General features: G+C 34.5%; 1 protein-coding gene across 1 annotated transcript; it reads left to right on the top strand.

Annotated features, from left to right (window-relative positions):
• The first annotated feature begins 17,033 nt into the window (after positions 1 to 17,033).
• Positions 17,034 to 67,463, top strand: LOC134529724 (ceramide synthase 6-like). Its single transcript, XM_063364106.1, has 8 exons — positions 17,034 to 17,630; positions 17,709 to 17,829; positions 20,461 to 20,573; positions 36,213 to 36,321; positions 48,721 to 48,942; positions 56,974 to 57,092; positions 60,764 to 60,908; positions 62,805 to 67,463. The coding sequence occupies exons 1-8, from the start codon at positions 17,449 to 17,451 to the stop codon at positions 62,862 to 62,864; spliced, it is 1,071 nt and encodes a 356-aa protein (XP_063220176.1). The 5' UTR covers positions 17,034 to 17,448; the 3' UTR covers positions 62,865 to 67,463.
• Positions 67,464 to 72,089: the final 4,626 nt, after the last annotated feature.

Below are 72,089 nucleotides of genomic sequence, written 5' to 3'. Positions count from 1 at the left end.
CGGCAGTAAATCCCCATCCCCACCCATCCAGTACCAATTCTCACTGGCGGAACACATTCTCCTACCAGACCACATGAGTCAGAGAAGCAACCGTGTCAACACATAAATAACTTATAAGTGCCATGTGTGTGTCTGCCCATAAGTCTTCTTTTAAATACTTAAGTTAATCCTTACTGTAAATTGTGCTTCTTAAGGTCAAAATAGTAAATGGGGTGGCTACAACAAGCGACAGACATTCTCCATTTTGGCTCCTGTTTTAAAAAAATTATTATATGCATTCAAATTTAAAGACCAAATTTCTAGGCTTCTGTCATTTGTTTATAACTCTCATAATTTAATAATGATAATTGTTATATGTTTAGTTTGCAATTTTAACAGATAAATATTTATTGTTTCTTTTGTGGGTTTGGCAGGTGGTGGTGCTGTTTTCTCCCTACTTGCAGTCTTCAACAGGCCGTGATCCGGAGTCGACGCATCGTCCCGTGGTGAGCCTTCACCGTTGTTTTGATAAGCCCCTCGTGCACTAAAATTATATTATTTTGATTTAAATAAAAAAAAGGCCTAGGAAACAACTGAGCAAAATAATAAAGAAAAATACAAGTATTACTAGATGGGGGCACGAGGTGGTGAACAAGGCAATTGTATACTCCCTGCACACAAGCAACTTGGGAGCTAGTGGATCATTTAAATATATAAAGGTAAATGATAATTAAATAAACACTACATAAGTAGATTGGTCTATAGGTTCCCTGTTTTATTTTAAAAGGTAAATTAAATCTTTTGTTTTTGGTTCACAATAACCTGGTATTCACAATATATTAAAGTTAAACAGTAAAACACGTTATACTATACTGTTAACAACACCAAATGACATTTTATAGCTGGTTAGGTTCGTCCACTCATCACTGTAACAATTTCACATATTCTTATCTCATAATTTCTCTATGGCACTGCTCGCTGGTATTCATTAAGGTAAGTTCTTTCTTTGCTTGTAGGGGAGAAGTTATATCTTTAAATATCACGGGGCCTTCGAAGTTGGACATCTGGCCGGGGGGAAGCTCTTCTTAAAGGGACTTGAATATGGAGGTCCTGGACAACATGATGGATGCAATTTCGGCGCCAAAATGTTGGATCCTGTCTGAAACACAAGCCAAATTCCAAACGAATTAGACCTGCTTCCAGACAGTCAAACACAGTCGGTGCGAAAAGGCCAACAAACAGGAATTCGGGGAGGGAAAATAGACCGAAGTAACTCACCAAACAGGGTGTAGCTCCTGGGCTCAGGAAATGTCTCGCGCCGACATCAGAAATGCGCGGACCGAGTAATGCGCGGATGACGCTGCAGAAAGTATCATCTAGTAAGATAAAAAAATTAATAAACTTTAAATTAAAACATGAATTGTTTTCTAATCACTACTACTGACTGGCTACTACTGAATTTTGAGCTTGGGAACACATCCCTTAACACAGATGACTACATTCCTTATTCACACGATTTCGTCGTTGCCGCAAAAAGGCCTCTTAGCCGAAGTGACGCCGAGATGACGCGGTAAGTAGCCGAAGTCAGAGTACCAAGTGCCGCGATGGCGGACAAAGCTAATAATTTAAATGGGCGGTCGGCCCTAGGGAAAAGAGGGGGAAGGTTCAGCTCTGGGCCGAAGACATCCGGAGGTGACCGAGTGGTCGTAAGCACGACTTCAGTTGTTTATGTCGAAAGGCGACTGCTGCGGTCTCTACCAGCAGGCACAGAAAGCAACATACAATCGACTTTTACAGGCCGCGAGGAGGAAGCATAGGGACTTATGGAGTAGCCGGTGCTGCACTCTGGCAGCCTCAAGGGGAGCAGAAGGGAGGAGTTAGCGAGATCGCCAACAGGTGTCACGGGCGTCAGCTCCACTCGCTGGCGACCAGAACAGACATTACTATTTCTACCGCTAGATGTCGTGGGTGGTCCATCTTTGCACATATTATTTTTATGGCAAATCGACCTTGAATTCGGCTACCGCCTGGCAGGTCCACGTCAGGTCAATGGTCCTGGACTAAATTCTCAGAACTGTGGGGGGGGGGGGGGGGGTTGGGGGTGCGTGTTAGCGGGTACAAAAACGCAACGATGGCTGGGAACGGGGGTCCACGGGATACTCGTTCGTGCCGAGACTCGCTACTCTCAGCGGGTCTCTGAGAAATAGAGCTTGCAGGCCAGAAGATGCTCTATGCAATTTTAGTCATGCAGAGAAATAATGTTACAGGCCGGGAACGTGACTGTAGGCGAGAGAAATGTCATACGGGCTGCTAACATCTACATTAGACTGCAAAATATCAGATAGGTTCCTGAGAAAATATGCCTCAGTCTACTGGCACCAAGTTTAACTACGTAGAGTACACCAGCCTAAAAAAATTTTAAATCACCCTTTTGTAACTAAATTATATAGCAATTAGCGGCCGGGAGTCCATAGCCGACGGACGTGTGTGCGCGCGCTCCTCGTTTACCGTCGGTTATCTCGATCTATTTTGGTTTAACATCGTCTGTTGGTGTTAAATATTAATTCGTCCATCTTAGATCAACCTGATTTCCGGGGTTTTTTGCCCCATTATGAACCTCTCTCTTTAAAGTCAGTGCAGGTCGTCAACACGGAAATGTTTAGATCGCCGACCAAGAAATCTGGTTCCAGTTCTAGTGCAACTCAGGAACTACCCACGTTGGAGATAACCAAGCTGGAAATAATGAAGCTAGATGCTCTTAAACTCGATGATTTAATTAAAAAGGTTGAACTGCTTTGTAATAAAGTTGATGCTCTTCAAAACGAAAACGCTCAACTTAAGTGTCTGCTTATTGACTCCCATTCTGAAATGGCTGTGATTAAACAAGAACTCATCTCAATAAAAGAAAGTTTGTTTGTAATAAATAAAAGTGAGATATCTTATAGTCAGGCTTTAATGAAGTCTTCGAGCGACAAAAAAACTGAACGTGTAGCAGCACAGAGCGTCTCGGGTAACGGGCGTCCGTCCAGTGACCTACTTCCGACGCAGCGAGAAAAAAGTGATGTCACCAAAAACAACCACACCAACCAACATGCTGACTCTGACGGCTTCACCGTTGTGCAAAATGCACGAAAATCCAAATGAATGCGAATACAGAATCCAAGCGTGAGCCGGAAAGAAAGAAAACACTGATGCAAGTGGGTATAAGGAATATTCCCACCCTTAAAACGGTCGCCAAGCCTGTTCCGAGAAGAACAAAAGCACTGTTTGTTACTCTTTTTGATCCTTCTGTTCAAGCAAACGAGATAGTTGACTACATAGCTAATGAACTCAATCTTTCACATGTTAAGGTAGTGAAACTTAGAACCAAATTCGATTCTTACGCTTCGTTTCACATAGTAGTACTTGAAGAAGATTTTAATAGAATAAATAACATAGTATTCTGGCCGAGTGGGTGCTTAATCAGTCCCTTCTACGGTAAACTCCACCCGGAACAAATTACTACCAGTGATTCTACATCAAATAATTCTGTCAGCACTGATAAGACCGTCATCCCCATGAAGCCCTTATCAGCTGGTGTCACTGCAACGAACCTGTCTCTGGTGCCAGGAGGAGCACCGTAATTTGTTTTCGTGCATCCTATTTCAAAGGAATTGGAAAATTTTTATCAAAACATCCGTGGTCTAAGAACTAAATCAAAAAAATTCTATGAAAACATTATTATCTCTAATTATGATTTTATCTGTCTAACTGAAACCTGGTTCAACGATCTTAGCATTAATTCCCACTACTTCACAGACCAATACTCAATCTACAGAAATTATAGAGATGCCTTGCTGACTTCTAAAGATCGTGGTGGCGGTGTTTTGATAGCAGTCAATAAGTTTAAATTTACTTCTATTCAGCCTATTTTTCACCTGGACTACCCCGGAATTGAATCTGTTTGGTTAAAAGTTAAAATGTCTCAGAATAAATCCTTTATAATTGGCCTTATATATTTACCACCCCAAACATCACCAAATATTTATTCATCTTATTTTGAGACTTTAGAAGATAAACTGGCTGCTTATCAAGATGAGTTAGTGCTACTTGGTGATTTTAACGTCCCAGGTGTTGATTGGACCAATAATCTAACTACCAACATCGTGCACACGCACATCAAGACTAAAGCACAATATCTTATAAACTTTATATCTAGTCTTGGTCTATTTCAGTATAATACAATCCTATCATCAAAAAACCTCTTAGATCTTTGTTTTACAAACATCTCGCAATGTTCAGTATCTCATGTGGATGAGGCACTTGTCACTGAAGACCCATATCATCCTGCCTTAATTATAAAAATAATATCTGACAGCATTCCTTATGTGGTCAGTTCTACTAGAGTCTCTAGGTCCTATATAAATGGTGACTATCTTGGTCTTTACAATGCTGTTAAAAACTATGATTGTTCAAATTTCTATGAATCTACTGATGTTAACTATCTTGTTGATCAATTAACTACTTGTATATGTCACAATATTAATGAATTCATCCCCGTTTTCATTAGCAAACCATCTAAATACCCTGTTTGGTTTTCAAAAGACTTAATTAAAGCTTTAAAATCCAAGAAACATTTTCACAAACTTTACAGAAGAAACAAAAATATGTAGGGGAGAGTTGGGTAAAACAGGGTAGTTGGGTAGAACGGGGTACCACTGTTATTTTCCGTACACGTGGTGCTATCTGTGTGTACGTTTGGTAAGTTACTCCTCTATACGTCGTCACTAGAGTGAGGTAGTATGAAGTGTCGCACAGTATTCTTTCGTGCGTAATAATGGAAATTACAAATTTATGATGTTTCACTAAAATGTTTAGCGTGTATTGGCTATACAATATTTAATCAGTGGTTGCAGATATATTTTATGGTAAGTTGTATTCAAGTAAAGTGTTATATTTGCTATGTTGTGCCATAGTAACCGATGTAATTGACGGGTGTTAAGATTTTCTGTTGTCTTTTTGCTTGAGAACCTGCATGTAGGGTAAAACAGGGTACACAGGTAATGGGTAAAACGGGGTAGTACCTCGTTCTGTCCAACCAGTTTCCTGTTTTAATCATCTTTTCGATCAATTGTGCAAATGACTTTTAAAATTAAAAACAGTTTTGTTATGCATACTAAATGTTATACAGAGTTACCTACAGTACATTTATACAGTCAACCAAAAGTCTTGTATCGGTGAGGAAAAAAATTGGAAACGTAAAAATGTTGTAGGCCCATGTAATTAAATTGTAATTTGACTTTATCTTTTTTTCTATTTTTAAAAATAAAAACCATGCTCGAAAAAACCATGTCGTCCTATTGTGTTTCCCCCCAACTGCACCCATAGGTTGCAGCCCTTAGATGTTTCCTTCATGTCCCCATTGATGCAGTATTTTAGTGATGAAGCAAGGAAATGGGTTCGTTTACATCCTGGACGTCCCATTACAATTAACCAGATCGGGAAACTCTATGGCGCTGCATTTATGAAGGCCGCTTCTATAGAAACTGCGGTAAATGGTTTCAGAAGAACTGGAATATTTCCCCTTGATGCAAGTATCTTCCCAGATTGGATGTTTTAGCCAGCGGCAACAACTGACCGAGCTAACTCCAGGCCTTCAGAACCGAGTGGAAATGACACTGTCGGTGATATTTCACTGACTGCTGCAACAACTGACCGAGCTAACTCCAGGCCTTCAAAACCGAGTGGAAATGACAGTGTAGGTGATATTCCAGTGACTGCTGCAACAACTGATCGAGCTTACACAATGCCTTCAGAGTCCCATGGAAATGTCAGTGTTGGTAATATTCCTGGGACATCTGGTTTGGTATCTTCACCAACTGAATCTCGTTTAGGCCTATCTGATAAAAACAATCGAAATGCTTCATCAAACAGTAGCTTCACAATTCCACCGACTACAGTGATGCCGATTTCCCATGTCAAAAAGAATCCTGCAGAAGGAAGAGGACGACGACGTGGCAAGGCAGCTGTGCTGACCGACTCGCCATATAAGAACGAACTAATTATTATTCAGTCAGCTTCACCAACATCTTTAAAAAAGAAAAATGCTGGTGTGTCTAAATCTCAAAACAGTTCTAAAACACATAAGAATAAAGAAGACAGCAACAAATCCATACCAACAGTAACTTTGCGTGTGTCTGATGATGATGACGTTCCTTGCATTTATTGCGCTGAACAGTTCTCCACTTCAAAATCAGCCGAAAGTTGGGTGCAATGATTAAAGTGTCATTCTTGGAGCCATGAAGGATGTGCTGGTGTAGACACAGATGACTGTAGGCCATTTGAATGTGATTTCTGCCAGTTTGGAATAAAGACTCTGGCCTTATTTTGTGTTCTGATGGGCCTACTATTCCATATTAGGCTAATTAAACAATCATATGTTTTGTCAGATATTTGGGTTCACCGCATATGCAAGTTTGTATTATACATAGTTAGATTATGCTTTTAGACTAACCACTTCCTCAAAATTAACAGTGTTGTGTTATTGTTGTTCAAACAATGTTTGTGATTTTCCGCAAACCAATGTTTTTGTGAAGTTTTACTGCAAATACAGAGGAAAATGTAAGGTGAAGGCTTATAATTGATTTTTTTTTTAAATTCTCATATTTTTACTGACATTTGTATTTATTTGTCATACTACATGTTGTTCAGAATTTTTTATAATGCACATGTAAAATCATTTTAAAAATCTGCTTTCTGTACCCCGTTTTACCCAACCAGTTGGGTAAAACAGGGTAGTGTGCATACATTCAAATAAATAAATATCTCTGCAAGAATAATATTTCAGAAGACACGGTACTAGATGCAGAATTAAACTCACATTCTAATCTACGCATGCTGATGTTTTCAGACAGATACAGCAATATTAAAACAATAAATTAAAGCGATTTATACTAAGTACCCCGTTATACCCTACTCTCCCCTACTATTATACTAAATTTTCATTCTTTCGAAAACAAACCAAATATCTTATCAAGCGTGATAAAATAAATTGGACCAGAACCAGGGCCGCAACTAGAGTTTCTGGCACCCGGGGCCTAAATGGATTCATGAGGGCCCCCCCCCCCCCCCCCCCACATCTTTTTTTGCACATACCACACCAATAAAGCGGCGGGTCCAGGGGCCCTCCCACGAGAAAATGGTGCTATTTAAGCATTTTCCATACCTACATGTAACAGTTTCTGTGCTACTGTAACTTCCATGCATGAACCCAAGTAGTCAGTATAATCACTAGACTTGTTCATTAAATTGTCGTCATAAATGTTTTTTAAAGATTCAAATTCAACTTGCGAGACCTTCTTGCAGCAAAGATTTTGATGATATCATCATAGCAAATAGAGGATGCTCTCTTGTGTTCTATGGAAATAATGCTCAAATTAGACAATCTGTCTTGCATCATATTATTTCTTAAATAATTTTTTTTACAATTTTCAATTTGCTGAAACTTCTTTTTCAATTTGCTGAAACTTCTTTCGCCTGAAGACTGCTACAGGAAGAGTAAAAAAAATATCTTAAGGACTGTGGACAGGTTTGGATATCCTTCTTCAATTAATGCTATGTTCGTGAATGAGCTTCAAGAGGGTCGCTGCAGATGCTGTTTTCATAGTGTCATCAACTGCCAAGGTATGATGTTTAAAACTTTCCATTTCTTGAACTATTTCTTCTCCATTGATGTCATCTTTGTATGTTTCAGACAACCATTTGGCTGCAGGCTTCAAATCTTTGACTTCCATTTTGTAGATGTTATTCCTATTTAAAAAGCTAAACTTTTCATTAATTGCTTGAAGAGCCTGAAATCGGGATTTTAAGGCATTCACTATTCCATCGCCACTGCTTCCTCACAGCCAGTGGTACCATTTTCTATGACAACATTGTACTGTATCCGTATAGATGATGCATTAATACATTCTAACTTCTCCCTTTACAATGTTTTATGTCAATGATGAACTTAACATTTTTCTCAGAGTATTTTAAAATAAATATGTTGAGACTTTATATTGTAAATCAGATTAGACATTCCTGGCATGCAAGTTAAAAAACTTTTAACCAGTTACCAGTTGTAGTAGGAATTAAAATGCAAGCGATTTCGGCGCCCCCACAGCTTTGCGCCCGGGGCGTATTCCCGCTTGCTCCCCCCTAGTTGCGGCCCTGACCAGAACCACTAACAATAATATCAAGAACAACCCTAAGAAGTTTTGGCGCTATGTCAAATTAATTAAAAACGGTTATCATGAACAGCATTCGTTAAAAGTTAATGATGTTGTATCTAGTGATCCAGTGGTGTTGACTAATGTATTTGCTGAATACTTTTTAAGTGTTTATGTGTCCTCTAATGTCAATTACCAAGTTCCCACCTCAAATTCATTCCTTGATACAATATCTGTTCCCTCTGTTTCTGACAGCCTTGTGCTTTGGGGCATTAGGGCTCTAAAACCCTCAATGTCTACAGGACCCGACAGGATTCCTAATTTTATTCTGAAAGGCTGTTCAAATTTATTAGTACCCCTATTAAAACATTTATTTAATACTAGTTTAAGAACCCAAGTTTTTCCAAATAAATGGAAAATTGCAAAGGTCATTCCAATTCATAAAAACGGTAGCAAATTAAATGTGGTTAGCTATAGACCAATATCACTATTAAATGGTCTCTCTAAAATTTTTGAAAAAATAGTTTTTAAAATCACTAATTTCCAACTAAAAAATCGTTTATCTAGTAATCAACATGGCTTCAGATCAGGAATGACCACAGCCATCAATCTAATTACTTCCCTCAATCCTATTTTTAATGAAGTCATTAGCAGGGGTCAGGTAGATGCCTGCTATTTTGATCTTGCTAAAGCTTTCGATGCTGTAAACCATTCATTACTATTAGGCAAGTTACATAATTTCGGTCTTAGTGACAATTATGTTAATTGGTTTTCTAGCTCCCTTAAAAATCGAACTTTTTTTGTATCTATCAACAACTCCAATTCTTCAAATTTTATAGCTAGTTCTGGAGTTCCTCAAGGTGGTACCTTGTCTCCTTTACTTTTTAACATATTTATTGATGATATTACTCAAATTCTGAATCATTCTTCTGGCACTCTATTCGCAGATGATCTAAAAATAAGTAGAAAAAATTTTCTCTTTTAATGACTGTTTATTATTACAAATTAACATTAATGAAATTAATAACTGGTGTAAAGCCAATCTTGTGACCCTCAACAAAGGCAAAACAAAAATAATATCCTTTACCAGAAAATACCTTCCAATCAAATACGATTATAAATTGGGCAACACCTTAATTCAGAAATCCTCATCTCTCAAAGATTTAGGTATCATTCTAGATTCTAAATTGTTCTTTCACCAACATGTTCAACATTTAATTTCTAGTTCCCGAAGAACATTAGCTTTAATTAAATATGTCACATGTTATGCTACCAAAACTGATTCTATCCTATCACTTTATTTAGCATTAATTAGGTCAAAACTAGAATACTGCTCAGTAATTTGGAACAACATCAATATGTGCGATAATATGAAAATCGAAAATATACAGAATAAGTTAATAAATATTATTATTCAAAAACAACTTCCTCTACCCAATCTGATATCTCTCTCAAGTCGAAGAGAATTACTTGACTTTATTTTTATTAAAAAATGTTATACTAACAAATTAAACTGTAAATATATACTTGACAACACCGGTTTAAGAGTACCTCCTTTTAACAGTCGTTTAACTTCCACTCAGGGCCGCAACTAGAGTTTCTGGCACCCGGGGCATAAATGGATTCATGAGGACCCCCCCCCCCCCACATCTTTTTTTGCACATACCACACCAATAAAGCGGCAGGTCCAGGGGCCCTCCCACGAGAAAATGGTGCTATTTAAGCATTTTCCATACCTACATGTAACAGTTTCTGTGCTACTGTAACTTCCATGCATGAACCCAAGTAGTCAGTATAATCACTAGACTTGTTCATTAAATTGTCGTCATAAATGTTTTTTAAAGATTCAAATTCAACTTGCGAGACCTTCTTGCAGCAAAGATTTTGATGATATCATCATAGCAAATAGAGGATGCTCTCTTGTGCTCTATGGAAATAATGCTCAAATTAGACAATCTGTCTTGCATCATACTATTTCTTAAATAATTTTTTACAATTTTCAATTTGCTGAAACTTCTTTTTCAATTTGCTGAAACTTCTTTCGCCTGAAGACTGCTACAGGAAGAGTAAAAAAAATATCTTAAGGACTGTGGTCAGGTTTGGATATCCTTCTTCAATTAATGCTATGTTCGTGAATGAGCTTCAAGAGGGTCGCTGCAGATGCTGTTTTCATAGTGTCATCAACTGCCAAGGTATGATGTTTAAAACTTTCCATTTCTTGAACTATTTCTTCTCCATTGATGTCATCTTTGTATGTTTCAGACAACCATTTGGCTGCAGGCTTCAAATCTTTGACTTCCATTTTGTAGATGTTATTCCCATTTAAAAAGCTAAACTTTTCATTAATTGCTTGAAGAGCCTGAAATCGGAATTTTAAGGCATTCACTATTCCATCGCCGCTGCTTCCTCACAGCCAGTGGTACCATTTTCTATGAAAACATTGTACTGTATTCGTATAGATGACACATTAAAACATTCTAACTTCTCCCTTTACAATGTTTTATGTCAATGATGAACTTAACATTTTTCTCAGAGTATTTTAAAATAAATATGTTGAGACTTTATATTGTAAATCAGATTAGACATTCCTGGCATGCAAGTTAAAAAACTTTTAACCAGTTACCAGTTGTAGTAGGAATTACAATGCAAGCGATTTCGGCGCCCCCACAGCTTTGCGCCCGGGGCGTATGTCCCGCTTGCTCCCCCCTAGTTGCGGCCCTGCTTCCACTTTATGTACAGTTAACAGAAATAATGATATTATCTTTAGGCTTATAACCAATTTTAATAAATTTGATAAAGACTTTAATCATTTTCCTTAGTTCCTAATGATCATATGTGTTTTAGTTCTGTATTGTCTAAATTGTAACGTTTGATTTTTGTTTTATTGTCTTTCGTTATGTGTGTTTTGTTTTTATATGTATTGTTATGTATTGTTTTGTGTTTTTCATTTATGTTTATTATTGTGAGTGTATATGTATCTAATTGTGTGCCAACCAATAAAGGCTTTGTCCTGTTTGTTGGCATGTTACAATTACAAATAAACAAATAAATAAAATTTTCAAAAATAACTTAAAATAATAATAATTTATAAAAAAATGTGTCGAAATACCTAATTTCCGGCACAGTTTCATTGATCACAGTACTTTTGGTAATTAAAATTCTTCAACCTAAAATGTTTTGCTTGTCCACCCCACTTTTCCCGAGACTATTTACAGTGCAGAGCATAATCCGGCCCTCATTTGCATCACCCACTCTGTGACCTTTCCACAGCGTGGTTTTTAACTTGCGGCCTTGTCCAACCTCAGGACAGAACTTTGATTAAATCAGCCGCGCATATACCTGCCGGCCTCGCAATTAATTATGTTTCAGCCTATTTAATATAAGTAGTATAGAAAAGGGCATACTGGCACAGGCGCCAGGCGCTGGAGCCGGAGCCGGTGTCCGCCATATTGAATTGTGACGTCATGGCGGCCATCTTGGATGAGTGTAACGGGACACAGTGTAATGGGACAAGTAGGACATTGACCTTTGACCCTCAAAACTAGTCAAAATTGGGCAAAATTTGCCCAACATTCCTCAAAAATCGTCAAAATTTCCATTTCTTAGGAAAAACATTCTGCCAAAAAATCTCAAAAAATTCCTCAATTCAAAAATTAGGATTTAGAAAATCCTCAAATGTTAATTTGTCTTAGAAAGAACCCAAATGCCTAAAAGCGGCTTAAAACTCCTAAGAGCTAGCCGCTTTAAGCCACCAACCTTGAAAATAAGGATGTCACGGCAGCCATTTTGAAATATGACGTCATAGTTGCAATTTACGTTACGGCCGCCATCTTTAAAATCTTTATTTATTATCCGATTTTATTGAAAAAAAATTAAAATTTATAAAAAAATTCACTGAATAAAATTTTTGATATAAATATTAAAGGAAATTACTTTTACGACACGGATTCGAAGATGGTGATTTCAAGATGGTGGCCGTCACGAAAAGTGCAATGGTGGTTTTAAGGATTTTTTTATTATTTAATTCGGTTGATTAATTTTTTTAAATTATTTTTAAAATTTTACCTGTTTTTCTAACATAAAAATTACGGATTTTCAAGATGGCTGACATGATGTCATACTAGGTGAAGATATATATACTTTGACATAAGTGGTGGGGGTCAGTATGCCAGCACCCACCACGGGGGAGGGATCGGTCGCCATTTTTATTTTCGTGCCCTTGTCGGGTTCGAACCGGGGACTCCGACTCCGTGTCGTAAAAGTAATTTCCTTTAATATTTATATCAAAAATTTTATTCAGTGAATTTTTTTATAAATTTTAAAAAAATTTTCATTAAAATCGGATAATAAATAAAGATTTTAAAGATGGCGGCCGTAACGTAAATTGCAACTATGACATAATATTTCAAAATGGCTGCCGTGACATCCTTATTTTCAAGGTTTGCAGCTTAAAGCGGCTAGCTCTTAGGAGTTTTAAGCCGCTTTTAGGCAGTTGGGTTCTTTCTAAGACAAATTAACATTTGAGGATTTTCTAAATCCTAATTTTTGAATTGAGGAATTTTTCGAGATTTTTTGGCGGAATTTTTTTCCTAAGAAATGGAAATTTTGACGATTTTTGAGGAATTTTGGGCAAATTTTGCCCAATTTTGACTAGTTTTGAGGGTCAAAGGTCAATGTCCTACTTGTCCCGTTACACTGTGTCCTGTTACACTCATCCAAGATGGCCGCCGTGACGTCACAATTCAATATGGCGGACACCGGCTCCGGCTCCAGCGCCTGGCGCCTGTGCCAGTATGCCCTTTTCTATACTACTAATATAGATTCTCGTCTTTCACTACAGAGCCCAAGTTACATGTTTTAACCACCCTCGTTTATTAGCAAATACTACTGTAAGGAATAATCATAGCCTACCATATTGATAAGTTGTTGTTTTCCGTGGTTTGTTATTTTAAGTGTTATTGTATTTTACCTGCGAATACTGTAAATCTGTCAACCAAGTCATGTGTGATTACAACCATGTTGTTATTCAAGATGTTCCATGTTTATTTCTCCAGGTTCACTAGAGAGTACTATAAAAATAAGCATATTGGTTGGATCAGGGAGTGTGTAGTAGTACCACAGCTAGGGACTTTAGCACTCAGGTGTAGCTTAGTGGTCCACACTAGGACCGACGACCCACACAGCATCAGTGGTTAAATACCAGGCCCTCCCGGAGAGAAAATATCGTAACTTCAATCCAGCCTCCACTAAGTTCACCCAGGATCTCAGTCTTATGAACGCAGGTGATGACAGCCATCTCATATAAAACTATATAAACTACTATATTTTATCTTCTGTGGACTATAAACCTACCTACAAACATTGTGTGATTTTTAATCTTAATATAGGCATACATCACATTGTTCTACTATATACACATACAAATGGCCCAGCCAAATTAGTATTTATAATTATATTCAAAAACTATAATTTAAATCAAATACAGTCGAAAATGTGTGAGCATTTACATCTCAAGTTTCAAAAACATGACGAGAGCCATCATCTGATCGCATATGAAAGCTGTAAATGCTTTAATATGAATAGACATATTTTCGCAGCTTTTCAAAACATCTAAATCCTTCCAAAATAATATTTTTTTTTTCACACTAGGGGCACACCATCACTTAGATTTTATTGTACAACATTTCCACCTTCTACGAAACCTTCCACAGATATTCGAACATGACCGATTAAAAACTTCCATGAAAACAGCCAGCGCTTGGCTAAGGGCCGAATTCAGAGAGCTCTTTCGACGGTTATCCACACACTGAAAGGCTTTTCAATTTAAGCTGCTCGGCAGAGACGTTTTTCAGTGGTTGGTTGACTGCTGGATAAGGAGAGCCAACCACTTGAAAGTGAATGTGGTCTGAAGCTCATTCGAATGCCTGTTCAGTTGAAAATCGGCGGAGCAGTTGATGGTTTTAATATATAATTCCCAGATAAAAACGTGTTCGTGTATGATTGTAATTGTTTAAAACATTTTTGTCATATGGCAGATATGTAAAATATGTTTTGGAATTAAATATGCGTTTTCAAAGAAATCGTTTCGCCCGCAAAGTGTGCATCAGACACGTGTTTTGTAGCGATGGCAGAAGATTTGGATGAATTTCCAAATCACATTGACGAGGTTTTTGAATTTTTTTATGATCTTAAAAATGAAAATCCAGTTTTTGATTTTTGTCGGGATCAAGAGTTCGAAACACAATTTTTTTTTCTCTGTAAGAAACTGCATCTGTTTTTTTTTTTGTTTTTTTTTCGATTACGGTTTTGTGCTTTCTCACGAGATCAAAAATAATCGCTTTTTCATCTGGAGAAAACACTATAATTTTAGGCAACGTATCCATCTTAAGAAAATTTCTCAACCTCGTGTAGGGTTACCAGACGTCCAGCAAAAGGAGAACATGTCCTCCTTTTTATGTATTTTTTTGCGTCCGGCCGGATTTTCCTTAATGCTCCTAAATTTCCGGCTTTTTTTATAAAGTGAGATAATTCCTGCAGTTACACTCTGGGCAAAGCGCGCGCTGTCCGCAGAGTCATCCCACTAGTAAGTAGTACTATGACAGCTTGACAGGTAGCAGCACATGCAGAAGCACGTGTTTTTAATATGCTGTATATGCGTAGTTTGTTTGATTCTTTATACTGAAACTGTATTAAATGCCAAAACATTGTAAAATATCGTACTCCATTGTAATTAATTAATGGCTTTTTTAATATATATATATATATATATATATATATATATATATATATATATATATATATATATATATATATATATAGTCCTCCTTTTTAGTGAAATGTCCTCCTTTTGCGAGATGAATGTCATACTTTTTTATTATCAGTGTCTGGTAACCCTAACCCAATCCAAACAAAATATTATTTTCAGTGGGAGAGCAAACAAAATACAATCGAAATGAAATAGGGCGCTTTTCCACACACACTCCAAGTACTTGATCTAAGAAAATTTGTGTGCCATGTTGCCAGATCTTCACTGAAAGTGGATGGGAACAAGCTTTCAGCTGGCAGTCATTCGAAAGGCGTTTTTGAAGTATGAGAGGTGGAGAGTCTGCCAGATGAATGAGAGTTGGATGCGCTTTCGAAGGTCAACTCTGAATTCGGGCCTAATTCTTCCACAGAATCATCCATATCTACTGCCATGGATTACCTTCCAAGGAAACTTCCATCGTATGATAAGCTTTTGGTTAAGCCTTTATCAACTGATGGTAGGTATTGAACTGGCTCCACTAGAAGCTTTCAATAAAACTGTTAACTAGGTCTCCATGGCTGTAGGCATGGATTTTTCTATGGAAGAAACTATGACCTGTATAATTGTGACTGGTGTAGGTCTAGCTTGTAGCTTGTGCGAGTTGAGATTGTAAACAAAGGTGATACTCAACATAAATTACTTTTAAGTGCAGCAGCTATAATTATTGCAGAAGAAATAAAGCTGCAGGAAGAAGGGCTATAAAAATGTTGTTCAGACTTCTTGTCTTGTATAAACATGGATGTTTCTCATAATTGTCACCTTATGCTGTAACTGCTTCAACTGATCTCATGTTCACGTTTAGTCTAATCAATAATTTGACATCGGTCCGGCTGCCTCCCCGTCAAAGTTATCAAGTTTTTGTGGAATGGGTCTCTGGGTTTTGGTTCGGCCAAGTGGCGGGAGGCAGGGGCGTGTCCGTAGAGGTGATCCTTGGGCTGTTTAGGCCACCCAAGATGCCTTACACTACAAATGATACACTCCGCTATGTGAAGTGTGTTTTTATTACATATCAAACTTTACATGGTGCTATCCATCCCCTGACCGCGACTGTTCGAGGTTAGTGAGCTTTGCGCGTGCACTGCTCTTCAGTGATGACCCTGCTTACAATGGTGCGAGGGGGAGTTTGATGGGGGACGATACGTGGCGGACGTTGCTGCTGTGATGGCGCTAGGTGCGCGACAGCTTTTAAGACCTGCGCGGTGACGCACAGCCAGTGGGGGTCATAACTCACACTCTAGATGAGGCTGCGTAATTGGCGCGAAGTCAACCTCTCAACGTTGCGCGAAGACGACCAGCCTCTCCGAGCTCCCGATGAATACTGCCGACTCCGTGTAGCGCGGCGCTACAGCAGGCCTGCTAATTGTGTGTAAAATGCGCAGCGCTTGGGGAACAGACGCGGCCAAGTTTAGGACATAGTCGCATGTTGAACAATTACATTAATAAGTAAAAACATTTGAAGAATTATATACCTATTACATAGTTTATGTCTGTGGGAGAAAACATGTGCCCTTGAATGCTATAGTCCGGCGGAAGCACATTGCCACACCAGTCGGAGTGCTTCCGCCGATGTGGCCGGTGGTGGTGCTAGCTGCGGGTCGTTCGGCGCACTCACACTCTTTGCACCATGTTGCACGCGCGGGCATGTTCGTGGCACACGGCTTTGAGAGGCGTCGGTGAGGCATCGCGGCCTGTGGCGCACTATCGGCTGGCGTCAAATTATAAAGTTTTCAACTCCTCAAAATTAAATTACCATTTTTAACACTAGGCGCATACCTCTTCATTCTGATTGGATAAAATTTCCTTCCAAAGAAATTCAAACACGACCAATTAAAAATACTTATATGATAACTGCTAGCTCTCTGCTAATTCTTTCACAGAACCATCCCTACCATATGTCATGGACGATCTTGCAAGGAAATTTCTATCTTGGAATATACCTTTTCATCTCCAACCTGTAATACTATAAAAATCGATTAATTTATCAAAAATTAATAAATTGTATCGATTAGAGAGCAAAACTCGAGGTATCGATAAGCTTATTATCTATTATGTTAATATTGGTTCATTGCCTCAAAGGTCTTCTGACAAATAATACGGGTCTGATATGTGACATGTATGCATTACGTGTATAAGTATTTATTATGTTATATTAATTATTTCACCGAACCTTAGACTACTTAGAAGAAAAAAATATTTAAATTTATATAGTGTTACAATCATTTGAAATAGTTCCGCCTTTTATTTATTGCGCACCTCGTGTAGTACACCGGTAACGAGAGATACCGAGGACAGTGAGTACTTTTCGCTATCTACAGTGTGAAGAAAAGAAATTAAACAGTGTAAAAATAAGGAACGGTGGTTAAGGCGTTTACAGATACAGCGACTCGTCTACTGTCGTAGTGAATGGAAGGGCGGATTTGAGAGTGGCATGTGGATGCTGTTTGATTGTGGGCGTGTTTCGTGTTTTGGCGTGTTAATATGACGTCCGTGTTGCGGGGAATTATTGATGGATTTTGGGATCCTGATATTTGGTTGCCACCTAATGTCACCTGGAAAGACTTAGAACCTAATAATGAAGTGGCTTATGCAGATCATAGACACCTTTTATTTCCATTGCCGTTAGCCGCACTCTTGATGCTACTACGAGTTGTAATGGAAAGGTAATTATACTTCTACATGCCTCCTAACCGATGTGACCATGCTTAAAGTAAAACATTATGTTTTCTGATTATTTTTAGGTTTTGGTTCGGACCAATCGGCATTTCTCTGGGAATAAAGAACTCAAAACCAAAAAGGGCTAAACCAAACGAAATCCTGGAAAAAGCGTATCGTGGTAAAGGAAAAATAAAACACAAACAAGTAAGTAGGCAGTACTATTAACGCTGTGTGTTGTACCGACTGCTGCAGACAGCATGAGTTTTGGTATCCGATTGGTACTATTGGAGTGTAGTGGCTTTCCTGATAAACGTTTGAACTTTTGGTTAGGAAATACCAATTTAAAATGTAGTTTATTTAACATAACCAATCATTCTTACTATTTATAGTATTTTTAATGTAGCTTACCTAAACTAACCAACTGTCCACGCTATTTTAAAGTAATTAAAATGTAGCTAATTGAAACAGCCATCCATATCAGGTTAAAGTAGTGAATATAGCTAGCCTAACCAACTGTTCTCAAAAATTAGGTTTATACTGTTCTAAATAAATGTGACTTAATATAAATATCTTGCTGTATGATTACCGGTAACTGTACTGTGGAAAGGTGTTGTTAATACTTTAGTAGTTAACACTTAAGTAGTTAACTATTTTAATGTTTTGTTAGGCTATGTACATTATATATTGCATGAAAGGTAATTCTGAAGGGGGCTTTTTTTCCCCCTTTAAAATGAATTATAAAAGTGGTAACTGTTCCGTATATATGGTGTGGTAAGTTGTCATTTTTGTATCATGTTTGTATCGTGATTATGATTAGTTAAAATGTCGTATTTGTTTTTATCTATTTGTAATCTCTGTTATAATTTATATGTGCAATTATTGACGTAAATATGTAGTTGAGCGGTATTTGCAAAAAAAAATGTTAAAAATCTGAAAATACTTTTATTATATGCTCTTTAAATTCATCTTTTCATTAAAGCCGGCAGAGATAAGAAATTCCAAATACTTTAGGAGATATCGCCGTTCTTAATTTTGCTATAGAAGATCTGTGTAATCATTCGACCGCCGCAATTTTTGTTATTTTGCCGTGTGTTCGTGAATGCCTAATTAATTAAAATGGTTGATTAGGTGAGGTCAGTTACATTATAAATACTTTGAAACTAAGGTGACATTAAAAATAATGTGAATTAATTTTAATTATTCTTTAGTTATTTATAATGTAACTGACCTGACCTAACCAACCGGGACAAAGGATGGACTGTAGAAACTCACGTATTTTTTTTAAAATTATTACTTGCGCAACAATATTCAAATAACAAAGAAAACATTAAAATTTGAAACGTTAAAAACTCACCTATGTTAGAGGAGGCTACAATTCCTTTGCCATTAGTAGAAAATGATGTAGGAATGGTGAATGCCGCAGATCTTACACAGATCTTCTATAGCAAAATTAAGAACGGCGATATCTCCTAAAGTATTTGGAATTTCTTATCTTCGCCGGCTTTAATTAAAAGAGGTATTTAAAGAGCATATAATAAAAGTATTTTCAGATTTTTAACATTTTTTTTCGCAAATACCGCTAAACTACATATTTACCAATTTAAATATAAGGTATCCAAGTTAAGCCCTTGATCTAGAGGACATGATAGTGTATATATTAATCCTGTGGTACATGATGATTGCTGTTTTAATTAATCACATTGAAAGATCCTGGCAAAACAAAAACTTGAATATCAGAATACAAACAAATAATGTAAGGTCTTGTGAAAATTTGTTCTTTCACATTCAACTTTTAATCATAATTCAATATTATGTTACAAGTTTTTTTATGTACAAAATCTTTTGATGTCCTAAATTAAAACAGCAAATCCATGTACCACAAAATCAGTATATACAGGATCACACCATCGTGATCAAGGGACAAACTTGGAGATGAGATATGAAGCTTTCACCACTATTTTATCAATAGTGTACCACTTAAATGAGTAGTTAGGTTAGGTACATTAAAAGTAGCACAGGATGTTAAAATGTTTGATAAGTTAAGCGACATTAATAATACTGGATCTTATGTTAATGGTTGATTATGTTATCTACATTAAAAATACTATGAAAATGTGTGAATGGTAAGTTAGGTCAAATTAGCTACATAAAAGATACTTAGGAATTGTATGGATGGTTGATTAGGTTAGGTTAGCGACACTAAAGATACTGTGACATTTTTTTATGTTATGAATTGCCTATTATAATCTAGTTAACAAAATCAAGTGTTAACACAATTTAACACTTTTTAATCTAGGTAATCAATTGAACATAACCAACCATTTTTGGTTATTTTTCTAGATTTGCTACTTATTTTATTAATTTGTTCTACCATATTTACTTATTTAAAAATACTTCAATCAATATTTATACATTTTAATAAGTTAATCACATTATTTTCTTTATTTCATAGCCTTTTACAACGTTTGGAATAAAAATGCACCTTTCTGAGATGTAATATTGTTTAATAATGCTTTTAATTTATTTTAAAAGCGTCTAACCTGACATAATAAACATTTTTATTTACTCGCATGTATTACAGCCGGGTATATATTTACTTAGGAAACCCATAAAATATGTAGGTCTATGTTTATTTAGGCTTCATATAAGAATCACAGTAAAAGACAGCAATGTAAAACAGAAGATACAAATATTAAAAAAAAACCAAGAGAATAAAAATAAGGCCAACTGGTGGCATATCACCTTAAAAGTGACATTTTACATGTATTGATTTATTTGAGATCATTGCACTTGAATTTTGTGTTTATTTATGTTGCAATATTTTTGTGTTTCTAGATTGTAGGGCTCGCAAAGCAGCTGTCATGGACTGAAAGACAAGTAGAGAGATGGCTAAGACTTCGGCGCTCTCAGGACAAACCTTCACCACTAGTAAAGTTCTGTGAAACTAGGTAAGCCTACCAATTATTATTGACAAAGTTATTAAGCTATCAATTGCAAGATTCTGACTTTTCTCTTGTTAAATTATGTGATTGTAGTATAAGTTTGAAGATACTGTTCCATTGCCCCATTATGCAAATTGATTTATTTCTTGTGATAGTATTTATATATTCTCCTGTATACCTGTGTTCTGTACAATCACATATAAATATTTCAATGTGATTTTTTTGAGCGATAACCATTTTCTTATCATTTGAGATGTACAGATACTTGTAGAGATGAAAATGAATTAATATTATGATTCATTATAGATAGCACAAGCTAAATATTTTGCAGTAACTCACAGTGAAGATTTAAAATTGAGCTATGTTTAACAGCTTGACATGGCTTAGGTTATAGCTAGGGAGATTTTCAGGAATTAATCTTAAATTTTAGTGTTACTTTCGAGGTTCTCTAAATGAAGTACAGTAGACTTCTGATAACCTGGCTCAATCAGGATTTAGGTGCTGGAGTACTGAAAATTCTTGATTGTCAGATGGTATTTCCTGCAATCACTAAACTGTAGGTTTTAGAGAAAATACATCTGTAAGAGGGTGTTTGGCAGGAAATATTGTTTATTAGGAAAATTAAGATAAACAGTTCAAAACAAATACAGGCCAAACTAAATTTTTATTGTACATTTTAAAGGGGTTTGTGTACTTTTGTGAGCAATCGTGAACTGCGCATAGTGCTCCTGACTAATCCTGGGCCGGGTGGAGCACTTCAGACTTCCACTTATTTATGTCCTGTAAAAGTTTGTTCCACCTTACCTAAAAATTATATATTTTTAGCTTAAGTTTGCCTAGTTGGCTTTAGTCTGTACATTTCTCACTGGTGCTGGACCATATATTATTCCAGACCATTGAATGCGGGACTATCGGAAGTTTGCTGTACTCTATTAAATTTCCTAACAGTTACAAGTAAACTATCGGATACACATAAATTTAAAGACTTAAAAAAAACTTGGGAAACTCTTTTCTACTTATATCATATTAAGTCACTAATTTAAATACAATATCTTAACTGAGAGCTGGAGAAAATTTAGTTTTTTAAAAAACAAGAATGGTAGGTATTGATCACCCTTTGCTAGATAACATTTTTATTTACATGCTTTTGCCATGTCTCATGACAAAGTGTACATACATTATCTTCTGCCTTCTCACATTTACTGTAGTAGCATAAACCAAACGTTAAGGGATTGTCTCATGACAAAGTGTACATACATTATCTTCTGCCTTCTCACATTTACTGTAGTAGCATAAACCAAACGTTAAGGGATTGCTGTGGGGATCTAAAACTTTGATTCACAATACCGCAATGCAGTAATAGCGACCTAGTGACCAAACTAGCCAAACAATCATTTTGCTCACCACCTGTGATATGTGACCACCTACTGCAGGTGTATTGTTGCCAACACTTGGAAGTCGTAAATTTGCTTGGAATGTGCTGTGTTGACCTCAAAATGTTGTATGCCCTTACAGTTTCTGAAGTGTTTTACAGGAAAATAAACACTGGGCAATTCTTAGAATAATGACTGAATCATGGGTATAAAGTACATGGTTTTATGTGTACCAGTTGCGGTCGAATGTCTGTTGTTGATGGACATGTTTTTTAAGTGCTCGCATTGGAAGCTACTGTATCTTATCTTTATGATTATCAGTCCGTGAATAACTCTTCTAGAGATGACTTTCTGGAAGTTTTAGGGTTTCCGATTTCTTAAGATCGTGATCTATGTCACTTGAACTTGTGTCTTACCAAATACTGTAGAGGGAGAATACAGGACAGCTCGCTCGTTTTCGCGAGAAACCGACGGTGCTGCGCTCTCGCGGCTCGGCGTGATGACTACCCCTAGCTGCCGCGACCACGGCCGCGCCATACGAAAACCTCTGAAACTAAACTCGCTGAAGTACAAAGAGTAACCGTCAGAATTGAAAGGAATTATTATTAAATATTTTTTTTAAAATTCTATAGCCTTATAGAACGTAAAAATTTTCCCCAAGTCAAAATATTTCTTTTAGAAAAACATACTATCGTGAGTTGTAATATTTCCCACTTCCCGCTTTCATTGTTAACTAAATATGCCTTATTTCTTGGTTTGTTGATATTATAGTGATTTTATGCTTTTTTTTTTTCTTCTTATTTTCACACAATTCCTTTTCAGATAATGTATTCCCTCGCAAAAGCATCGTTTACACCTTTTTATAAAACAATTGATTATGACATTAAAATATTTGTTTTACATTGAATGTGGGAGAACCCGGAGTAAAGAAAACAAAAAAGCAAAAAAAGTCGTGCACATGTAAATTGTATGGAATATCTAGCCTAGCAGTGGTTATAAGGTATGATCGGGGAAAATAAACTTCTTGCTACCTATTTAGGTACAGCTGGATAAAATTTTACAAGCATATTCGTCTCTTGTATATTTGCCTTTTTCATTTACAATGGAAGTGAATCTTGTAAAACTTGTTCTAGCTCTGGTACCATTTATGCATTTATTTAAATATTATTATTTTAAAGTAACGAGGTATTAATACATATTTAATATTTATGGTAGCTTAAGATGGTGCAATTGTAAGTTCTAATTTAAGGATTATATTGTTTATTTACATTGTGTCAAACGCTATGTACTTCTACATATTTATGTCATACTGAAATTATGTATTTTTTCATCTCCTGTTAATTTTCAATATTATTTAAATGTCCATGTTATTTAATTTCATAATATCGTGCTCAAATCTCTGTTAACTGTACATATAATTATTATATACGTATTATACACTGTACTCATTATATTGCACATATTCATTAAAAAACTTTTAACCAATAGGCTGTTGAATGATAGCAAATCAATAGTATTTAGTGGCTAAAAAATTTGGATAATTTAATTAATTCATTAGATAATTCCCTAAATGAACGATGATTAGCAATATAATGCTTTGAAAATTTTTACTTCAATTTTCCTTGAAAATATGTTGTTCATTGTTAACTATTTTTTACATCGAAAGCAACTAACTTTTCAGCGAATAAATTTACATCTGCATGGCCGCAAAGAATACGAGGGTCAACACATTTTTTTTCAAAAGAATCTGTTGGTTAGTCTAGGTGCAATGACGAGTTGAATTTAATACATTTTAGGCTTGGAATGCATGGCCGTGGGAGCTGTTATCACGCCGAGCCGCTAGGTAGCAGCGCTGACGCTCTTCGCCCGCGCGGCTGTGCTATTAGTATAGAGCCGTCCTGTATTCTCCCTCTACAGTATTTGGTCTTACGTAGCTATGAAGAATTTACCCCTGAAGATGTTTTCAAAAATAAAGATATAGTTATGTTAGTTGGAATGCCTGTGTCAATGGAATGTAGCAAACTGATTTAATTAATAGATCTTGTGGAAATATGTACCAAAGTAGATGATCTCAAAAGTTAAAATCAAATTTGGAAGACACTTTTGGATGATACTAGGAAAGAAAATTTTGGGTTTAAAATAAATTAAATGATACAAATCAAACAAGGGTATAAAGTACAAAATGAACCAAAAAAAAATTGTATCGTCAAGTTACCAGTAAATCTGCGTGTCATAAGAAAGATGAACAGATGGCAAGGAATGTTAACGCATCGGTCTCCTCGCCAGGCGACTGACCTTCTGACTCAGCAACAGCACAAGAAACTCTTAAAACAAGCAGACGGATGACAAACATGGCTTTATCTTGGTGTAAAACACGCGTAAGATCAAGTCTAACGGGAGCCAAGAAACCAAGCCGGTGATGAACAACCGAAAGAAAACTGATGCAAATTGGAACTAAGAATACCTCCTTATTAAAAACCATCGCTAAACCTGCATGCAAAAAAACTAAAGCTCTGTTTGTAATTAGTCAGTAGCGGCCATGTGTACTTATCGGATGGACGTGTTTTGCACGTGCTCCACGATGCTCATGATATTTTTTTGTCTATTTAGTTGTTCACTGTAGTGTCAACATTAATTCCTCCTTATTGGAACAATCAGACTTTCGAGGAGTGGAACATGATGAAATAGTTGTTCGATTGTATTTAAGATTTGAAAAATATGTTCCAATCACTTCCAAAGAAGATGAGAGCTTGTTCCACTGAAAACCATGATCGGCCTATACTGTCTCTAAAGTTGGAAGCACAAAAAATGGATAATCTTATAAAAACTGTTAATTCGTTGTTCACTAAGATTGACGACCTCATGAGTGAAAACCAAGTTCTTAAGATGTTACTCAACGACTCATGTGCGGAAATAGCTGAGATTAAGCAGGAACTCATTCAATTAAGGAAAAATTTAATATCAAATATTACCAGTGAAAATTCTTACAGTCAAGTTTTGAATAAACCTCTGATCGTGAACAAGGTCGTTAAATTTGGAAACACCCGGTGGCTTCAGTAACAGCTCTCGACTTGTGACTCACATACGACTCAGCATGAAAAGCACGATGTCACAAGTGGATAAAATTCCAACCAGTCAGTTATGGACAGTATTGGCTTCACTGTTGTGAAACACTCATGGAAACCTAGATCTAATACCAACTCTGGAGCAAAAAATGATCCTGAACGTAAACAAACTAGCTCCAAAAAAAAAAACTAAAGCCTTGTTCGTCACACGTTTTGATCCTTCGTTACAAGATAATGAAATTGTTGAGTTTATAACTAATGAACTTTTAATCTGTCTCACATGAAAGTAGCCAGACTCCAGACCAAATATGACTCTTATGCCTCCTTTCATATTTCTGACCTTGATTAAGATTTCAACAGAATTGATAACACAGTGTTTTGGCCCAGCGGGTGCTTAATCAGCCCCTTTTACAATAAACTTCACAAAGTTTTGTGCCAACAATTTTTTGCAATAATATGCATCTGCATGTAATATGAAACTTTCATAAGCAACAGAAGCTATGACTATTTATTAACTGTCATGTTGACTCAAGATACATAAAATTTTTTATTACTTTGTATTGTTTAAAAGTGATAATACTCTCGTAGTTGGTATGGAAAATTAACTTTTTTGAATTGTACTGGAGCAATACCACATGAATCATTTATACTAAAAATAATGTTTGCTAAATCAATAAACCTTAAAAGTAAAGAATGGTATATAATTTAAGTGTTAAAAATATTCACTGCCCTTAACTTAAAAATATTTTTCCTGCATAGTCTATAGAACATAATTCTTTTTAGTTGTTAAGTGAATTATTTCATGTCAAATTTATTGAAACATGCAGTCAAAAATATTTGGAAAAAAAAAAACAGCAAAATAAATTATTTTATTTTATTATATACGACTCCATATTATTTAACAGTAAAAATGCTCTCTCCTCACGGCGAAATGACTTTGACACAGAATGTTTATGCCAAGGCCATATATTACTATGTAGGCAATGAGGACTTATCAAGTAGAAATTTTTTGTGTGTACTTTCTTCAGTGTTTGTGTTTATTGGATGCGATATGTTATGTGCACAATATTAAACACTTATTAAATAGAAAACATGACCGCAGATGTGCTTTGATGCCAGGGAAAAATAGATGGCATTAAGGGCTGTTTCAAAATGGGAATATATATTATATATATAATACAGATATAAAACTGCTTGAGGAATTAGGAAATGTGGACAAGTTCTTGTCAATGAATCTGCGCATGCTCTAAGGGAAAAAGCTAGCGGCTTGTAAAACAAGTGTTCAAAAATCCCAATATATGAATTGTGTAATCCCAGTTTGTGAGATGGAAAATATGTCATGTAGTAAGAAACGTCAAGAATCAAGAGATTTTTTTTATTTAAGATTTGAAATATCAAGCAATTGATGCTGAATCCAATCATCAAAATAATTATTTTGTCTATGAACATGAGAGAGTAGGAAATAAAAAAGTTAATTTAGTAATTTTTTTAGTATGGATATAATGTATTTTATATCAATTAACTGCAAAGGTAAACATATGGTTATAGTTTTTTTTTAATATTTTTCTAGGTTTTCATTCATACTAATTTTGTTAATCATGGTCATCAATGAAATTATTTTAAAAATTATTGAACTAAAAACTTAAAGTTACTATTTAGCACTTATTAAGCACAATATTCTGTTATATTAAGTAATAAGGCGTTGAAGTTATTGCATCATAAAATTCCTCTTATATCAATCTCAGCATTATAAATAGATTAAACAAAGTAATGATCAACCAGATATAGATGGTTTTCAGTAAAAGATTGGCTATTAAAACTAAGAATGCTTGAAGTAATCATCTATGCCATTACAGTCTAAAAAGTATTCATCACATTGTTCAGTACACTGCTCATTCAGAAATTGTTTGCTGAAGGCTCAAGATAACTAGTCCTGCTAAATGAAAAGTAAATAGTGTTACATTGTTTGCATCTTAGAGTTCAAAGATTTGTTTGTAAAAGACTTCACTTCTTAAAGTAGCAATTTTGCCATGGCCTACAAATACTGGTAAAATACAGATCTTAAATTTAAGTTATTGTTTGCTAACATGTACTTTCTTAACAGTTATTTAGTTGTTCACTATTGTGCCTAATAATATTTTTTGTATGTTAAAAACCTTTCTTGAACTGCAGTATCTCTTAAGAACATTAACATGAATTTAAAAAATAATTTTATTCCTGCGTGTGTTTGAAGTTGAATGTTAAGATGAGAACGTGTTTCCAGTTACTTTGATTCAAACTTGTTACACAGCATTTGCAAGCATTTTTGTATGTGTTGGCTAACTCCATTTCACTCACTACCGCTTGCCTTTTGCACTCTTGTCATTTCCAAATGCACACCAAGATAGCATCAAGCATGTCTGTCCAATAATTCCTAGGAAAACCGCAAAACTTATGTTGAAACCACTAGCATGGTAGTATTTACCTGAGACTGAAATGCATGTCAACATGCATGCAAATTTGTTTGCAAGATAAAAAAATCTAGCCAGTTTTATTGTAGTTATGAATTTGAATAAAACCTGGCTGATACAAAGAAATTTTCACTAGAATTTTGTATCGTAATAGCTACTGTCTTTATACTCTCAGTGTTTAAACCATTTAAAAGTATTTGTCTCGCTACTGTGCCATACTCTTGCATTATCAAACAAGAGTTAGATAGTTGATATTTTGTTAGAGAGATTCTGTTGTGCTTTTGTCATAGAACTCACATTGTGTAAGTCAGACTGTACACATTATAAGAATTTCATATGTTTTTCAATAATTAAAAATAATATTACTAAAGTAGAAATTAACCTTGGCCATTGAGGTACATGCTAAGCCTATTACCAAGAAAGTACCTATAACACAAACCACATTATGGTGTTAATTCTAATCAATTACTTTTATTTATAGTTAAGATTACAAATGTATAACAGTTATTTTTAGCATATTAACCACTTAAACACTTTTGTATTTGCATTTGCGCAACCATTCAACTTTGCAGTGTTGGCTATGGCCTATTTTGAGGAACCATTTCAGCATTTGCCTGTAATGTTTTCGGCAAACCATGGAAAACTAAGGAGGAGGTGGGAAGAGAAGATAGTTAAAGAAGTGCAGGAGAGATGGAAGAGAATGTAACATACTGAAGGAGGAGAAATAATGGAGTGACAGAGGAAGAAGGAGGCATTTTACTTTGCTGACCCGGCTGCAGGTTAGAAGCAGTAGATGATGATGATGATGATGATGGAAAACCAGAATCTAAATGGACATCCCGGGATTTGAACCAGAGTTTGCCTGAATGTGTGTCCAACGTTTTACTGTTGTGCCACTTTGCTTGCTACTAAAATGACAGGTAGTGTCCAATTTTGAGGTGGTTGATACAGCAAAACCAGTATATGATACCCATTCTTTTACTCTTTGTGCATGATTTACATTTAATTAAGAGCGTGATGCAGCCATAAATGAGAATTCTGTATGAATAGTGATTTTTAAGGTTAAATTAAAAAAGATGTGGCAAACTTTCATGCTATCAATTAAAACAAAAATATATTTGGCAGTTTTTGTAATATGAAAGAGTGCAGTGAGGATGTTCTTAAAAAAAGTTTAAAAAAATTTTTTGTCATTTTAAAATAAAAAAATACAGATGTGGGACAGGCACATGTTCAAAGAAAAAAATATTAATACAGAACCCTGCAGTGAAAGATGCACAATTACAGAAGTGGCAAATTAGTACTTCCGATAGCAAAGATGCTGCATTTAATTTAAGTTGCAGAACACTGTAGTTAGCTGTGCATGGCTGGACGTGCAGGCTTGCACTGGGATAAGCAGCAGGTGTTCGTGTTGCCATCTGCATGGAGTCTATCCCACACATATTGTCTCTCCCGATGGACACTTGCTTGGAGCCTCATTCTCTTCCATGGGCCATTGCATCTGCCTGGCATGGGTGAAAAATCTTCCGAACTAAACACTTCACCTCTGGAATTCTACTTAGGCAAACTATTTGAAATTTTAAGTAGTTAACCGAAAAACTGTTCTGGCCAAGTTGCCATGGTGGTATACGAAATGAATTATTTGCTGAAAAGTTTGTGGTCTGCCTGTTGTTGCATCTGACACACTACAATTTGTTAGTAAACATCAAGCTAGTAATTAATATAAATATTGTATAAATATTGTATGCATAGAGCTTTATTTCAGAGGTGATGCAGTTTTTTGAATAATTTTATGGGAAGGCCATTTGTACAAAAGTAAAAAAATTTGGTTGTCTGTAAAGTCGGTTTACGGACGATAGTTTAACGTGCCAACGTCATAGCAAAACATTGATGAAATGATTGCATACTTTTATGAATAAAATTGAATAATTTTTATTGAATTATCACTATTTTGTATGGATACAAAAAAGGAGTGAAATGAAATCTACAATTTAATTGATAAATTTACTTTTATTTGCACTCATTAATTCAAATATGTTTATTACTTTAACGAAGAGATTATTTTAACTATAACTTTTATACATGTTTGCTATTTAACTTCAAGATCGTCGAGAATGTTTTACGCTTTTTCGCAATTACACATTTAACGACGAAGTTTGTTCGTCGTGAAATTAAACGTAGAATTTAATAAAAATGCCCTTGCAGTTAATAAAATAAGTATTAGTAAGTTTAAGAAAGAATTTCGGCTTTAATCTCCAACCCAGACGCTCGTAGTGCGCTGGGGCCGAGATTAAAATTCATCGAGAATATTTAACGTTTTTATGTCTTCCAGTGGGCAAAATGATATGCAAATGTGGCCCCAGGCACAAAATTTTATTTATAATTCATTAATAATAATGCCCCTCGCGATAAACAAAGGAAAATATGTATTAACGAGTGCCTGGTCTCCGCGGAAGCGAATAGATAGCGCGATTCGTTCGGTTCGCGTCCGTCACCGTAGATGGCAGCACCGTAGGGGAATAATATTATTTTGTTTTTATAATACGATTTTATAACAAATACGCATCCCAAATACACCAAACTTATTTATAATGTGTTACAATATTTTTTAAAAGATTGTGCTAAAGATCCCGGGTGTAATTTGAATTATTATGTGTAACTGTAAAACACCATTGTTCATACAAAAACATAATATGTTTTTTGAAACATTTATGTTATTTGAAAATTCAACATTACTTTTAAATAACGGTACCGATTGTGCTGAAAATCTGTGGACAATCTTTAAATTACAATAATATTAATAATTCAAATGACGAAAACATGTTTGAAAAGTCAAATCGATGGTTGTTCCAATCGAGTGGAAGAGAGATGCGGCGCAAGCATACAATGAGCGTAACGGGACACATCGTAGTGGGACAATCTGTGTTACGGGGCACTTTTTCGTGCATGCAGCCGGCATTCATCGATTTATTAGTCACGTCAAAAAAAACTTAAAAATTTGGCAGGAAGTTACTTTTATCAATAAATAAATAATTTTAAAGAAGGCCCATGACTACAATTTGTATGTCAGGTTAAAGCTCATGAGAAAAAAATTAAAGTTTATAAAGAATTATAAATTAAATTGCCAGCAACATGTGAAGAGTACATTGAAGAGCTTTAGAGCATTAGGACACAAAATCTTAAAAAATATAATGTATACATGTTTTCAAGAATAGCTGAACCCTTGGCCAAATGGAATGCAAACTATAGTTAGTCTTATAGTAAGTAAGCTACTTTGGTGTTATATGTAAAAAAAAAAATTCTATTCTTGTAAAGAATTTAATTTACATATTATGAGAATAAATGAGTAGCAATGAAATAGGGTTCTTAATAAATAATGTTAGATTACTTAAAAAAAAATTCAAGATAAACTGGTTGAAGAACATGCAATAGCTGATGTAAAGTATATTCACCTTCCAATGCCATTGGATTCAAAGAATTGGTTAGTAAAAGATAGTAATATTTTTCTTTTTAAATATATCGCCACAATCTAAGACTTCAGAAAACATTTTAGCGCTATTAACAATTTCATTAAGTTTATATCATATGAGTTTGGCCTATTGCCAAAAACAGTTCAACAAAAATTTGGCCAAGAGAAAGGTTATTCTTGAACCAAAGTTCATTCTGTAAAAGCAAAAACCATTATAAATGAAATTAGACACTAATAAAATATAACTGTTGCTGTATATGAAATTACTTTACCAATTTTGTTTTTCAATAACTCATTACAGTTAATTGTAAGTACAGTGACTTGTCTTCAATCATGCATTCTGTGGTTCAGCATATACTGTAATCCTTCAGATTTTTTGGATGGATCCCTGCTGTTGCCCTTAGCCCCTAGGTTGCATTACAGAGCTGTCGGCATTTTTATTTTACTCAAAGTTTATATTTACTGTCAGTTTTCTTTTTAGTGCAGTGTTTCCTGTTTTATAACAGGTTACGTTTCACATTTGGTAATCCAATTAAAACTACATTGACATTAGATTATCCTGCAGCATGGCCGTGGTACCAAAGCTTTTACTGTATTTAATTTTTTCTGTGTTTTTAAGCCATGAAACATTTTAAAACTTTTAAATTAGTTTCACTTCATGACTGGAACAGTTAAGAGGGGAACTCATCTTGCTTATAACAGAGCGAGGTTATCCAGTCATAAGATATTGTTCTCACAGTTAGATACCCAGGTTCGAATCCCAGTCTGACTATTCTAATTTTGATTTTCAAATCTTTCCAGAAACACTTGAGGCAAATTCTGGCACGGTTCCTTTCTATTAGCCATTGCAGATTGCATCCTTACTATCCCTGGCTCATGTTGTGTGGTCATGCATTTAATGACTGTGCTGTTGAAAGTTTAAAAACTGAATAAAAGAAAACTAAATAAAAAAAAGTCTGTTTGCTGAGAGTTTGTATAACTTTTGTGCTTCCAATTATTTGTGGTACAGGAGGTGACTTTGTTCTTGCACGCTGCCCTAAAATGCTGTGCTGTTCAAGAAAAAAATATCAAAAAAGTTTTAAAAATGTTATTTTCTTCAGTGTACACTATAACGTAGCCTAATATCTGTATTTTTATATTTATTAAAACATTAATATCAACACTAGAAAGCTTTGATTTTGTAGTTGTGATATAGAACTTTTTTTAAAAAAAATAAGCATATAAGTACCTTTTATTACATATGCATTGTATTTTAGCATATCTGCAAATTTTATTTTGCATAAAACTATTTCACCAGATATAATAATTCTTTGAACTTCACATTTTCCTTTCAAAGCATCATGCTGGGTTTAGAAAGTTAGCACCTGCATCCTCCTACTGCATATATACTAACTTAAGATATTTTAAATAAACTGGACACTGACCTCAAGGCGCAAGCTGGTGGCAACAGCAGTTACAAGAAAGAGTGCCTTAGGCCAAGTGGCCACAAAGAAAGTCAACAAAACACACTGGTGGTTGTTTTCATCATAGGAACTATTTTTAATTTATGTTTGTTAACTTTGTTTAACACAGACGTAATCCACGTGAAACCTATAACTGTTCATACAGTCGAGCTTGGAATCTGGTGCCTTTCCACCGTAGGTTAGCATGTCGTAGATAATGCCACAGAGGCCAGCCAGGCAGGTGGTAACCGAGACAATCCCATTCACCTGACTTCCCTTCTGGCAATGCTGCTTATTTAACTAGGGTCTGCATGGGGGGGTAGCAAGATGAGATAAGGAGCAAAGGGATATCAGACTTGCTCGCATTATCTGGCAGCTGCCGCACACAGCTGTGACCTTGACTCAAGCCCTTTAAAGATGACTGTTGTGGGCTTGTATGTTAGAGCCTTCATGTAAGTAATAGAACAAACAGCTTCGGTCAATGGGATATTTCTGGATTTCCCACTCTGTTCTTATTTTCTACGCGTAGTGAGTCCATCATTGGTAGAGACAAGATTTTATGGTTTTATTTTTGCATCAGTTACTTTTTTTTAGAACAAGAGATTTTGGTGTCATTGTTTTCATATATATGAATTCTGTTTATTTATAACTATAGTGTATTCATCAAAAAATACAGCACCTAAATGTATAATATTTATCTTACCAATATAATGTTTTTTGACTCTAATACATGATGCATTTTTTCATAAAAATGTGTAATAAGCATGTCTAGGACAGAATTACTCGGAACAATAAAAATAAACTGGCAAGCATTTGGTGTTTTAAAAATGTTCCAGTAATAAAATTAAAACTGTAAAAAAAAGTTAAGGTGGAAGATAATCAAATAATACAGTAAATATGTAGAGTAATGGTATTTGCGAGAAAAAAAAGGCTAAAAATCTGAAAATACTTTTATTATATGCTCTTTCACTTCCTCTTTTCATTACAACCGGCGGAGATAAGAAATTCCAAATACTTTAGGAGATATCGAATTTTTTAATTTTCATAACAATACCTGTGTATTCTATTATGGTTTTTTTATTGGAGAAATTTGTCACGTGACAGTTCTGTGATTGGCCATTATTCAAATGAACCAATACGTGATTAATTCTTAATTTATTGTTCAAAACAGTGTGTAATTATAACGGTCAACTTCTGCCATTTGATCATTAGATGTTGTAGTCGTTCTGGGTATTCGTATATCATAATTGTGTTACATTCTGTCTTTGAAATGGCCTGTGTTTCTGGGAATGGTCAGCTATGCGGCGGGTGTTCCTTGAATGTATTCGATTTTGTGCATTTGTGTGATGATTGGAAATTGTTGTTTGAATTTTTAGTTGATCATGGAGTTTTGAGTAGTGAGGTAAAGTGCGACCAATGTGGGACGGTAATTGAGTTGCCCGAGGACAGCGAATTTTTTCAATGTCACCGGAAAACAATTACTCGTGCCAATAAAAAAGTTAAAAGGGTACCTTGTTGTTTCAAAAAATCTTTCAGGAACGGCACGTGGTTCTCCAAAAGTAATCTTTCGGTTGAAACTATTTTGAAGATAACTTATTTTTTTTAACAGTTCATCACCCTAATACAGTATTTATTCAGTTCAATTGTAATGTTAGCTTGAAAACCGTCGTTGATTGGACGTTCTTTTGTAGGGAAGTTTTAATTAAGTGGAGTTTGTACGTTAATGTAGGAAAATTGGGTGGGCCGGGGAAAGTTGTCAAAAATGATGAGGCTAAAATTGGTAAGCGTAAGAACAATAAGGGGCGAGTCATTCAAGGTCAGTGGGTTTTTGGCGGTATTGAGAGAAATAGTGATAAAATTTTTCTCATTCCTGTCAAAGATCGTACTAGCAGAACGCTCCTGCGCGTGATCAAGAAGTACATTTCGCCTGGAACAACAATTATAAGCGACTGTTGGCGTGCTTATAATTGTCTTTCTCGACATGATTATCTTCACCTGAAGATAAATCATAGTATGATGTTTGTTGATCCCGACACAAGGGCGAACACCCAAAGAATAGAGAGACTTTGGCGAGAAGTAAGGCAGAATGTACCTCAATATGGTCGACGAGTTGACCACTACGTCGGGTACCTTGCGTAATTCATGTTCGGTCGGAGATATCGTGACGTAGGTGAACGACTACATAATTTTCTGCTAATGGCAAAAGAACTGTACCCCCCTCCAACTTAGGTGAGTTTTTAACGTTTCAAATTTTAATGTTTTATTTGTTATTTGAATATTGTTGCGCAAGTAATAAGTAAAAAAACAATTACGTGAGTTCCTACTGTTATTCCTTTGTCCCGGTTTGTTTGGTCAGGTCAGTTACATTATAAATACTTCAAAACTAAACAACTATTTAAATTAATTTACATTAATTTTAATGTCCACTTAGTTTGAAAGTATTTATAATGTAACTGACCTGACCTAATCGACCATTTTAGTTCGTACTGTTCATCCTTTGTCCCGGTTTGTTTGGTCAGGTCAGTTACATTATAAATACTTCAAAACTAAACAACCATATAAATTAATTTACATTAATTTTAATGTCCGCTTATTTTGAAAGTATTAATAATGTAACTGACCTGACCTAATCGACCATTTTAATTAATTACGCATTCACGAACACACGGAAAAATAACAAAAATTGCAGCGGTCAAATGATTGCACAGGTCTTGTATTGCAAAATTAAAAAATTCGATATCTCCTAAAGTATTTGGAATTTCTTATCTCCGCCGGTTGTTATGAAAAGAGGAAGTGAAAGAGCATATAATAAGTATTTTCAGATTTATAGCATTTTTTTTCGTAAATGCCGTTACTCTACATATTTACCAATAAAACAAATTATTTTCCTTTCCATTTGGTCCGTACATCTTGGTACACACTTCATTCGGAACAAATTACGTTCATATATGTTAGTAAGTTAAACTTAGTGCTTTGTGCTGCTATATGGTGTATTAACTTGCATTCAGTGTTACATGGATTATTGACATGCTTTTCAGTTTCATTGAAATTCACCGTTATTTCTTGTCTGTATATATTGGCTGTACCTAGTCACCATGTAATGTGATGTTGATGCTCCAACATCACCTGAAATTTTGCAGCTGTGCTATAGCTGGCATCATATCTGTTAATTTCACATTCACCCTGACAAAGAGCTATATTTCAAGACCAAATGTGGTTTGGTCCATTTCCAGGTGTGCACGTGCTACGTTGCCCTTAACGTAACTGGCAAAGCAGTTTTGCAACTAGTATTACAGTTGCCATTGTTAGACTGAGAGGTTAAAGGGGAAGGTGCAAGGAGTATTGGCACATTGACCTGAATAGAGGCTGATCCCTACATTTGGGTGTTCTATCTGCCAAAAAATTTAAATTAATTTTTTTACTTCCTCTACATCAGAATCACATGTTTTTCTACTTCCACTCGTTTTTGTATGTTTTTCACCGCCACACTTTTTTCTTTCAGAACCTATATTGGCATGCTGCTTGACAGTTGTTTGTTTGGCAAGTGTACAACTTTGAGTTTGTATTTACTATCAGAAGAGTTTCTTTCTTGTTTTGGAACCTGAAATTCAGATGTGCCACATTTTTTGATACAATCACAAACAACAGTTAGGTAATTATACTTTATGAAAAACCACAATGTAAAATTCCGATTTGAGCAACATGTCTGATGCTTACTGTTTGTGTACAAATACAAACCAAGTTCACTTTACATATGACAAGTGAAATATGGCATTTTATGTTCATTGCAAGTTAATAAGAATAATAAACATTGGCACATGTTAGATAATTATTATTGTTTTGTTGCAGTTGGCGATGGAGTTACTATACCTGTTCATTTGTTTATGGTTTGTTTTGTTTGTGGGATAAATCATGGCTGTGGGACATAAATAATTGCTGGTATGATTATCCACACCAGGTAAGCCATCAGGAAATCAGTTTAAAATGTATGAAAAATTAGTATATAGTTCTAAAAATTACATAGTCTTGGTTATTTACACATAGTTTGCATTTTGTTGTAACTTTCTTAAATTTAAAAAAAAAAATCCTTGAATAGCTAGATGATAATTAGTATACATGTGGAAACAAAGTTTTTGCCATTTAGTTTGTCCTGAATGACACTAGTGATTTCTTGTCTAGAAATCATATATCGTAAACAATAAATTAAGGTAAAACAATAAAATCTTTACATAACCAGATGAATCTGCTGGTATTTTACCATTGGTTTTTTGTTAAATTTTCAGCAACTTTTTACAATCTTATTTGATGTAGATTCCAGATTAAAAATTTTTTCAATACTGAAATTAAACTTGTACACATATTTATCTTCTCTTCATGTTGTATATTAGGAAATGACAGCGGCCACATCAGAAACCCTTCACAAGTCTATTAGACTTGCTCTTTGCTGTTGATCAGAGGTAGTTCCAATATGTGACTTATTAGAGGACATTTCTCTTAACTGTGCTATAGTTCATCAATTTATGTCAGGGAATGAACCAGTTATCAAGTAGCTTAAGGCTAAGATCCTTAGTTTTGCAGCCTCCAAGAAAATTATTTCTCCCATGAATATCGTAGTAGATAAAAAATACATACTAGACAGAATTGTAAATAAAACTTTGAATTTTGTAAATATGACGATAAAATTTTTTTCAAAAAATGCTTTCTTATTTAATTTTAATTTTGAAATTTTCAAAACTAAATATTAGGTATATATTTTAACGGTACACGGCTGTTACTTTGCACACAACTTAAAGGAGGTACAATGAACAATTCTGTCTAGTAATTTTTTTAATACAACGTACAGAATTTAAATAATCTGAGTATTAAATACTGTGATTTAACTGTCACTTGCAGCTGATGAAAGGAACGAGTTCAACAGTTTGCCGCTAGAGCTCCGATTAGTTCCGAGTTTACTCACTAGATGGCTCTAATATCGCAGGAGTTCAGGCGGGAATATTATCGCTTCGAAACGGTCAAAACACAACACTAGTATCAGCAATAGTAATCAATGAATTGAAAACCGTCTCACGTTGTCGACAATTTCTATAGATATATTTGTCAGCTTTTCAGCGATGTAAATTATTATTAATATAATATGCTTCACTTGTGACAAATTTATTCATAGAATATTTTTTATTTAAAATCATCTAACTACAATTACTGAATTGTTTTAGTAGATAGAGATTTATTATAATAGTTGGGCGTCTTAAAAAAAACTTATTTTGGAAATACTAAAGTGCTAAATATGATTATAATATCTAACCTGTTTCGTTTACGGGCATCTACGTGAACGTCGCACATTACATTTTATTACAACATTATTTCACATATTATCTTAGTGACTTCATTATGTATTTTGATATGACTCTTTACCTTAACACATGAATGAATCCTGCAATCACGGTGTATTACAATAATAGCAAAATGGTTTCATATAATAATATAACTTCCAAAATCAATTTAAATTATTAAATTATTATTTATACTTCTATTCAAGAATCGTACATTCAAGACAAATAAATAATGTTTAAGATTTTATTAGAATATTTCAATTATTGTAAAAAAAATTATTTGGAAATGACAATGATTTTCTATAAATTTATTTAATTATATTTCTTTAGTTATATTTATTTAATTGTGTTTCTTTAATTATATTTGTACTTCGACTTTAGCTCTAGTAGAATGGGCTATACCTCTGGGTGTAATGTTACATAAATGAGTTATGATCAAAATATTAATAGTTACTATTGCAACTCTATAGAGATGTTTAAAAAAAAATAGTAACTGAAGGACCAGCCGCCTATGGCAACTTCCTCCCGTAATGATTTAGTTATGTATATAACGATACAAAAATAAGGGCCAATCTCTCGATGCTGTCGTTGAACAATGGTTAACTAAAAGTCGTTTAAAATTACCTTTGGTTTTTAACAATAGATTTTTCACTACCCAAGCATTTATTGTACCACTGACCTTGAGCAGTTAAACATTTTCGTTAGTTACACAAGTTCGTTAGAAACACAATTACAAAGCAGTGGCGATTCTTTTTTTTTTCTTCTGGGGTCATGTAAAATTATGTTTGTAAACAAATATTGGCCAGAAAGAATTATATATTTTTCAATTTAACTTCCGCTACATTATTTGCAACTATAAATTATCAAAGAAACATAAGTTCCAAGTGCGCGCACACACGCACGCATATGTATACATGTAAATACTTTTGAACAAGTGAAATGAGGAGTTTTAGCAAATAAACATTCAGGTAATTTTCCAAAATACAATTTTAAAGACCTTTATATTGTGTTCTTACATTTTCAGTTAGATTTATTTAAATTATTTGGCAAATATTACAATCTAAAAACTTTTGTAAGTATGTCCAGTAATTTTTTTAGGTAATTTTATTTGTTTTACAAGAAACCGAAGACCTTGCTGAAGTAAAATTATTATGTATATAAAATGTGTTTAAATGGGTGTGTTATACTTAGATGAAATTGATCTAGAATTATATGAAATAAAATTCTATTGTTTTACCAGCCTTTGAGCTTTCTAGCTTACGTGAAATTGTTATAATTAAACTTTATTGCCTAAGTTTTGAATTGCTCGAATATGCAAAAAGTAATTCACTCGCTCACACACTGGCCTATAAAAATTCCAACTCACTACCAAAAGGGCTGGAAACTTGAAACTTGGGTCGCAGCCTCAATGAGTAAATTCGGAAAAGTACCGATTTTTATTTTCTAATTACTAAAAAAATAAAATTAAGAAATAGGGACGCACCTTTAAAATCGGTTTATACCTTCTTTCGGAAGAAAGTTGTTGCAGAAATTATTGTTTACTTCTCATGCTTGTACAAATTGAACAGTACTGTAAATGTATTTGATGACATAAGCAATAGTAAGTTGTTAGCTGATATTGAATACAAACAATTTTTTTCGTGACTACAAAAAATAAGGTTCTCTGCTTGGCGAGTGATTCAATTATACTAATGTCAAAAAGATGTTATCGGGAAAAAATAAATGAAGTTATTTTATACCATTGATTCACTACCCATAAAATCAAACTGCAAAGTCTTTGCAACTGGTATCTCACACAATAAATATAAAACATATTCGTGCTTCATTTTGTATAAAAATAAAACACATTTCATATAATATCGAGAGATATCGGGAGACTGCCTTGAAAATCGTGCCTATCACCAACATGGCCAATCAGACTCGTAGTCATGTTTACGATGGCAAGACAGCTAGCAAACCAGTTCAGTTTATATGCAGCTTAACTGAAAAATGTATTCAATATTTTCGGGGTAGTTTTACGCTCAAAATTAATACAAAACCAAATCAGCAATCCTTGTATGATCATTTATAATACTACAAAAAATCTTCCATTTCCTTCGAATTGTATTGAGCACTAAAATATTGATTTACTTTTGGCCCAGGTTTTATTTGACGATACTCTGTAGAGTTTCGCTTGTTTGCATTGTTTATTTATCAGGTTTAATTCATGGCCAAATTAATTGAAGTGTAACACAAATTATTTATATATGTGTGTCTGGTTAGGAATCAGTATGATGTACTAGAAAAAATAGTCCTATCAGTGTAATGTATGGTTGTACCCTTACAAGCGTTGAATATTTATGAAACATTTTATTTCATTGATATTTAAAGCCGCAGACTTGTATTTGATTTATTTCGTTTAGACAACAACATGCGTCCGTGTTTTCTACATGGCACGCTCTGTAATATTTTGAATGTTATAGTAAATTTGGTTTTTTAAAATCTGTGATTTATGTGTAGTAGACTAAATTGTAATTTTTTATAATTTATTTTCACATTTTTAATGATCCATTTGCTAATAGTATATACACTTCTCCATTAATTATAATAAACACATATTCCATTATTGGAATTCTTTCAGAATGGATATCACAAGACTACAAAAACTATTCTCCTGCCAAATACCAGTAAAGAAAATTATCGCCAGAGAGCAATTACGTCTTATATCTAGGGAAACTTGTATTTCGCGAATACATTTCGTGTCAAGGTATTTTACAAAACACTGTAGATTTTTCTTGTAATTATTGGCTGTGGTCGGTGAAGGCTGTTTTCCCGCACTTGACGGGGCCAATGAGGACGTAGTTACCGTACTGCTGCACGCCCGCAATTCGCCAAACCTCTAAGAAAAAAACTACAGTTATGTGTGAAATAGCCTGACACGACATGTATTCGCTTTATACATGTGTCCTTACTTATATCGAAAAATATTTGAACATTGAATGATAATTTTAAGTATGAAAAGTACAAAATACTTTCAAATTTTATACATGGTTTTATATCAACTCCAAGCAGTAAAACATATACTGCTTATTTTCTACAAATTATATCTATACACGGCAACTGATTATGAATCACTTGAGTTTTTTTTATAAAGCATCTAAGCCCTTGACTGTATAAATATATTGTTGGATAAATTAACTAAACTAGGAATACTATACAATGCACAAAAACAGAAGAGTTTGATCTTAATGACATAAAGCATAAGCTATCTATTTACCACAGCCTGAATAATTCATTCCCTATTGTCAAGACTAAAATTTAAAAAAAAACGCGAAAGAATCAGTATAAAATAACTATCTCATTATCTTTGCGGGTAACTCAAACATCATACAAATAATACGAAATATTCTTAAACGCAAGAAAGCATATTTTAAACACTGTAAATAACTTAGATTTTAAATCAAAGGATAATATTCAGTCTGTAAAATTTAGTTTTAACGATGAGTTGGAAACAGAACATCAAACATATATCATAGGTGTTACTGCCAACAGAGAACTCTCGCAAACAATACAATTACTTACTGCGCAACCTGCAAGCTCCGGTACCTTCTGTAATATATATATGTGTGTGTGTGTGTGTGTGTAAAACTTTTCCGGAAGTCGTACCACGGTAACGACTGATATATGAAGTCTTACTTCTAAATCTACTTATCTAGAGAACAAATTGTATTACATTATGTTCATAAAATTAACACCTTTATACTAACAGAAGTTTGCTCTTTTATTCATTTTTTTAGTTACGTGATAATTTATTTTGACTTATAAAGGAATCCAACTTGAACAGTAAAAAAGAAAGGCTTTTAATGAACAAACCAACTAAGTCATTATAGATAACGGTTCAAACCATATAAGATTCATCCTGTTACATACATTTTAAATACATCTAATTTATAAACAAATCTGAAAAAAAAGGCAATAAATTCAGATTGACTTGATTATCGAAATAGAATAAAACACAAAATACACTTGCAGAGAACCACCAAATATATTGCGAAGTGTTTCTGAAATGGAGTTAAACTTTAAAATTGCCTTTATTATTTCAAAAAAATAATTGAAAACTCCAAGCAAATGTAAGAACACGTCTTCTAGATATAATGGAAGATTATAATGCCGTGTCCGAATTCGCCTGAAGAATATACTTGTAGATACTTTGGAAGTGACTTCGCAAGGCTGTCAGAAATGGACGTGAAGTATGCTATGCAATACGCAAGTAAATGAATCTGTGTAATTCTCGCGTACTTCCAGTTGAAAATACGTCTTCATTTGAAAAAAATTTGGTCATATTTTATAATATATCATTTAAATAATTTAAGAGGTCGTAAAATAAATATCATTTATTTTGTATTTTACTGGTATCAATAAATAAATTGACAAAATTAATTCATGGATGTTTAAAACGAAGTTTCAACAAACACATGTATATATTTAGCCTACCGATCGTTACTACAAAACAAAAGTACAATAATAATGTAAGATGCCTTAAATTCACGTGACAGCGATGAAGTGTTAAAAGAAAGGACTATTTTCACATGTGTTTAAAAATAAAATCCAAACATCCTTTTCGGCTGGCTAAACATTGAACATATCCGGATTCGTCAAAGGCAAGTGAAGTACGCAAGGTTGTAAACATGTAACTGCATTACTTTCTGATTAATTTTAATAAAATTATGCATACCTCCAAAAAATGTTCAGTTAAAATTAATATTGTATTGGTGTTTGTATTAAAATATAATGTATACCGGGTATATTTTTATTGTGTTTTAAGGTTTGTTGACTTTTGTACCTCATGTACTTTTGGTGAAAAGTGAAAATGTAATTATGTAGGTATTATTTATTATCAGGGCCCAAAGCATAACTATGTTCGTTGGCCGAAAATGAATTGAAGTTATACTTGTATATCCAAGAAAAAATATTTGTATTTTGTATGAATGTAAGTATTTTATTATCTAAATTTTTATTACTTACAAATATTTTGTACTCATAATATCTAGTTTCTATTTGTCTTAAGACATAATCAAATTATACACTCAGCAAAAAATATTTATTGGTTCGCAATTTTTCATTGTTACAATATTTTAAAATGTAAATTTGCTATTCAGCAATATCAAATTCTAAAACGTGAGTAAAAATTATCATAAAATTATATCAATGGCATATTTATTGGATTAGTATTCCTTGCTCCTAATCACTTACTCTGGTTGATTACCTTCTGTATAACCTCAGTCAGTGATCGTAATTTATGTACACCTTATCCCCCACTAAGACGATTCAGGTGCAGATTGTGGAGCAGTGTTTTTTTATGTACGGATGTGTCAATAAATCCGTCAGTTTGTTGGTGGTGTTGGGGGGGGGGGGGAATTACTACTCTTAAAATATCACTTTATCTGTATGCTTGATAAAATATCCTTTGGTTAGCTCCCTCCGAAATATTCTTTTACAACCTATGACGTGTAGCCTACTCCTTAGATATTTTACTTCCAACACGTTTGATTGCGTAGAGAAGGCGATTCTTCGAGTATGTGGCCCTTTCAGAATTAAATTATTATTATTAGTTACAACTGATGTTTATTTTGAGCCTCTTTGACTTCCAGTTCATGTAATACACATACGCACACACCTGTGACAAAATGTGTAAAGAAATAAAATTTGTAGGAGCGCAAAACCTTTGTAGTACACAGTTAAAAATTATTATTTTTTTTTTACGGGGGCAGGAAAACTACATTACTGGCCAACTTATTTGAATGTAGCGGTTAGCTGTGAACAAGCGTTCTTGGAAAAGAGACCAAATCTTGATAGTTTTGGCCACATAATCACCGCAGTAAAACATACAATTTGTATATCGTATATGTGTAGTGCACCAAATTAATATTTATTATAATTACCTTGGGTTGCACTCGGTTACGTACGGGTTTCTAACTGAAATGACCCAAAAATAGTCATATTTATTCTCTTGCGCTTTGTTGAGGATCGAGCAGTCTTGGATGGGTGTATGGGAAAGGGACAGAGAGGCAAACGGATTGGAAATATAATGCTCGCCGAGGAAGAGTACACCCTTCCCCACCCCCCTCTCCCAGACCGGTCGTAAACATGACACCCCGCTGGGCGATAAGAATTCTGAGAACAGCGTCCTCTTGCCCACCCCCCTCCTTTTTCCGCGCGTCTCTACATCGTTCAACCGTACTGCTAGTGCGCTCTGTTGAGGACAAAGATAACTACGCGTGTCTTTGCCCGCTAGCGAGAAACTCAGGATCTTAGCCTTAAAGAGCGAAAAACCTGTTTATGCATTTGTATGGTGCTGTAGTTTATGAGAATAGTGCAGTGCACAAGCATGAAAATTTTTGGGTTGGAGGCTCAGTCAGGATTGTTTAAAGTTATTTGCTTTGTGGTTTCATTCTAGTTGTAGCATCAGTTAGGTACTAAACTATATAATTTTTTTATTTGTGATTATTTAACAGAGTGTAGAGATGCTTAGTATTATAGCCATTGCAAATGTTATGATAACACTGTTGTACACCAGTGAGTATTGACAATACCATGATGTCACACATAGTAAAACTTTATATCCTGCTTGGGACTAGCTTTCTGCTTCCTCTGAGCATCTAGATGGTGAGATTAATTATTTGGGTAAGTTTTTGTTTGTATATATGTATGGAGTCTACCACTTTGGCCCTTCGCTGTAGATAGACATGTTACCTGACTTCCCTTCTGGCAATGCTGCTTATTTAACTAGGGTCTGCATTGGGGGGGTAGCAAGATGAGATAAGGAGCAAAGGTATATCAGACTTGCTCGCATTATCTGGCAGCTGCCGCACACAGCTGTGACCTTGACTCAAGCCCTTTAAACGTGACTTTTGTGGGTTTGTATGTTAGAGCCTTCATGTAAGTAATAGAACAAAAACAGCTTCGATCAATGGGATATTTCTGGATTTCGCATTCTGTTCTTATTTTCTGCGCCTAGTGAGTCCATCGTTGGTAGAGACAAGATTTTATGGTTTTATTTTTGGATCAGTTACTTTTTTTAGAACAATAGAGTTTGGTGTCATTGTTTTCAAATATATGCATAGCTGAAAACTAGACTTCCATGCAACCCAATATGAGTGCAATCATAATCATTATTACTGCAATCTGTGGTTCTGGTTCTTTGTTTCTCAGATAATCGCTTTATTTTAAACTGTGTAGCATCCTTCAACTTCGTAAAATTTTGGCATATCTTGGATTTAAAAAAAAAAAAAACTTAACATTACTTTCTAATTTTCAACTGTATATGTCTTGCAGCAACATCCTGACAATGTGATTCTTATTGAAAGCACTAATGTTGTTCTAGTATACTTGAGAAGTATGTAGTATAACTTATAAAAAAATACCTGCCTTCCTTGGTAGCATAATTCTAGTTAAAATCTCAAATGTGGCATGAGTGTGTGTCTTTTAATTGCAAGTACAGGATAAGTTTAATTTTTTATGATGCCATCTGAGTAGCCTGCCAGCATTAAACTTGGTGCACACATGTGTTTTGTAGTATCAAATCAGGGTTGGTACAGGTATAGAAAACCATAATAACTGGGAAAAGTGAGAGAAATTAAAATTGTCAAGCAGTACCATGAAAAGTTGGGAAAATCATAATATATATTCCAAAGTTTTTCTTGTGACAACAAAAGTGAAATGGAAAATACTGTTTTCTCTAAGATTTAGGCAATTAAAAAAAAGCTTTAACATTTAATATCACAAAATTCACCTGATATTCCTTTATGTGAAATCCTGTGATTTTCACTGTAAACATAAGAGTTGAACAAGGAAAAATAAATCTTATTTTGCATGCTTACATACAAGTTTGATAGTCTATATTCTAGTCTTAGGTGAATCGATAGCAGTTGTTTACAAAAAAATATATACAGAGCTCAAACTGTGTTATTTTTGCTACACTTTCATTTATTTTGATGCACCTGTATTATTTGTCATCAATCTAACACTGAATTTATTTCCCGTAATTCTGGAGATTCTGGCTTCTGTGTATTGATAGATATAATTCTGAAGTGTTATTAAAAATAGTATAATTATCTCAGCTGCAATAACATTTCAATTAGTTTTTTTGTATTTTCAATTAGAATATATTTATTTGTGATTTCTGCAATGTTCATGTTACTGGATGTGTAGGTAGGGCCTATGTGTTTAATATTAAACAAAAAACCAAAATGCATTTGTTTTGATGTCTGTAAAAAAAAGACATCAGGAATCATTTAGAAATTTCAAATATAGAAATTCAAAACGAAAACAAGTTAAAGACAAAACACAATAGGCTGTAAAGTGTGATATGACCATGATTAGCAAATCTGTAAGGGTGGTGGGGTAGTAAGTGACTTGTAAAACTCAGTCAATGTCACATAACCTCAACTTGTGAAACTGGCAACCTCAAGTATAGATGATATTGATGGTTATAGTTTAAAATTGTATGTAATTTGAATTACATTTTAAATCTTTTAATACTTGTTATGCTATTTAGTAGTTCCTACTTCAATGCTGTTGATTTTTTCAGTACTTTGGCTGACCTCAGTGCCTGTATTTAATAGTTTTATAGAAATTTTTTGTTTGCATTTCTTCCCTTTTTAATTTTTTTGCGTTATCACATTCTAATAGTTTAATTCTTCCAAATCCTCCATTTTGCATATACATAGTCTCTTTCAGCACTATGGTCACTGCATAAGTGCTTAAATATAATCTATCATGTATATTTGTTTTTATTGGTTTTTTCTGGTAAATAAAAATAATTATTGGTGAGTAATTAATTGTGATAAGTTGAATTCTACTGAGTAAAAGCATATAGGTATAGGTGAAGTCAGTTGCTCGTTTTTTTTTTTTTTTCGAGAAATGTTTTATCAAGCAGAAATTAATTTATTAATTAATTTTATAGATTCAAATGACACATTTGAAAGCCGTTTACAACTCTTTTTCCCCCAGAAAGTATCAACACCGAGTAGGCCGTGGGATTATTCGTTCCTGGAAGGTCAGGGAAACTTGTCGATTCATATCTGGAAAACATGGAAAAGTTAAGGAATTTTGGAATTTCAAGCTGTAGCAACCCTGCAAAGGATGCATACCTGCAATTATTATGGCTAGATATAATTGTCAAAGCTTAAGCTACATTTTATAAGCAAAATACATGTACTGTATTAATTATTCAATGTATGATAGAAGTTGAGGTTAAAACAACTCACCAAAATAAGGTTTGCACTGATTGACTAAATAGGTGAAAGGTATAAATAAAATTGTTTTAAAGTGTGTAACGGTTCGTTACATACAAAAATAAACAGATGTTGAACGCCGATTGTAGTTTTGTTGTTTTTATTTTTTCAAATAGAATGCACAGACAAATCCAAACACTTCCAAAAGAGGTTACTCACTCGTTCAACACGTACATCTGCCCGTCGAAAAATGCCCGCAGTTCGCGTGATGAGAATTAACGAAAAAATAGCGTCCTTCAGTAATCTTTTACTGCAAGTACACGAAATTAGTGCGGCCTTAAACATGACCGCACCCAGCGAAAACGAATTTCGCCACGAGCCAAAACGCCGACGAAGGTGGCCGCAATTTCTAATTATGTCCGAACGAAATATAAAAAATAATTAGGTTAACTTAATAATCAGCCTGGCTCTGACCACCAACGTTAAATTATCTCTTCAAATACTTTTACATAATTTGCGAGAAGCCACCGAACGCGACCTACTTGTGCAGCGTTCGACGGACGACTGGTGAAGTCTTGACACCGTCTCCTCCATGCAGGGAGGATAAGTCACATGACCTCACCGATCAATCAAACGCACGCTTCATTCACTCTACAAATCACAAGCCAATCACAGAACAAATTACAATACATGAAAAAACCCTGTACACACAACTCGGGGCTTCCCTTGATCTGTCTCTTTTCAATTTCACATCAAAATCGGGGACTCCCATTCTCGTTCTCTCTCCCACACCATGAGACAGCAGTTATCACTCAGTTCCCACGCAGTGGGGAATTACCGGTTTCGTCTCTCTCTTACTGGGGAATCACTGTTCCTTTCTCACTTGCACTTACATGTCTCTTATGCCTCTCTCTTTCTACACATCACCCCAGCCCAGACACAGTCCCGTGATCTATAATTATATTGCAACACGTTTATTAAAATTAAGAACAATAATCATAATACGAATTACTTTACAAAATTAAACTTATTGAGAAAAACCTGAAAAAGTAAGCCTGAACAGGTAAAATTCTAGTACAGCGACTTCTTTGTGAATAACTACATAAAAAATAGTACTGATTTAAAACTTCTCTTAAAATACAAGGTACATTCTTAAAACATTCAGCAAGTGAAAAATATCAACTCTAACATACATAAAAACGGTAAAATATCATTGAAAAGACATTTTTAAGAAATATTTACATTCATGAAAATAATAATATTCAGCTAGGAGGGCAGGGTCTTGCAACGTTACAAGTGTATGTATGATGGTGTCTGTGTTGATGTGCAAGCGGCTAGTGAATGGCCCAACAATTTGTTAAAAAATACAATTTACAGGAAAAAAGTAAACATGTTTAACGTTGATAACATTGGACTACTTTAAATTGTACTCCTGACAAAATTCTGATTTTCAAAGATAAGCGCTCCAGTAGCGGTAAGCTTAGTAAGGATTGGTAACACTTAAGGTAGTGGCAGATATGACAAGAAACTGTTGTCATAACTTGAATTTTTTAGTAATTCAGAATTATTTTTCAGTCCCTTTAGCTTTGAATGAAACAAGTTCTACTAAATTAGTATTAAAATTTTTATTTAATTTCCTACTTAAAAAAATTTTTAAGTAGCCATTTCATACCTTTCAAACTTAGCCTTCTTAATATATATGTGTTTTGTGTAATTGTCACTTTTTTTTGCATGATTTTTAATGAAGAGTAGCATGAGATCCAGTAAAGACAGTAATTTGAGATTTTTGATGAATGCATTGTTTGTTTTCAGAGTGTGACGTCAGACTGCTGGTGGTATTACATGGTCTCGATGTCTTTTTATTGGTCACTCGCTGTTTCTCAGTTCTTTGATGTGAAGCGGAAGGACTTTTGGCAAATGTTCATACATCATATTGCCACCATTATACTGATGGTGCTGTCTTGGATATGCAACTTGTACAGGATTGGAACTCTTGTTCTTCTTGTTCATGACTGTGCAGATATCTTTCTTGAGGTAAGATTTTATTGAGATAAGTGTGTGGGTTAACAGATAAACTCTAGCAGATTCACACTATTATAGGTAAATAATTATACTAACCATGCCATAAATAGTTTTCACTTAAACACCTTTTATTCATATATTTATATTAAATACCATTATAATTGCCCACCGCAAAAGTCCTTCGACTGTTGGTGGACGTGTGGCAAAGTATAAATACATTAATAAAATGCTGACATATTACTATCAAAATACAGCATTAAAAAATTTACTTTACACTTAAATTGAACTGCACCATCAAAAATGAAAGGTAAGACTATAATAGAATTATTCTTAAAAAAGAACACCGTTTAATCATCACAAGATTTTTGGAGGAGAATTTTGTGCTTATAATTCAGACCAAAAACTAAAATAATTTTATGTGAAACTGTTTAAATAATGTGTGTTTGAGTTTGTTGACTGTGGTTATGAATTTAAAAAAAAAATTATTTTGTGTTTGCAGAGATGTAAAATTTTAAAATGAAATTTTGCAAAAACTGGTTAAGAGTGATAAAAAAAAAAATTAGAGCATATAATGAGAGCAAGTGATTCTGATAAAATTTCAGCATTGGTCAACTAGGTATTTCTTTAGACAGGAACTTAAATTACTCTAAAATGCTTCAACAAGAAATTTTAAATGAAGGTGAAGAAACTGATAAAGATAGTTAAAATGAAGCTAACCAGGATACAAATAAAAACAATATAAACAATGGTAATGAATCATAGTTTCTGCAAAATAGTTGAGATATTGTAAAACCAACACATTATCTAGATGCGTCATCTTGCTAACGCAATGGGGGTTGAAGTGTTCGTCGAATCCTAGGGCGCCACCACATGTATAATGGGCATGTGGACCCGGCTACTCTGTTCTCAGGGCCGTGACGTAGCCCGTGTGTGGCGAGGCCAGTTTCCCCCTGTATCACTCAAAACCTCCGAAGTACGACGACAGGTGCATGAAGCTCCTTCCTCTCGCAGCGCTCGCGACTCACTGATCGTTCGTCCTCGCTCGGCAACTCTCGGGAGCGGAGCACTGACGTCACACCGGTGGGCGCGGGCCGACACACACACACACACACTTCGGCGGGCGGTCGTAGAGGGTGGTGGTGGGAGGAGGGGGCTCGCAGCGTGTAAGGGGAGAGGTGGTGGCACATCGGGCTCAGAAGGGCACAGCCCGGGATGATGTCAATCTCAAAGCTAATGACGTCTAGTTAATGCATGCATGATACCAGTGGCCACGTGGGGCCGCCAGACTGTTCAGGTACCTGGCATGCATGCATCACGGCCTTGCCTCCTAGTACACATGCAACAGTATTTTAGGGAAGCCTTGTGTACAAAACAAGTGGCAATACCGTCAATGAGGGTGGGGAGTGGGCTTAACCTAAAAGTTACTAAGTCTAGGGAGGAAATGCTTTCTGTTTAAAATAAAGAGAAAACAGTGGTGCAGCCTATTAGGTGTTTAATCAGCCGTGTTCTGGTGTATTTGGAAACTTATCAGTGCAGTATTTTATTTTAACAAGCAAATGTTTTTTCTTGTAGATCAGTATTAGGAAATATTCACTGTTTTTAGAAGTAAATGACATGCTTTTATGTGTTAAAACTTAAGTTGTCAAGTATAACTCACTAATGTGACGTCTTATTAAAGTATTACTTGATTCTATTATGACTTTTATTTTTATAATTTAATGTAGCAAATTTAGGTTGCCTGTAGATTTTTTTTAAAATATCACATATATATTGACAAAATAAGTATTGTACATTTAAAAATAACGCGAAATAGATTCAGTGCGACTTATTTACATGAAACGTACAATAATATATATTTATGCCTTTTTATTATTAGCAAATGAGACAAGTTTGTTCGAAGACGAACATAACCTATTTTAGATGCATCATGTATCGCGTCTACATAATTTCTGAGTTTATAGGATTGAGGCAAAACCTTAAATTTGACGACAGTGCATTATTGAACATGTTTAAAAAATTATTTTCAATATTAAATGAAAGTAAGACACGTCGGCTGTATAACGCTCTCAAGAAATGTCATACAGATGACGCGTCGTCCCTTTGAAAGGTTAAAAAGAGAACCATGCTTGCCCTGCTGATACATTAAAATAAAGTTTTAAATATTAGAGCTTTCCTTTTAATGTTGCAAACTTAAATTTTATATGAATGACTTAACCTACAAGTAAACCTAACTTATCTCAAACTTAGATAACATTGGATAAGTTTGGATATGATGTAAAAATGGCCTGTAGAAGGTCTCTGTACATATTTTTTATGTTAATTACATATAAGCGAGAAGCTAGTAGCATTGAAAGCTCACACTCAGGACTTAAAAATAATTCCCATTGCTGCTGTTGCTGCTGCTGCTAACTTGTGAAATGGCATAATATAAACATTGGCTGAACACACACTGATGTCAGAAATATTTCTGCATAATAATGCCAATGCAAGTGGGCATAAGGAACATCGCTACTCTGAAAACAGTTAATCAACCAGTGCAAAAAAAAACCTGTTTGTCACGCATTTCGACCCAATTGTTCAGGAACATGAGATTGTCGACTATATTTCCAATGAACTCAACCTAGCCAAACTTAGAACATAATTTAATACATTTGCTTCCTTCCATATATCTGTTCTTTAAGAGGATTTTAATAGAATCAACAAAACAGTGTTTTGGCCCAGCGGGTGCTTAAGTAGCCCCTTTTACAAGAAACTACATCCTGACCAAATTGTGGGTAATGCATCTACGACTGAAAATCCCAGTGATAAAGATAGGGGTAGTCCCAAACCATCCCAGCAAGTGTGGCTGCTTCGACCTCATCTCAGGTGCCTGGAGGAGCGTCATAAATTTCTTTGGAGTCTCCAATCTTTGAAAATCCTATTAATTCTCACCAAGAGAATATCTGCCTTACAGAAACCTGGTTGAATGAATTTGTATTAATTCGCACTACTTCACTGATCCGTATACCACATGTAGAAATTATAGCAGTGCATTACTTACATCTAAAGAAAGTGGTGGTGATGGTTTCTTAATAGCAGTTAATAAACTCAAATTTATATCTGTTCAACCACTTCATACTCTCAATTATCCTGGAATTGAAGCTTTTTGGTTAAAAATAAATTTATCCCAAAACAATTTTTTTTATTCTTGGTAATATCTGCTTTCATTCACAAACATCACCAAATATTTACATTTCTTATTTTGAGGCCTTAGAAGATAAATTTACAGCAAATAAAGATGATTTAGTGATACTCGGTGACTTCAGTGTTTGTGGTGTTGACTGAACCGACGACAGCTGCTCACACTGTACGTGCACACATAAAAAACAAGGTGTTACCAGCTGATCAATTTTATTTCTAGTCTTGCTCTATTGCAGTATTACAAAACTCTGTCACCTAAAAATCTCTTAGACCTATGATTCAGCAACATTTCTCAATGTTTAATAATGGAAGCTGATGAAGATTTATATCAGCCTGCCTTAATTATTAAGATAACATTTGACAATCTCCCTCACATGATAAATTCTCTAGTTTTTAAATCCTATAAAAATGGTGACTATATATTTCTTTATAATGCTATTAGAAGTCATGATGGTCAAATTTTTATAAATCATCTCATGCCAAATTGGTTTTCAAAAGATGATTCAATCCTTGAAATTGAAGAAACATTTTCAGAAACTATAGAAGAAACAAAAACATGTTTTATTACTCTAAATTCTCATTCTTCTGGAAACGGGCCAAGTATCTAATCAAGCGTAGGAAAATAAATTGGCTGAGATTGACTAACAATAATATCAAGAACAGTACAAAGAATTCCTGGTATCATGAACAACATGCATTAGAAGTGAATGGTAGTGTTTCGAGTGATCCAAACATATTATCAATTGATTTTGCTAAGTACAGTAAGTCCTCTATTTACGTCGTACCGATTTACGTCGTTTCGGATTAACGTCGCTAATGTTTGAGTACTCATGTTTCAATTTAAGTTGTCGCCGATTCACAATAACGTCGTTTACAATGACCATAAATCTTTATTTTAACCAAAAAACCGTATATAATTCGTTTATAATTCTTTGTTTCCTTCGGTAGTTAATTTATGCTATGTAGCGTAAGCTACACGTTAACCGCCTTATCTTATCATGCATCATGAGGGACGCTTCCTGCTCTCCGCTGCTCTCCGCGCGGTGATGCAATACTACCAGCCCGCCCGCTCGGCCACCCACGTATCTCGCACGTAGAAGTGTTATCTACTTCCCGCAACGACACAGCATTTTCTCCTACCCCTTTTCGTCCAACTCCTTGGCACTTCAGTAGAGGTGTAAAAGTAACTAAAAAAAAGTGTACCCGTATGTATTCGTTACTATAACAATTAGTACTCGTTACTTTTGTATCGTTACTCGTTACTTCTGATACCGCATAACATGCTATGTTATGTAACAGCAACGAATCGAGTCGTATTTCGTACGCGTACAGTATGACGTCGCGTAAATAATAATAAATCGAATATAAACAATTAAAAGTATTTGATAATTAACAGCTTTTGTTAACCAAGAAACAATAAAATCTCATTAGAGCAGCTTTATTATAATATCTCTTTTAAGATAAGAACAAAAAACGTGAAAATACGCGATAATAAAAAACAAAAACATACATATTTATAATTTGTAAAAAATACTTTCTTACGTTGTTTCTGTTCCAATCTCAAACTTTGTCTACACACACAATACCTTTAATAAACAGTAAAAAACTTGGACGACGAATTTCCAAATTATACTTTTCTTAATAAACAAACATCGTTCTTTGTAACGAATAAGCGCGCGCATGCGTAAAACATACGAAAAATGCGAGTAACGAAATGCATTCGTGTGTAACGTTTCGTTACTCGTTACTAGATGCCACACCCGTTACTCAGTAACGAATACATACGGTTTGCTACAGCTCTACACTTCAGTCGCTATGATATTTATCATTGAGTTGGCCGGAGTTTTAAACGTGCCGTTGTTAACTTTATCGTGATTAAATGCGTTTGTAGTAGGCCTACAGTATCAGCTCACTGCAATTTATGATTTTTTCTTCATAAGATGTCTTCCAAACGACTATATATCTGTTTTTATATTTCAATCAATAAAGGTAATAAAGCAGCTGTTTAAATAACCATTCTATAAAGCTGAGAAGTACTAGTTGGACTTGTTTCCCATGCTGTCGGTTGTAATTTGCTGATAAAATTGCCCGTTGTCACGTCTGTATGCCAGCGCTTCCGGCCGACCTTGGGCCGTGGTCGGCCGGTGGCATGAAACATGGCTCATTTTGCGTCGTTTCTATTTACGTCGCGGTTTTCAGGAACGTAACCCCGACGTAAACCGAGGACTTACTGTACTTCTCAAGTCTTTGCGTCACCAACCTGCACTTATCATGCTCCTCCTCCTACTTTATATTGTGACACTATTTCTGTTTCTATAATTTCAGAAAGCTTAGGCCTTTGGGGCATTATGGCCTTAAAATCTTCCATGTCTACTGGTCCTGATGGGATTCCAAACTTTATAATAAAAGGTTGTTCTTACCTATTAGTACCTATTCTAACACATTTATTTAACATGAGTTTAAAAACTCAAGTTTTTCCAAATGAATAGAAAATTGCAAACGTTTTTTCAATCCATTAAAGTGGTTTTAGATTAAATGTCGCCAACTACAGACCTGTATCTCTTCTAAATGGTTTTTCAAAAATTTTTGAGAAAATTATTTTCAAAATTATTAATTTCCCATTAAAAATAGATTATCTGATGATAAAAATGGTTCCAGATCTGGTATGTCCACAACTACAAACTTAAATTCTTCAATCCTATTAATAACAAAGTCACCAGCAGGGGTCATGTTGATGCCTGCTATTTTGATTTAGCCAAAGCCCTTGACTGTTAGTCATACATGATTACTAAGCAAATGATCTAATTTTGGTTTTTGTGGTGATTTTTTAAATGGTTTTCCAGTTACCTCACAAATAGATGTTTTGTCTCTATTAATAACAGTAACTCCACACATTTTGAAGTTAGTTCTGGTGTCCCACGGGGCAGTACATTATCACCTTTACTGTTTAATATATTCATTAATGACATCACTCATGTTATTTCGCATTCTACTGGTGTATTGTTTGCAGATAACTTAAAAATTTGTAGAAAAATCACCACTTTAAATGAATGTCTATTATTTCAATCTGACATCATTGTAATTAATTTTTGGTGCAAGTCAAATCTAGTTTTCTTAAGAGTAACAAAACTAAAAAAAAATATATCCTTTACCAGGAATTATCTTCCAATCAAATATGATTATAAATTTTGTAGTTTTTGATGTAATGAATCTTTATAAGTTTGATCTAATGAATGTTTATTTGTGTGTTTCCATTGTTTGTTGTATCCTTTGTGTAATGTATTTATATTTAATATTGTTTTGTTCCTTATATGTTTCATGTACAGCCTTGCAATCTCTTCAAAGGGATGTTGGTGTGCATGTGACAATTGTAAATAAATAAAATATTAATTGTTGTACTTTTTTAATTGGCCTTAGATAAATAGGCGATAAAGAAGCGAACAGCACCTAAGGAAAGTGTAAGCTATCCTTTTTTGATTTGCCATATTATTAACTTATTGCATTTTTTTTTTTTAATGTTACACAAATGCCATTATGGAAATTAAAAATTCACTTAAATGAAAAAGAGTGCTACTTGGAATCTATGACTAGCTTCTTCAAATTGTGCTCTAATACTTCAAAACTATATATATCAAACAGCTTTTCTTCTAGGGGCTGGTGTATTTTAATGTGCATAGTATTTGAAATTTTAATAAACTTATTTATAAATGTGTATATGGCTGGTAAAAGAATTTATCCTAAAAATGTTTTTGCCCTTTGGTTATGGCTTCTTTACATCACAGTTAAAAATAATATTTTCAAACTATATATTTTATTTTTGTTATAGTTATAGGAGTACTTTGATTGGAAAACCTAGTTAGCTAATCATAAATTTTACTTTATGTGTTTATACTTTATAAAAGACAATAAAAATTATAAATATAGAATGTAAATAGTTCCATGAAAAAATTTGAAACAAACTCTTACAAATTACTGTTACAATATAATTTTCTGATTATTGTTGCACTATAGCATAGCTTATTGAGTGAAATTTCATGATGTAGACAAATAAAGTACAGTTATTTAGTTTTGGCTTTTAAGTCATTTTAATTGTAGTTCTAAATGGCAGAAAGTAATATTAAAGTTTGGTTTACAAATTTAAAATTATTTGCTAATAATTACGCCATAAGAATTGGTTGCATATATGCAAGTAAGTTTTTTTGTTGTTTTGGTTCCAAAATACTATCTTAATTCATTTTCCAGCTTCATAGAGAGGAAGTTGAACCAGCCAAAAAATTTTGACATACATAATTGTTTCTCATTGAAATGTATCATTGAAATCATGTTTATTTCTCATTGAAAATTGAAACTTTTCTTTTTATATAGTTTTGTTATGGCAAAACCATTGCGAGCAGGAAATTTTTCTATTGGCCTTTTTAAAAATTTGTTTGTTAATATTTTTAATGTTTTTGATTACATTCCCCAGCTTAAATATTTTTTTTTTGTTGTTAGCCAAGGAGTATACATACACACACCATCATGAAACACACCTCTGTCTATCATATATGGCTATTCAATAGTTATTAACAAAATGGCCATGGTTAAAGCTTCACTAATTTTTCATAGAGGAAAGTAATATAAATAGTTATTCAAATAGAGTTAAATCTTACATATTTATTTTTTAGTTTTCTAGTTATAAAATTTAAGTCTTCTAGATTATCATGGGTGCTGCTGCTCTTGATATGGTGCATGACTCATGGTAACAGATCAGTGTTTTAGTTCCATTATTTAAGAATTTTACTTCAGTCCGAAACAAAAATAATATTTTTAAAGATTATACTAAATCATAAGTTTAATTCAATAAAGAATTGTACTGTTTTCCAGGCATCAAAGATGGCGAAATATGCAAACTTCCAAAGAGTGTGTGATACGTTTTTTGTAATTTTCACCATTGTATGGATTGCTACTCGGTTAGTCGTGTATCCACATTGGATCATTTACAGGTAAAAACCCATTCAATCAATTTTTGTTTCTATAAAAATTTATTTTTATGTTTCATTTCTTAAGAGTACTAGTATTTAGTGGTACAGCTGATCAAAATATTCTGCTGAGTCTGAGCTGATCTTCCTAGTAATTTATGAACACCACCGATCAACATTCGCCAAAATGTCTGCACTTAATGTTAGTTTGTTATCCTAAGAAAAAGGAACCATCAAAACTTAAATTGACACTGGATATGTTTGGGAAGCTATGTAGAAGAAATAAGGCATTAGCAATTGTGGTAAATTGAATGAACTTTTAGTTGTTAAATGTGAGTCATCAAACATATTGAAAGACCAGATATCAAAAACAAGAGCTGATAGAAAATCAGTGAATAAGTACACTTTCTGTATCAGTTTTATTTTAGAGCCTACTGTAAGCAGTTCAGTAAAGATATGTACAATACAAAAACTTAAAACATTTTTTTGAAATAATATACAGGTCTACATAAAATTTTATATATTTGTACACTTAAGATAAAAGTAATGTAAACTTTAATATTAAAATAATGAAATGAAAAAATTCTGAATTCTATGTTTACATAACCCTTCTTATGAATTGCCTACATATATATTTAATTTGCAATTTTTCCAGATGTCTAACTTTGTTGATGTACTTAACTTTTTGTGTAATCTCGTGCATGCTTCTTGTTAGTTTAAACTTGTGTGGTAACATCCTGCAGGGCTGAAAGAATCAAAGTTCTTCAATTACTGATATTTTAATTTCCAAAAGAAATGTGTGTGTGCGTGTGTATGTATATATGTGTGTGTGTATATATATATATTCTAAAACAGGCCTGTACTAATCATTTATTACATAAAATATTGTTTTTCTCTCAATAAGAAAATATAAAATGTGTTTATTTTATGCCACTTCATCTACAGTAGAACCCCGATTATCCGTATTAATGAAGGGGATGAGTGAGTCGGATAATCGAAAATCGCGGTTAGCCGAGTCATGCTTGCCTCAAAGGTCATTAGCCCACAGACAGTCATCTGTGGACATTCGGAGATTACATATATACACATGCTTTGTGTGCGTGTGCGTTGTTGACATAGAAGCGGACTGCTTAGTGCTGGGTAGCAGTGGTTTTTAAGTCTTTCGTGTGCGGAGACGTGGGCACGCGAGTCGTTGTTGCACCGAGGTGTGTGGCTAGCCGCCCGGCCAGTCCGAGGGCCCAAGACCGCTGATAGCTGCCAAGGTCGCGCATTCTTTTCATCGCCCGTAAGCGACGCTGCCACACTTAGCTCATTGCTCTGTTGTCAGTAACACCATCGGGCTGGTTATTGTTTTACAGAACGACTGCCTTCAAAATTCTTTTCGAGATAAGATTTTTCATATCAGTGAATTGAGACTTGATTTGATGGTTTTGAAACGGTGTCTCTGTCTCGTATAATTCACGGTGTTTTTATCCCCCTTTATTTATATGAATTTTAAATGTTAGATTTTTTATTTTTAGCTTGTTGAACGTGGAATTAGTGCAAAAACTGCCTATTATGACTTAGTGTTGCAGATGGGTCGGAAATCTTATAACGACCACCTCTCTATAACAACCCTAATCTCGGGAACCGTGAGGGGTTGTTATATCTATTCTCCGTTCACTCTTAGCTGAGTTTTGAAATAAACAAGCACCGTCGTATCACTGCGCCGCGTCAGCAAGTGATAGGCTGAATTTATCTTGCGTTCCAAGCACTAGTTGCAACACACACACTTCCGTACAGTCGGTGCTCATAAAATAACGGAGAAGTAATATAAGAGGGAAATGGTTCTTCTGTCAAGCCTAGTTTTTTTAAAAAATTTACGTCTGCTGTGATAAAATTACGCCACTTAATGGTACACCCTCCGACCTTTTCTGTTGAAACCATTCAAACAAACAAGTGTCCAAGCTGCTAAATGTGGATTCTTTCATCGTCTTGCGTTTATTTAATCCACTTGAAGTGTCAGCCTGTGAAGCAAACTGAAGGATTTTTTCGCGATTTTTTGTGATGTCGCGCACTATTGTGTTACCGACATTAAACTCAGTCGCAAGTTTGCAATCGTTTCTCCACTCTGAAATCTTTCTATAATTTTTGTTTTGCTGTCGATGGACAGTACCACTCGCTTTCTTTTCTGTTCATTTGATGACATGATGAAATGTTGCGCTCAACACTTCCGCACAACACAACGGTATAATCCATCGGAATGCAGATCACTGTTACAATACATAAAATTATCACCACCTTCACGCTTCAACAATGTACACTAATGGAATGGACTGTCTCCATGCGCCGGGTAATCTCTGTGGCACGGCACGGCGCCGTGCTGCGCGCGGGAGTGTACAGTCCGGTCATGCGGACGTGGAATCGCGCACCAGTGTATAATCTATTCACGTAACATGGAACACAAAAATATTATGTACATACGTATGTATATACTAGTATTTTTTTTAAAACTTTTTGTGTGTATAAACATAACTGAGTCAAAGTACTTTGACCAACATACATTTTGCAAAGTATTTTAACATTTACATACATTTTGAATCATTGTTTATATGTAACTAAAAAATTGGACTTGATGGACATAAATCGCGGTTAATCCGCGAATCGGATGATCGAGTCGCTGATAATCGGGGTTCTACTGTATTTACAAAAAATTAGGACTATGGTGCTTAATATTAAAATTAATGTTTTACAATACAGCCAAAAGTTCAAACTTTTAATTTGAAAACAGCACTTTCTATAATCATCTGCAGAAAAGATTTTCACCACAATGCACAATTTCTCAAAGTGAATTGGCACGTATCACCCACCCATCTCCCATTGACCCAGCAAATGATAAAATAATTAAAATGCAGAGGAGTTGGAGTACTAAAGGCAAGCCAGCAGCATGCCGGTGGACTGCGATGTTGGTTACTTCTCTCACATCTGACTTCTAAGCGGAGCTTCTGTCCCTCAGGTCTGCCTCCATTGAGAGCCTGGTAGGCTGCACTGCCACTGACTTAGTAAGTCACCAACACTCAACAGTTTCATAACCACCTTGGTCTTCCGCTCACCAAGTCATCCTGCAGTTCAGCATTAAACACACACCCTCACTCCGTTTCTCACTCTCTTTCTTTCTCTCTCACTCTCTCTCTCGCTCTCTCTCACTCTCTCTCTCGCTCTCTCTCACTCTCTCTCTCGCTCTCTCTCTTGCTCTCTCTCTCTCTCTCTCTCTCGGGTGCTCACGCTTTCTGGCCCCTAGACCACAAACAAAATTGCTGAAAAAATAAGTATCACTCTTTATTTAAAACATTGTGTGTTTGGATCAAAGTTAAAACAGAGCTTGCTGTAGATATTCATATATTGTTACTTATTAATCTTAATTTAATTAATTATTAGCATAGCATTTTAAGTATTTAATTTGTCATGTACTATACAAATTGGATTAATTGACTAAGTGCTTACTATTTATTTATTTCACTCTTCTACTATCTTGTCTTCAATTTACACACACACCCACCCACATGCACACACATACACACGTATATACACACACAAAAACCAGCCTTGATTGAGTTTTTCCGGCTGTTGTAAATTATATGTATACCACTTTTCATGTGTACATGTAAAATTTTTGTGGAATTTTTTTGTAAATTTGTTTTTTTTTTTTTTCATAGCACAAGTATTGATGCTCCAAAACTTGTTGCAATGTTCCCTGCATACTACGTGTTCAACTCGCTGCTTATAATATTGCTCCTCCTGCACTTTGTATGGACCTATGATATTATAAGACTGGGATATAACTCATTGAAAGCTGGACAGGTAAGTTTTCTGTATAGGTACTAGTATATACTTTCAATTTTTTTTTTCAATTGTTCTTTTGTTTTGCCTTATAATATGTAGTAAGATAATTTGTCACATCATAGCAACATTTGCTTAGCCTATTTTGAAATTATCACAGTGGTATTGTGGTCATATTGCTTGTCTTCATTAAAAGTGAGGCATGTTTGATGAGTGGAATTGGGAGTTTTTTATTTTTTTGTTCTATTTCCATTTCCCATGCTGGATGCATTTTGTTGCTGCTCCATTCTCATCACATCACTTCTCATATTTCTCTAATTACCTCAGTGTTGACAATATGGTAATCATTCCTTAATTTGAACATTGATCAACCACATGCAGTTTCCTTGTTTTCAGATGCTGTAAGGCATTTGATGATCTGGGTTTAAGGTGTCACTTATCCATACGTTGCTTATATTTTAAATTTATTCTTTTAATACAGTATTGCTTTGAGAATGAAACTGATGGAAACTTGGAACATGTGCAAAGTTTTGACTTTATTCTATGGATTGTGATGATGATGGGTTTATCAGCTGGAAGGCTGTTTGGGATCTCCATCACTATGGGGATATAGCCATGGTATGACTGGAGCATACTAGGGGAGGAAATTCTGCTGTGATTAACCATTGTCCTCCTGTGGTGGTTAACCCTTTGCTTCGGCGGTATGAAGTTGTAGAAACCACACACTGGCCCTGAAACCAGGAGGGGAACATTAGCACAAATGAAAGATTGCCTACAAGTGAAAAATTGCCCACCTGATTCACCAGCCAGAAACTTTAGCTTCATATTCTGTACTGCCCTGAGTGCATATTTGTCTGGCAAGGAGAATTATGTAACAGGCATTTGTTAATCTGTTATGTCGCTTTATCAGTATCGTGTCATTTCAGTTTTACGGACTTTCCAGACTAGTTCACACAGAATACTTGATTGACTTCATTTAAATTTACAATGCCATCATTTTCTATAGCTTGAAGAACATTAGATGCATAATAATCCCTGCTAATGCAGTTGCATTCACTTGTGATCCATCATTTGGCATTTAAAAAATAACAATGGTACAGCAGGTCCTTCTAAAATAGGTTTTAGTTTTTTGGATGCCACACATTTTTCACATTTTTAATAATATGATTTATCTAATCTTGTGTTTTTAAATTTTTTGAATATTTTTATTCACTTAAAATTTTAACAAATATTTTATTTTTGTTTCTTAATGATTTATTTCTGTTCAGAAGTACATGAAACAAAATGCACGTAGATCTACAGTTTTTGCTTTCCTCGCTTACCCATGCATAGAGCACTGAAACATATCTTAAACTAAACACAGTGTGTATTGCATAACTTAATGTGCACTGTAAAAGGTAAGCTATAAATTCCAAAGTGAATGAAGAACAAAAAAACAAACAAGATACATATGCGAGCCAGCATGACCGTTTCTGTAAAAAAATCACTCTTAATTTCTAGCTATACTTTCATGCAAAAATATGTCAAATTTTAGGTACACTGTTTATTTATTGTGTTACAGTCAATTATTTGCTAAATGATAAAAAAAAAAAGGTACCAAGTACATCTGTTTCCAAGTTTTATAGGAAATAAAAGCATTTTCTATACATATTGAAACACAATTTCATTTAATGTAATTTTCTAGAATGTGTAATAAATGTATGCCTTTTATATCAAGCATTTTTTTTTCTGAAATGTATTTTTTTTTTTGGCAGTTGCCAAATTGTAATGATCTGTGATCTTTGTTTTCTAAAAATGTGGGCTATGATGCTCCCAAGATGTAGATTGAACACTTATTTTATTATACCTTATTATTAGAAACCTTGCACTATAAAAAAGTTTTAATATGTAAGAGATTATTTTCATTGTATTTTTTAGATGGAAGGAGATATTCGAAGTTCCAGTAGTGATGACCTATCTGAAGATGATTCTCAGTGAGTTTAAAAATGGATTTCACCTTTACAAAAATTTCTGGTATGAACATTGTTAATGTGGCTGTTAAACATGAGTTTGTGATACAAATGTATAAAAAAATAATACTGTTGAAAGCATTAAATAATTACTTTTTTTTTGTAAAAGATTATATAAAAAATATAATACATTTTTAATGTGACTGTTGAGTGAATGCATAAGCATACTTCAATGATATGATGGAAACCATGCATTTTGAATTTCTGTGCATGCCTAAGCATGTTAGTCTATTGCAGCCTTTGCTTATAACTTTTTTGTGATTGAATGACACATCCAGCAGTTTTATAATTTCCTTGGTACTGTTTATTTACAGAAATTGCTCAAATGTTTATTATTTTGTGTGTCTCTAAACCATTGTGAAATTGTGTCCTGTTGATGAAATATTTTGGGTTATTATTATTGTGTATTTGCTGTCAAGTGTGATAATTTTATCATGTATAAGTAAGAATAACAAATAAATGTAGGTAAATTGTGCCATAAGATATTTTGAAGTATAATAACAAAATTATAATTTTTTAAAATTATGTATATGGTATTTAATGCGTGTAAACTGTTCAAAGTCATCATTGTTAATAAATCATTTTTACATGTAATTTTAATGAGGTTCTGATATTTTTCTTAGAATTAAAACGTGTGTTATTTTTATAGCCTATATAGTTACTATATACAACATAAAAAAAATATTTTTGAAAAATTTTAAGAGGCGATTTCAAGAAGGGCCCTAGGTGAGAAAAGTAAATATTACAGGAGAGAGAAAAACTTATTTTCCATAAATTACAACACTGTATTAGAGTTTTTGATATTTTATTGCAAAGCCTAGAACTAAATACACATTTTGATAACAAATTATGATTCATTTCTCATGTGTTACTTACATACAGATATTATAAAAATAACATTGGGCCCTTACTGAACCAAATTCTATTCTGAATCTACAATATTCAAGCAAAAACAACTCTAATCATCACATTCTGAATCACAACAATGGCGTCCTCGTATGTTGTCACTTTTTAAGTTCTTGTAGCAGCTTTGTACATGTTTGGATAAGTACACACACAATTTAAGTACATCTGTCAACTTTTCTGACTTGATGGGCAAATCATCCATATACAAGTCCTCCATTGGCATTTCATCTTTACCAATATTGGGTTTTAGCATTTTAAACTCAAAAAAAAAATAAGCCATTTAAGATATTACTAACTTTATTGCAAAAGGGTGTTTGTCACTGAACACAAACAGCTTGTATTTTGTTATTATGAACATAATGCCCTCACTTACACAACTATTTTTGTAATAACAGCTGAAAACACCTTTGAAATCCTTAATCATTTCCCTGTTAACTTCCTCTAATCAACTCATTCCACCCCTGTACGCTTTCAACTACCTCTTTCTGCCTTTGCTTTTTTTTCTATTGTACCAAAGTGCCTATCACAGGGCAAAAAACTGTGCCCTCTTTCAGGGAAATGATGATGAACTTCTGAAAGTCGACCATTGATCACTAAAGACTGCCAAAACCTCAGCATGGTTATGTTGTGGTTCTGGCCATGACTACCATCACTAAAAACATGTAGTTGTTTTATGGTAGAGGGTAATAATGTAGAACAGAAACCACCTCATTACATCCTCTATTCACGGTACTTTCAGCCCAAGTGAACATTGTGCTTTTGCCTGATTTAGCAGAGTAAATGCAGAAAAAGTACAACCACAATTGCCTGCTGTAAAACACATCTGTTGTTTTGAGGTGAGGAAATGGCATATTCTGTTTGAAATCAAAAACCAGCATGTCTACACTTTCATTGCCTTTGGCCATTATTTCGGCTTCTTTCATTTTGGTATAAAAACCTTAGCTTTGTTTTTGTATAACCGACGTTCTGTTTCAAACTGTTTGTTTTCAGGACTGTTGTTAATAGATGCTGTGAGCCGTTCACATTTTGTGCAGACATCTGTTCTTGGCCTACCAAATCCATAGTTAAAGTTGTTCCTAAAATACTTATTGTAAAAGTCATAGCTTACATTACATTTTACAGATTTAGCATCACTGCTACTTTGAGTACCTAATGCTAAGTAAACATCTGGAAAATATTTCTGCAGGTATAGCTTGTACATTTTCAAACATTAAGTTCAGAAGATAAATACCTCCTCTTATGACCACTGCGCCCATAATGGGTAACACAATAAGGAAAACTACGAATATGTTCCTCTACAGATGCTATTGTATCTTGGGACTTGGTCCTTGGCCTAATGTTATGTTGCCCACGTAGGTCCTTTGGGGTTTCCGCGGCAGCCAAGAGAGATGTGATTCTGCGAACTCTTTTCACACTTATGCCATGAAGGCTTGCAAACCCCTCTCTGCACACAATGTGTGTGGTACAGCCATGCAGAATCTGAAATGAAAATACTTGTATATGTAAAGGCATAACAAAAACATTTTTGGGACATAATGATTTTTGTGTTAGTCACAATGTGAGCTCAAACAGTTTAACAAAGGATTGATTCGGTTAGTTTAGAATACTATATGTAAAAGTATTTTGTTTTTACTCTCAAATTCTGTGTACTATAAGACCCAAGTACATTTTTCTCGTAACCGTACATTACATGCCATGTAACATTAATACTATATTTGAGACCATACTTAGCCTAGACATACGTAGAATCTTTACCTCGTAATGGAAGTTGCATTGTTGTATATATTTTCCATTTGGCACCCTCCGACGCTTAATTTTACTGGTTCTTACCAAACTTTGTAGGTACATATCTGGTTGGTTTTTGTCTCCAATCCTATTGAATTATGTGAGAATGTCATCTACTGTTTCTGGTGGTAGGATAGTTTAGCACTAGCGTTTACAGCTGTGAATAACAAGCAAAAGTCTGGATACTTACATTGTCTACAATACATATACAGTACCTATTATTATGTTATATTATTTTGCATTATAAGAATTTTGCGAAAATGGGTAACATGGCCATCGTTTAACCATACGTAGCCTAGCGTAATATTATGTGAAATTAAAAGATATTAACACAAAGAAAACAATCCTGCAATTTATGCCTGTTGTTCTACATGAAATAACATGTCCTGCTGTGTTGGTGTGCTCCTTTCCTTCCGCTTTTAACCTTTTCCTTGCATTTTTCGTCCACTTTTTCTCATTCCTTTTCCTTTTAGGACGAATATCACTGCCATCTGCATTATCCTTATCCATGTTTAGAAAACATGTATGGTTTGAATAATATTTCGTTCACTGAAAAATATGTTGTGTTGGCAGGAATACCAATAACCAACTGACAACTTTACCAAACATGTAGAAATAAACAAGAATTAACTATAATGGCATGGAGAATTTTTTTTATATATTTCAAGAAAGGCCCCATTTCATATTTTTGTTTGGTTCATAAAGAGCCCAACTACTGCAGTGGGGGCCATCTTGAAACATACAGAAGTTTTAACACACATTTTAACTCACTTGCAACCCCTTTTTAGGGCCCTCTATGAAACCAATATATGTGTCTCTTCTTACATTATATTTTAGGATGAAAAAGTAAATTTCGAAAAACCTGTTGGTTGGGCCCTTCTTGAAATCGCCTCTTCATTTAATTAATTTTTTAGTCTTTAATTACGCAGTGTTTAGGTGGCCAGTATTCTTGTCATATCTATGAACTGACTATTTGTATATTTCATGTTATTTAAAACCTTGTGTTAATAAGGTACAGATATGTGGTGTGTAATTACTTTCGTTTATTTTATACAGCAGTTTTTCATATTGACTATTTTTGTCACTGTTGTTAGATATAGTTATTTAATGTTATTTAATTAACAATGTTTGAAGTGCACTGTTATGCATACAGTACAAAAGTTACAGGAACATTTGTTCTTACTTTAATATTTGAGTTTATGTTTATAATATAATCTTAAGCAGATGTGACGCTACATTTCCTTTCATATTATTTATAATTTAAAAAAAAAGGTCTATGTGTGTGTTTATATAAATATCCATGCAAATATACTGTATACTATAATTTGGTGTGAAATTATGTTTGATGTACTAATTGTTGGCAGCTTTTGCCCATGTAAATTTAAAGTGTTTCACCTTAGTAAAAAGTTGTTTAGGAATAGCCGTCAGTGTGTATTCAAATGAAATCTCAAGGAAAAACTATTTTTGAAAATAATTTATATGACAGCTGCTATACCTTAAGGCAATAAGCATAGCAGTTTGTTAATCATTGTCTTAAAGTTATAATGACACACATTATTTATTTGCAAGCTTCATTATGTTATGCATTCCAAAATATTTTCACCAGTCTATACTTTATTGGTTTTGCATTTCCGTTTGCTCAAAATGTAAACTGCTAATTTTATTACTGTGGTCGCAAACAATTGCGGTGTATGTTTATGTTTGGCAGATGCTGCTTATAATCAGTGTTTCAGTCGTAGTTTACTTCTGTTATATCATGTTCATTGGGACCAGTAAATGTATGGTGAGAGATGCAAAAAATGTTAGCGGATGGTGAATGGACTGGCAAGTATTTACTGGCAAAATTAAATTTCAGTTTTTTACCACCAGCTTGAAATGGCTGCCTTCATTCAACATAACTCCTGGCAACCATCCCAAATGCGATACCCGGTCAGTATTCACGTAGTAATCAAATAGTTTTGTAAATAACTTTAAGTTAAACCTACTGGAAAAAACTATGAACAATCCTGAGCAGAATACTACCGAAACCTGTTAAGCAATTAGCAGAACTACAAAAAAAAGGAGCGATTATAGGGCGTAAGTATCTTAAAAAAATTTCAAAATACTTGCATATTTGTGCAAAGTAGAAAATTACAATACTAGTTAACAAACTCATATGGCCTTGGCTTGGTTTCATACTTGATAAACAGCTTATATTGAACTTGGTAAATCAAACTGTACAAGACTTGCGAACAAAATTTAATGGCGAAATAGCTAAAACAGTAATCACTTACAGCATGCAGTTACCAATTACCATCAACAACTTGTGATGAGAAACCAACCAGCTAAGCCAAGTACTAAAAATGACACTAAACCACATATCACCTTGCAAGTTTTAAAATGCAATCATGTAAAGAAATAAAACAAACTGTTCTTATAAATTAATTTACAAACTGGAAACAGTTTAATTAACTGGCCACTTAAAATTATATAGTTCCAAGTCTGTGGCAGGGTAATGTAAAAAGTTTATATTTTGTTACCATATAATTTGGCCAAAAGAAAATCATGACACAACTATTGTACGGAAAAACCTCTAGGCCTAACTCCAGCATTAATTCTCATTAAAACTTGATAACGTCAGTGTATTACCATCGCAATTATGATGCCGTTGAGTCTTGCATGCACAACCGACGGTCCACACTGCCTTGCCAATCTGAAAACTAACGTTATCACTAATATTATTTTATGTATGTAAAACCATCTGCAATACTGAACGTTCTTGTGGTATGCCAAAAGAAAAGTAAAAGGTCAACTTGAAAGTTAGTTAACATAAACACGTACCAGCTAGTACACAAACGTTAAATCCAGTGTGCAACTTCTTCAAAATTGAGGTACCAAAACGGGCCCACAAACTTCATTGAAATGGCAGATTGATGTGGCCTGAAAGGTAATCGGAGCTGGTTTTACCTTGATGTCTGGTGCGTAGAAATCCTCCTAGGTTCATTCCCACATAGTACAAGCCAATTCTTTAAAGATGTTGAGGAAAGGTTCTTGACTACAGTGCTGCCCAAGTTCGCTCCATCAGTTCCATGGCGAAAGGTCTGTGCCCATCCACACACTTGATACTTTGCGAACTTGCCTCTTTGGCTGGAAGTCTTATAGTCTTTACAGTCCTCACGCCGCAGCACGACTCATTTTCTCCTCGGCTCCGGCCACCAATAGCAGCGCCATACGGCAGCGTATCTTGCAAACAGTTCTCAGTTAGCTGGTAAAAATCTTGTTAGAAACAGAAATCAAATACAGCGAAACCCCTTATTTACGTTATTGTTATTTACGTTATTGTTATTTACGTTTTCCCGTTATTTGCACTATAATCTTCAGGTCCCGTTTCATTCCCATTTAGTCCAATACAATACTTTCACGCGAATTTCGTCTCAAAAATCGAATCCATCCCGCTATTTACGTCACGTAACAACCATAAACAACTTAAAAGAATTGTCCGAGAATAAACATGTGAAACGCGTCAAAGATTGCATTCATATCGAAAACCACAACAAACACATTACAAGATGGCAATGAAGTTGTGCTGGCCCTATTTGCGCTGCGAGCGCTGTCAAGTTTCTGGACGATATTTTAATCACATACAGTGAAACCTTGATTCTACGTACACTCACGGTTCTCCAAAATTTGTCCTTACAACCGAGTTGTACGTACGAACCAGCGAGGCCAAATTACGTCCATTTGGCCTAAAAACATTGTGAAAAACGTAACGTTATAGTCGGCAATGAACATTTTAAATCGCAAAATATACATATTTTATAACATGAAAAGTTGCTTTTATTTCTAAACATGTAATAATTTAAGCCTAGGCGTGTATAAGTCCGAGTAATTATAGCAGGAGACAATCTCAAATGTACTAGACTACGGAAAAACGTAAACTCACGAATGTATAAACGTAACGGGAATGTGAATATTACGTGGCTGCTTGTAAGTACTGATACTGTATTTATGTCACATCTTAGCCGAAGTGCTGGTATGAGACATAAACTTCACAAGATAAACTGAGCGGAGTCTTGGTAACTGTTTTATACGTAATTTATAATTTCGGAAGTATTGTACAGTTGGCGCATATTTTTTAAACTAACCATTTATATTTGGGGATCGTAAATAATTAATTATTGGTATCAAGACATCAAGATGAACGTAAACTTGAACATGTCACGGCAGCGAGAAAACTGGTGCGTATACCAATAAACTGGTATTAGAACTGGACAAAACTGGTACACGGGAGGTGGAGCTTATATTTTTTTCCGCTAAGCTCGCATCTATTGGCTGGCTGCTGATGGAAGGTCACGAGACTGGGCGGAGCGTTGAGTGAGTTATACTGCGCATGCGCAGCTCAGAGAACAGAGATCCAGCCGGTGGCTACGTCGCGCCGTAACAACAGCTGATCGAGTACAATGACCTTTCTCCGCGCACGGCGCATTATTGACAGTAAATTTCCATCAATTTGCGGCCCTTTTTTTTTATTATTATTTTACTGTGGTGCAATGCTTATGTGTAATGTGGCCTGTATTTGTTCTGAACGCTGCAGGATGCGACTGTATTTTAATTAACTTTAACGTATTTCTTACTTTTCCCTTTATTTACACTTTCACGCTTTTTACACTTTTTTACTTTGTCCCCATGAAAAGTGCAAATAAGGGGTTTTGCTGTAACTTTAAAAATTCTGGTAAAGTTACTAAAAAATTTTAATGAGTTAGGTGTACCAACAGCTTTACAGAAATATTATTTAAAATGTTAAAACCAAAATTAAACGAAACTCCAAAAAATTAGTTACCAATTGTGAAGAAAAATTACTAGATCTGGTGAGATAAATACTAGTGACTTTTTCTTAAAATTTTAAAAGTCGTGCAAAAACCACTATAAATAAAAACAGGAGTAGATGGCACCCACCAAAAGCTGTAAATGTTTTTTTGGAAAGGAAAATGATTTGCCATGTCTTATGGTGTGGATGGGTGGCATTTTACAGAAGATGACATTCTGTTCATATTCATGGAAAGGTTGCTGTAAATTACTACAGATTGTAAATTAGTTGGTAGTTAGTTAAATATGCTGGTATTTAGAGTGCCACCTGAGCAAGAACGATTACAGCAGCACTATCGTGCAATAAGTTGTACAATTAATTACCACATGACAGAATAAGTGCAGCCAAGAACCAAAACAAAAGTTTAAATAGGCATTTGAATTTATATTAAATAAAAGTTTTTAGACAACTGAGGGATAGAGTTCATAAGGATCAGCAAATACACAAGCATACCTGCCAATACTGCCTTAAGCGGAAGACTCTAGATTCTCCACCAAATCTCCCAATTTTGTGTTTTAGAGTTGCTCTTGTGGTTTGTAGTTGTAATGCAGTACTGTAACTTGGGGCTATCCGGTACAACGTATTTAGGTATTATTGGTCGTACCATAACTTGTAAGTATGGTATTTTATAAGCTTTCTTCACCTGTCATTTTTGAATAAAATTTGGGGGTTAAGCACACACCCATACCTGCCAACTTTTACGGATTGTCCGTAAAATTTACTGATAGAGGCGTTGTTTTACGGAGCCTAGATTTTTTTTACGGATTTCAAAATGTTTTTAATTTTGAAATTTGCTGAACGGGTAATTTTGAGTTTGTAACGACGAGGTCTGTATGAGAGACAACAAACATGGACATGGATGCCAAACAAAGAAGCATCTTTGTTCTTGACATTGTCGTTCTCATTGGCTCTTTCTGACGAATCAAAAATTAAGTTACTTATCTGTTTGGAAAACAAACACCACTCAGCTCTAGTTTCCAAACATGGTGGAACGTAGCAAGCGGTAAATAATGGCGTAGAAGTATTCTGAAAAGTTTTAATTGTTCTGATCTTTTATATTTCCTATATACCTTACACCAATACGAAAATGGACATGTAATTAAATATATTTTACTAGTTTCGCGGTGTTTTCCATATTTTAATTTTATTTATTTATTTTCATTCCATCTGACCATACAGACATTTGCACAAATGGTATAGGACACGTCAAGAAATATAAGAACAATAACTAGGAAGTAACACAACAACAATTTTAATAAATGTGCTCGAAAGCAAAAAGAAACATGTGTTCTACAGCTCAGTAAGGAAATATTTCATTACTGCATGTGATTACATGATTAATAATTTCCTTTTAAGATTGAAGTTTTAAAACAGGCAGAAGTGGCATGATTGGAGGGAATTGAAAAATGCACAATTTTCCTCTGTGCGTTACTTTGTGAAATTGTTCCCCATTATCTTGCCTGTGAAAAAAGAGGAAACTACATCTTGAAGTTTCTTCACACATACTGCAATTGCCTTACATATGCACTTTGCACTGTTTATTGAAATATTTATTTTTGCAGATTGTGTTTTGATCATGAAAAAATTATTTATTTTTTCCTCTAAAAAATTGAATATTTCAACATAATTTTACCTATAGTAATTGTAGTTGACTTA

Source organism: Bacillus rossius, chromosome 2 (assembly GCF_032445375.1).
Source record: "Bacillus rossius redtenbacheri isolate Brsri chromosome 2, Brsri_v3, whole genome shotgun sequence".
NCBI classification, from domain to species: Eukaryota; Metazoa; Arthropoda; class Insecta; order Phasmatodea; family Bacillidae; genus Bacillus; species Bacillus rossius.
The sequence above is the reverse complement of the archived record's forward strand: the minus strand, read 5'-3'. Positions and strand labels throughout refer to the sequence as shown.

Bases quoted from the DNA above. Each gene is read 5' to 3' on its own strand.
- LOC134529724 (XM_063364106.1), top strand. From the start codon at position 17,449: ATGACGTCCGTGTTGCGGGGAATTATTGATGGATTTTGGGATCCTGAT. The intron at 36,322-48,720 runs GTAAGCCATCAG...GTTTGTTTTCAG, and splicing joins GGTATGATTATCCACACCAG to AGTGTGACGTCAGACTGCTG. The intron at 60,909-62,804 runs GTAAGTTTTCTG...TGTATTTTTTAG, and splicing joins ACTCATTGAAAGCTGGACAG to ATGGAAGGAGATATTCGAAG.